Source organism: Oncorhynchus keta, chromosome 13, assembly GCF_023373465.1.
Source record: "Oncorhynchus keta strain PuntledgeMale-10-30-2019 chromosome 13, Oket_V2, whole genome shotgun sequence".
NCBI lineage: Eukaryota > Metazoa > Chordata > Actinopteri > Salmoniformes > Salmonidae > Oncorhynchus > Oncorhynchus keta.
This window is the reverse complement of record NC_068433.1, coordinates 39,126,291-39,198,379: the sequence shown is the minus strand read 5'-3', so window position 1 is coordinate 39,198,379 and position 72,089 is coordinate 39,126,291. Positions and strand designations below refer to the sequence as shown.

General features: G+C 41.9%; 1 protein-coding gene and 1 long non-coding RNA gene across 4 annotated transcripts in view; both read right to left on the bottom strand.

Annotated features, from left to right (window-relative positions):
• Window positions 1-25,755: 25,755 nt before the first annotated feature.
• Window positions 25,756-54,175, bottom strand: LOC118392308 (myoD family inhibitor domain-containing protein-like). 2 transcript variants are annotated; one of them, XM_035784152.2, is made up of 5 exons: window positions 53,837-54,157; window positions 53,389-53,551; window positions 51,395-51,523; window positions 34,770-35,072; window positions 25,756-28,495 (listed from the first exon to the last, which is right to left on the bottom strand). In XM_035784152.2, exons 2-5 carry the CDS (start codon window positions 53,480-53,482, stop codon window positions 28,242-28,244), a joined length of 780 nt encoding a protein of 259 aa, XP_035640045.1. In that variant the 5' UTR covers window positions 53,483-53,551; window positions 53,837-54,157; the 3' UTR covers window positions 25,756-28,241. The 2 variants fall into 2 exon arrangements, with proteins under 2 accessions (XP_035640045.1, XP_035640046.1); XM_035784153.2 differs by lacking the exon at window positions 51,395-51,523 and having other exon boundaries at window positions 53,837-54,175.
• A 17,054-nt stretch (window positions 54,176-71,229) lies between these two features.
• Window positions 71,230-72,089, bottom strand: part of LOC118392659 (uncharacterized) — a 7,100-nt gene continuing 6,240 nt past the window's right edge. For both annotated transcript variants that reach the window (XR_004827419.1, XR_008063058.1), the window contains exon 3: window positions 71,230-72,089. This exon is cut by the window's right edge and continues 1,793 nt beyond it. This is a non-coding gene — a long non-coding RNA (uncharacterized LOC118392659).

Sequence of the window (72,089 nt, the reverse complement as noted above, 5' to 3'; positions counted from 1 at the left end):
GGTGTTGGCCTAAATCTGCCCTGCATTATTTTGTGTTTTACTGACCATATTGGGGCGGCAGGTAGCCTAGAGGTTTGGATCAGTAACCGAAAGGTTGCTAGATTGAATCCCCGAGCTGACAAGGTAAAAAATCTGTCGTTCTGCTCCTGAACAAGGCAGTTAAACCATGGTCCTAGGCCGTCTTTGTAAATAAGAATGTGTTCTTAACTGACTTGCCAAGTTGAATAAAGGTTCAATTAAAAAAATACAATTTTAGCAGTCTCAATTTGGTGTTCGTCCCATTTTGTGAATTCTTGGTTGGTGAGCGTACCCCAGACCTCACAACCATAAAGGACAATGGGTTCTATAACTGATTCAATGTATTTTTTGGCCAGATCCTATTTGGTATGTAAAATTTGATGTTCCTTTTGATGGCGTAGAAGGCCCTTCTTGCCTTGTCTCTCAGATCGTTCAGAGGAAGTTACCTGTGGCACTGATATGTATTCAGACCCCTTGACATTTTCCACATTTTGTTATGTTAGAGACTTATTATAAAATGGATTAAATAATTTTTTCCCCCTCATCCATCTACACACAAGAACCCATAATGACAAAGCAAACAGGTTGGTAGAAATATTAGCAAATGTATAAAAAACAAAAAACTAAAATAGCACATTTAAATAAGTACAGACCCTTTACTCAGTACTTTGTTTGAAGTAACTTTGGCAGAGATTACAGCCTTGAGTCTTGGGTATGACACTACAAGCTCGGCACACCTGTATTTGGGGAGTTTCTTACATTCTTCTCTGCAGATCCCCTCAAGCTCTGTCAGGTATTTTCAGGTCTCTGCAGAGATGTTCGATCAGGTTCAAGTCCGGGCTCTGGCTGGGCCACTGAAGGACATTGAGACTTGTTCCGAAGCCACTCCTGCGTTCTCATGGCTGTGTGTTTAGGGTTGTTGTCCTGTTGGAAGGTGAACCTTCGCCCCAGTCTGAGGTCCTGAGCACGCTGGAGCAGGTTTTTATCAAGGATCTCTCTGTATTTGCTCCGTTCATCTTTCCCTCGATCCTGCCGCTGAAAAACATCCCCACAGCATGATGCTGCCCTCACTATGCAACACCATAGGGATGGTGCCAGGTTTACTCCAGATGTGAAACTTGGCATTCAGGTCAAAGAGTTCAATCTTGGTTTTATCAGACCAGAGAATCTATTTTCTCATGGTCAGAGTCCTTTAGCTGCCTATTGGCAAACTCTTTTACTGAGGAGTGCCTTCCATCTGGCCACTCTACCATAAAGGCATGATTGGTGGAGTGCTGCAAAGATGGTTTTCATTCAGGAAGGTTCTCCCATCTCCACAGAGGAACTCTGGAGCTCTGTCAGAGTGACCATTGGGTTCTTGGTCACCCCCCTGACTAAGACCCTTCTCCCCCGATTGCTCAGTTTGCCAGGGCGGCCAGCTCTAAGAAGAGTCTTTCTTGGTGGTTCCACATTTCTTCAATTTAAGAATAATTGAGGCCTCTATGTTCTTGGGGACCTTTAATTTAACACAGGCGGACTCCAATCAAGTTGTAGAAACATCTCAAAGATGATCAATGGAAACAGGATGCAATTGAGCTCAATTTCAATTCTCATAGCAAAGGGTCTGAATAGTTATGTAAATAAGGAATCTTTTTTTTGCTAACATTTCTAAAAACCTGGTTTGCTTTGTCATTATGTGGAATGAGGAATGTGGAATGAGGAAAAACTATTATTTAATACATTTTAGAATAAGGCTGTGTTGTGTCTTTACTATCATTAACTGAAGACTTTTTATCAAAGATTCTCTGTAATTAAGTATTACGCGATTAGACTGCTTAATCATGTAACTGTAATTGCTAGGAAGTCAGGGCACCAAGGAAAAATATTCAGATTACAAAGTTATCATTTCCTAAAATAACTTTTCAGATATTTTATCTGATCAATTAGTCTTCGAATAATGAATTATTTACTTTACCTCACGTTAGTCTCATTCCAAACGTCGTAAATTGTTGGTTATCTGCACGAACCCAGTCTTCATGCATACATCAATTGTCTTAAATCATTTATTTATTACTAACTAAGTAATTCACAGAAATGCATAAACAAACAAACAAACAAAGTAACTGTGGTTACACGAAATGCTAGGAGAATGTGCCGTAGTGGGCTAAACCGGCATGTCGGCTTGTTAGACAAAAGGGGAAGTGGGGATCGACTAAGAAGTCACTACAGAGTTAATAATTATAACAATTGAAATGCTAATCCTTTACACATGAACGCTCACTCATTCGGGAACAATTGCAATCAATCAATATATTTATGCTCAGTGTGTCGTCTTGATCGCTGGTGAAAAGTTTGTTTATTTTGTAGAATTGTCCGTCTCTCTCCCTCGGTTGTGGTTAGAGGGGATTGTTCAGAGTGATGACCTTCGTTATAGAATGGATGTTTCGGCGGTTGTCGTTCTTCGCGTTCAATGACACCGAATTCCTAGCTGCAGACTAGTAATTAATATCAAAGACTTGTTCTTATTCTGTCGGTATCGATAGTCTAAGAGCTTAACCATGTGGTATGGTTAAAAGATTCAGCAATGGTCTACAACCTTTGTCCTCCTCATGGAGAAAAACATGGTCTGCAACCTTTAGCCATCTCATAATTGAGGTAAGCTCGGTCTGCTGATAATATCTCAAAGTTGGGTTTTATTCGGAATGGCAGAAAAGGGGCTGTCCTAGGATGTCTGACCCTAACTGTGCTCAGGGGCGGTCCTTTGATTTAGTTCAAATCAAAAGGGAATTGTATTATTCTTCATTAAACAGTCCAAAATCATTTTACACAATTATACAAACAGTATCATACTCACTCATTCATCTTATACAACAATTAGATGTAAAACCTCATATCTGAGGCTATTATATAAACAGCGTTATGGTAATGTGGCCACACAGTCTCCCATGAGCTTCCCCAAGTTGTGACAAACGGACCAGTTCGTAGCTGGATTCTTCACCGATCTTGTATACTTTCTCCGGAACATGAAATTTGTTCGTACCTCAAGTTCTGTGAGGTGGAAGGATTTCCTTTGTTCTCCATGAAAATCTACTCTCTCTCTCTACTGTGTGGCCATGTGGCAGGGTCTTCTCAGGAATTTATGATGTCTCTCTGACCACAGCAACCTAGTTGAAGGAGGCAAAGGGGGAGCAGGGAGAGGGGGATGGGCTTGCTATACCCAAAGAGGCCAACGTCATGACAGCTGTAATGTAACAAAATGTAGAAAAAGTTAATAGGTCTGAATACTTTCCGATTGCACTATACATACAGTGCCTTGCGAAAGTATTCGGCCCCCTTGAACTTTGCGAACTTTTGCCACATTTCAGGCTTCAAAAATAAAGATATAAAACTGTATTTTTTTTGTGAAGAATCAACAACAAGTGGGACACAATCATGAAGTGGAACGACATTTATTGGATATTTCAAACTTTTTTAACAAATCAAAAACTGAAACATTGGGCGTGCAAAATTATTCAGCCCCTTTACTCTCAGTGCAGCAAACTCTCTCCAGAAGTTCAGTGAGGATCTCTGAATGATCCAATGTTGACCTAAATGACTAATGATGATAAATACAATCCACCTGTGTGTAATCAAGTCTCCGTATAAATGCACCTGCACTGTGATAGTCTCAGAGGTCCGTTAAAAGCGCAGAGAGCATCATGAAGAACAAGGAACACACCAGGCAGGTCCGAGATACTATTGTGAAGAAGTTTAAAGCCGGATTTGGATACAAAACGATTTCCCAAGCTTTAAACATCCCAAGGAGCACTGTGCAAGCGATAATATTGAAATGGAAGGAGTATCAGACCACTGCAAATCTACCAAGACCTGGCCGTCCCTCTAAACTTTCAGCTCATACAAGGAGAAGACTGATCAGAGATGCAGCCAAGAGGCCCATGATCACTCTGGATGAACTGCAGAGATCTACAGCTGAGGTGGGAGACTCTGTCCATAGGACAACAATCAGTCGTATATTGCACAAATCTGGCCTTTATGGAAGAGTGGCAAGAAGAAAGCCATTTCTTAAAGATATCCATAAAAAGTGTTGTTTAAAGTTTGCCACAAGCCACCTGGGAGACACACCAAACATGTGGAAGAAGGTGCTCTGGTAAGATTAAACAAAAATTGAACTTTTTGGCAACAATGCAAAACGTTATGTTTGGCGTAAAAGCAACACAGCTCATCACTCTGAACACATCATCCCCACTGTCAAACATGGTGGTGGCAGCATCATGGTTTGGGCCAGCTTTTCTTCAGCAGGGACAGGGAAGATGGTTAAAATTGATGGGAAGATGGATGGAGCCAAATACAGGACCATTCTGGAAGAAAACCTGATGGAGTCTGCAAAAGACCTGAGACTGGGACGGAGATTTGTCTTCCAACAAGACAATGATCCAAAACATAAAGCAAAATCTACAATGGAATGGTTCAAAAATAAACATATCCAGGTGTTAGAATGGCCAAGTCAAAGTCCAGACCTGAATCCAATCGAGAATCTGTGGAAAGAACTGAAAACTGCTGTTCAAAAATGCTCTCCATCCAACCTCACTGAGCTCGAGCTGTTTTGAAAGGAGGAATGGAAAAACATTTCAGTCTCTCGATGTGCAAAACTGATAGAGACATACCCCAAGCGACTTACAGCTGTAATCGCAGCAAAAGGTGGCGCTACAAAGTATTAATTTAAGGGGGCTGAATAATTTTGCACGCCCAATTTTTCAGTTTTTGATTTGTTAAAAAAGTTTGAAATATCCAATAAATATCGTTCCACTTCATGATTGTGTCCCACTTGTTGTTGATTCTTCACAAAAAAATACAGTTTTATATCTTTATGTTTGAAGCCTGAAATGTGGCAAAAGGTCGCAAAGTTCAAGGGGGCCGAATACTTTCGCAAGGCACTGTAAGTATTCAGGCACTACATGCTAGTTTTTTATGTGTTCTAGGGCAACGGTGGAATTTGTATTTGCGGTCCGGGCAACTGGACCTTTTTGTGGAACACAATAGGTTTTTGTCTTCCTGAGATTTACTTGGGAGCTTCCGAGTGGTGCAGCGGTCTAAGGCACTGCATCTCAGTGCAAGAGGCGTCACTACCGTCCCTGGTTTGAATCTAGGCTGAATCACATCCGGCCGTGATTGGGAGTCCCATAGGACGGCGCACGTCCGGGTTTGGCCAGGGTAGGCCGTCATTGTAAATAAGAATTTGTTCTTAACCAACTTTCCTCGTTAAATAAATAAATACATTATACTGTCAGGGCCCAGGTCTGATATAATCTGTGCAGAAGACCCCACGGGAAAGATTACATTGACCATAAGACTCATCATCACAGAGATAGTCAGTGACCGGGCACAGGGCCTGCTGTTGTAGCATGTATCAAGCAGTCTATTCTCCACTAAAGGAAAGACAACATGTGCAGTACTGTTGGCAGGCAAGGTCTTTGTATCTGGGCTGTATCATACTGTATTGAGGATCTTATTGTTTCAAATGTTACGTAATATCATTGACAACTCTGTACTGCTTTTTCCAAAATAGGAAACAATTCCCCATGTACACGCATGGGGAAAAACAAAAAAGTTGGTTTGGAGTCGACAACGGCACATGGCTGGTGTATGGATTATTTTGGAGAAATTCAATTGTACTTTGAGCATGAGAAGTCCTATGAAGGTTGTAAACATTAGCGCTTTGGGACGGAAAAGTACATGAGTGTAAACAGATGATCAACTGAAAAGCTCATAGGGATTATTTTGTGCCTTGTATCACTGCGTAACTACATGAACTTCCCTTCTTAAAAATGACTTTTTCCGTTTCAGGTTTTGGCCGAGGAAGCAAAGCAGTGAACTGCTCTCGCACATATTCTTCTCCCAGCTAGGATGAAGAAAGCAGCCCATTCACCCACACAGAGTATTTTAATTAGACTAGAGTGCATGTGAACTGGAAAACGTCTAAGGTTACACCACAAACACAATACAGCGGGGTAAACACGGAGACAGGGCCGGACCACAGGGTGCTATTGTCAAATATAATTTGTATGAAATTAAACTATAATCAATATTGGATCAGGTACAGTGAGGTAGACTACTAGACAGTCATAATATGGCTATGTCCTCGAGTCCACATAACAACCCTTGTTTTCTTCCATCCAGACCAGCGTATCATAAACAACGCATGGGCATAGAAACAAAGGGTTTTCCACTAACAAATCTTTCCACCGAGACCTGACACTAGTGTTAGTAGCTATTTACATACTGAGAAAGCACTGGCGGAGATTTGCATAATGTTTTTTGTAGCCGGGTGCTCAGGGGAGCAGCATTGTAACATATTGGTGCTTAATGAACTCTGATTTTTTTTTTTTCCCACAGAGTAAATTAAGAAATGCATTATAGCTGTTAAAGCAATCTGGAGGGAAATCGGAAGCCTTCCACTGCTAAACTACGCTTGATCAGTAATAAATTACATTACACTTATTTGCTTTAATTCATGCTAATTTCGCCCAATTAATGTATCACAGTGGTTCTGAGAGAAGGCCGCCACAAGAGGTTTAATTATTTATCCAATTTCTGTATGTTCATGTGTGTGTTTTCCTGTTTGCATATCTGTGTGTGTCTGTATGGCGGCTTCTTTCACTGAGTTTATGCATGACTGTCAGTGTGCTATTATGAATGTATATGTAGAAGTGAGTTTTATCCGTGCACAGGGCGTTTCTAGGATCAGAAGACATTGGGGATTTAGCCCAAAGCCAGTAGGGGGGTCCTGGGGCATTCTCCCACAGTATTTCTACTGCATGAATTTGGTGCACTTTGAGATGAACATTGAGAGACAATATCTACAAAGTATTTTTTTGGTGACCAACTTATTTTGTTTGTCAGTTTTACAATGGGGGGCTAATACAGCTACAGGTATAATATTCAGACAAATATCAAATCATATCTTCAGTTATCATATTTCCACAAATATTATAATACAATACATTCAGGTCACTTACACCTTCCACAGCAGACACTACCTGTATGTAATTACTGTAGCTACTGTGGGATACCTAGTCAGTTGTCAACTGAATGTATTCAACTGAAATGTGTCTTCCGCATTTAACCCAACCCCTCTGAATCAGAGAGGTGAGGGGGCTGCCTTAAATCTACATCCACATCTACGGCACCCGGGGAACAGTGGGTTAACTGCCTTGCTCAGAGGCAGAATTACAGATTTTTACCTTGTCAGCTCTGGGATTTGATCCAGCAACCTTCCGGTTTCCGGCCCAACGCTCTAACCACTAGGATACCTACCAGGGTCTCTACTCTAAAACACTCCATACTTATGGAACACATAAATGCAGCAGAAAAAGAAACTGCCCTTTTTCAGGACCCTGTCTTTCAAAGATAATTCGTAAATATCCAAATAACTTCACAGATCTTCATTGTAAAGGGTTTACACACTGTTTCCCATGCTTGTTCAATGAACCATAAACAATTAATGAACATGCACCTGTGGAACGGTCGTTAAGACACTAACAGCTTACAGACGGTAGGCAATTAAGGTCACAGTTATGAGAACTTAGGACACTGAAGAGGCCTTTCTACTGACTCTGGAAAACACCAAATGAAAGATGCCCAAGAGTCCCTGCTCATCTGCGTGAACGTGCCTTAGGCATGCTGCAAGGAAGCATGAGGACTGCAGATGTGGCCAGGGCAATAAATTGCCATGTCTGTACTGTGAGACGCTGAAGACGGCGCTACAGGGAGACAGGACGGACAGCTGATAGTCCTCGCAGTGGCAGACCACGTGTATCAACACCTGCACAGGATTGGTACATCCGAACATCACACCTGCGGGACAAGTACAGGATGGCAACAACAACTGCCTGAGTTACACCAGGAACGCACAACAAATCCATCAGTGCTCAGACTGTCTGCAATAGGCTGAGAGAGGCTGGACTGAGGGTTTGAAGGCCTGTTGTAAAGGCAGGTCCTCACCAGACATCACCGGCAACAACGTTGCCTATGGGCATCAACCAACCGTCGCTGGACCAGACAGGACTGGCAAAAAGTGCTCTTCACTGATGAGTCATGGTTTTGTCTCACCAGGTGTGATGGTCAGATTTGTGTTTATCGTCAAAGGAATGAGCGTTACACCGAGACCTGTACTCTGGAGCGGGATCGATTTGGAGGAGGGTCCGTCATGGTCTGGGGCGGTGTGTCGCAGCATCATCGGACTGAGCTTGTTGTCATTGCAGGCAATCTCAACGCTGTGCGTTACAGGGAAGACATCCTCCTCCCTCATGTGTTACCCTTACTGCAGGCTCATCCTGACATGACCCTCCATGACAATGCCACCTGCCATACGGCTCGTTCTGTGCATTCCAGCAAGACAGGAATGTCAGTGTTCTGCCATGGCCAGAGAAGAGCCCGGATCTCAATCCCATTAAGCACGTCTGGGACCTGTTGGATCGGAGGGTGAGGGCTAAGGCCATTCCCCTCCAGTAATGTCCAGGAACTTGCTGGCGCCTTGGTGGAAGAGTGGGGTAACATCCCACATCAAGAACTGGCAAATCTGCTGCAGTTCATGAGCAGGAGATGCACTGCAGTACTTAATGCAGCTGGTGGCCACACTGACTGTTGCTTTTGATTTTGACGCCCCCCACCCGCCCCCCCCCCTTGTTCAGGGACACATTATTCCATTTCTGTTAGTCACACAAATATTTACACGTTAAGTATGCTGAAAATAAACGCAGTTGACAGTGAGAGGATGTTTCTTTTTTTTTTGCTGAGTTTACATCTACAGTGTATATATACATATATATCAAAGAACGTGACACACAGTACAAGTCAAAAGTTTGGACACCCATCATTCAAGGGGTTCTTTATTTTTACTATTTTCTACATTGTACAATAATAGTGAAGCCATCAAAACTATGAAATAAAACATATGGAATCATGTCGTAACCAAAAAAATTAACAAACAAATCTAAAATATTTTTTGATTTGTTTGTTCATTTTTGGCACTCTCTCAACCAGCATAACCTGGAATGCTTTTCCAGCAGTCTTGAAGGAGTTCACACATATGCTGAGCACTTGTTGGCTGCTTTTCCTTCACTCTGCGGTCCATCTCAATTGTGTTGAGGTCGGGTGATTGTGGAGGACAGGTCATCTGATGCAGCACTCCATCACTCTACTTGTTGGACAAATAACCCTTATGCAGCCTGGAGGTGAGTTGTGTCATTGTCCTGTTGAAAAACAAATGATAGTCCCACTAAGCGCAAACCCGATGGGATGGCGTATAGCTGTAGAATGCTCTGGTAGCCATGCTGGTTAGGTGTGCCTTGAATTCTAAACAAATCACAGACAGTGTCACCAGCAAAGATGCCAGCAAAAAATGCTTCACGGTGGGAACCACACATGTGGAGATCATCCGCTCACCTACTCTGTGTTCACAAAGACACGGCGGTTGGAACCGAAAATTCTCACATTTGGAAAATCAGACCAAAAGGACAATTTCTCACTGGTCTAATGTCCATTGCTTGTGTTTCTTGGCCCAAGCAAGTCTCTTCTTATTATTGGTGTCCTTTAGTAGTGGTTTCTTTGCAGCAATACGACCATGAGGGCCTGATTCAAACAGTTGATCTTGAGATGTGTCTGTTACTTGAACTCTGTGAAGTATTTATTTGGCCTGCAATTTGAGAGGCCGATGACTCTAATGAACTAGGTAACTCTGGGTCTTCCTTTCCTGTGGCGGTCCTCATGAGATCCAGTTTAATCATAGTGCTTGATGGTTTTTGCAACTGCACTTGAAGACATTTTCCGGATCGACTGACCTTCATGTCTTAAAGTAATGACGGACTGTCATTTCTCTTTGCTTATTTGAGCTGTTCTTGCCATAATATGTACTTGGTCTTCTACCAAATAGGGCTATCTTCTGTATACCTTCCCTACCTTGTCACAACACAACTGATTGGCTCAAATGCAATAAGAAGGATAGAAATTCCACAAATTAACTTTTAACAAGGCACACCTGTTAATTCAAATGCATTCCAGGTGACTACCTCGTGAAGCTGGTTGAGAGAATGCCAAGAGTGTGCAAAGCTGTCATCAAGGCAAAGGGCGGCTACTTGAAGAATCACAAATATAAAATATATTATGATTTGTTTAACTCTTTTTTTGGTTCCTACATGACTCCATATGTGTTATTTCATAGTTTTGATGTCTTCACTTCTATTCTACAATGTAGAAAATAAGTATTATGCATGCACTAGATGACCAAAAGTATGTGGAAACCTGCTCGTCGTACATCTCATTTCAAAATGATGGGCATTAATAAGGAGTTGGTCCCCCTTTGTTGCTATGACAGTCTCCACTTTTCTGGGAAGACTTTCCACTAGATGTTGGAATATTGTTATGGGGACTTTCTTCCATTCAGCCACAAGAGCATTAGTGAGGTCAGGCACTGATGTTGGGCGATCAGGCCTGGCTCGCAGTTGAATTTCCAATTAATCCCAAAGGTGTTCGGTGGGGTTGAGCTCAGGGCTCTGTTGAGGCTCGTCAAGTTCTTCCACATCGATCTCGACAAACCATTTCTGTATGGATCTCGCTTTGTATACTTTTCGAATGCTTAACAAAAATATAAAACGCAAGATGTAAAGTGTTGGTCTCATGTTTCATGAAGTGAAATAAAATATCCCAGAAATGTTCCATATGCATAAAAAGTTGGCATGCAATTGGTTGTGAGGCTGGTTGGACATATTGACAAATTCTCTAAAACAATGTTGGAGGCGGCTTATGGTAGACAAAATACCATAACATTTTCTGGCAACAGCTCTGGAGAACATTCCTGCAGTCAGCATGCCAATTCCACACTCCCTCAAAACTTGGGACATCTGCGGCATTGTGTTGTGACAAATTGCACATTTTAGAATGGCCTTTTATTGTTCCCAGCATGAGGTGCAACTGTGTAATGCTCTTTAATCTTTAATGCCACACTTGTCAGGCGGACAAATTATCCTGGCAAAGGAGAAATGCTCACTAACAGGGATGTAAATACATTTGTGCCATTTAAAAAAAAAATGAAATTAGCATATGGAACATTTCTGGGATCTTTTATTTCCGCTCATGAAACCAATCCTGCATTTATATTTTCATCCAGTGTAAATACTGCATTGCATAAGTGATGTGCAGGTATGGAAGCTTGCATCAACCTGAAATAAAAAAATATATAACTATAATAATTATTGGACCATCAAAACATTCGGGGCTGGACCCGGGAAAGCCCAGGCCTAACGACGCCACTCTGTGTGTGTGTGTGTGTGTGTGTGTGTGTGTGTGTGTGTGTGTGTCTGTGTCTGTGTCTGTGTGTGTCTGTGTCTGTGTCTGTGTGTGTGTGTGTGTGTGTGTGTGTGTGTGTGTGTGTGTGTGTGTGTGTGTGTGTGTCTGTGTGTGTGTGTGTGTGTGTGTGTGTGTGTGTGTGTGTGTGTGTGTGTGTGTGTGTGTGTGTGTGTGTGTGTGTGTGTGTGAAAGAGACAGCTCAATCCCCTGGGTGACGGAGCCTTGTAAATAGAGTCCTGATTGTCTTTGTGTGGCCTGGCTTTGCTCTCCTGTACTCTTGTGTGAGGACTGGAGGCTACAGCAGCACAGACAGGAGATCTTCCTTCCTTCCCCAGCTAGCAGCAGCAGGATGAGTCATTGTTTACAGGCCTTTCCATTCTGCTATCCTATCAAACAACGGTGACGCCACTTTTCCATTGAATCACAACCTTTGCATGTCGCAACATGACACTATGCCGGACCTACATTTCCTCTATAAAAAGAGACTGTCTCGCTCTCTCACGGGCCTCTCGACAATCCTGCTGTCCGCAGGAATCTGTCATTGGTATATTTACCAGTTGCTGCATAATACAGTAGAAATGTCAATAAAAGGGGAACATGTCAAGCACTTTAGAAGGTGAAGAAGAATATCAACAAAGTGTAAACTATTTTTATTTTACCTTTATTTAACTAGGCAAGTAAGTTAAGATTTTTTTTTTTTTTTTCAATGACGGCCTAGGAACAGTGTGTTAACTGCCTTGTTCAGGGGCAGAATGACAGATTTTTACCTTGTCAGCTCGGGGATTTGATTTTGCAACCTTTCGGTTACTAGTCCAACGCTCTAACCACAAAACATAGAGCAAAATGTTACAGTTCTTTCAGGACAAAACATTTTTACCACTTCAAAATGCATCAAGTAAATAAAAACATACACCTCACTAAATGGAATCGCAGGTTGTCGGGTAATGTTCTCAGAGAATGTTGGCAAAACCCCTGGAAAAAGTTACTATTGAATTAGCCTTTTGTTTCACTACCGGCCACAGAGAATACACTTCTACCTCAGAAAAATGCAATCTATGGCCTGATAGACTACAGACATACGTAGATAACTGGTAGGGGTAGGGATTTTTTAATAATAATTAAAAAAAAAAAAACATTTTTCCTTTTGTTGTAATAGTTATGGGGGAGGGGGAATTGTGGGTGAAAAATGTAACGTTTTTTTCCCCCTTTTCTATCTTTGTGTGCGAGGTGCGTTTGGGGGGTGTTCACGCTCCCTGACTTTTTCCGCATTTTGTTGCATTGCAGCCTCGTTCTTGAATGGATTAGGTTGTTTTTTATTTGGTCCGTCTTGGAGTGGGGCTGTGGCGTGGCGGGGTGGGGTGCGGGCGGGCAGGGAGTCTGGGTGCTTTCCGGGTGCTCTGTATACTCATGTCTGTCAAGTTATTGTTTAATGCCAAATGTAATTCAATTGCATTGTTGTTAAATCGTAAAAGGAAACAAAAACTATAATAAAAACATTTAAATGCAATCCAACAAAACCACTTACAACAGTGCAATATCAAGAATCTCAAGCACTGCATAGAACATGAAGCGAAGCTTTTGTTATTAAAAACTGCACAGGCATATAAGAAAAGATGCCCAAGAATCACACCTAGGCCTAGTTAGCGGTCTGTGTCAGAACCAAGAGAGTTTGATAAGGGAATTAACTGTACTTTGTTTTCCCCCTGCTACAGAAGGCTTTCCCCTTTGGAGAGGCACCGGTAAGTATCCGTTCCCGTCATGCAGATATTAAAAAGCTTAACCAGAGATAGTTTTCAAGTAAATTATAGAAAACAAAATCTCCTGATTAGTCAATTAAGTGGCACATTAGCCAGAGAGTTAATTAAAAGATAGGGCCATAGTCTTTAAGGATACGTCGCTATGGCAAGAGGAGTGTTTAAACAGGAGATTGAACAAATGCTGCTTATTAAAAACTTACAGTGAATCACTTGACATCTAACACATCTTGCACCTAGAGCTACACAAACAGATTGTCACACGGTGCCAGTCCCTGGATTCCACTATGTAAATCTTTGGGATGGGAGAAAGCGAGGAGATGTAGAAGAGAAGTGCCATGCGTCACACCATGCTGGCACGTCAAAATGTTAAAGCTTCCTACAATCAGGGGCTTAGTGTGGCTGCCACAGCAACCGATGAGGGAAAAACACCCAACTCTTACTGTTCACTATGCGTTGACTCTTCGAATTGCTGAAATTTACGCTTGTAACGTTAAGGAACACACAAACATATCTCTGGACTGGCAACAAATCTCAGCTGCAGATGCTTATCCACAAAAGTATTTTGCTTTGCATAGAGGCATAGCTTGTGCATAAACAAGGCTGTGGGATGCTGTTTGTAACCAGACACAAGCATTCATAAGAACATTCAGAGAAAGGGGAATATTACACTCTCATACCTTAAGCAACTCTTAATGCAAAAAGGCAGGAGTTGAGGCAGAGAGCCCCGAGAGTTAACAGTAAGGTACACTAAAACATCACAGTTCAGTGGGTGTGCGTGTCTGTCAGAAAGACTGAGCCCTGAGAGTTAAGAGTTAGGTACACTAAAACATCACAGTTCACTGCACTGTGTTGCCGCCTCAGCATCACGTTCAATCCAGAACAATGCGACAGCTGACAGCTTGCGCCGAGGAGCATCACGCCAAAACTGAATTATTTCTGCCACGTGTTAATTTATTAACAACCACACATGCTCTAATGTAGGCACATTTGAATATACATTTTTAACCTGGAAGTCGAATCATGAATATTCTTGCCAGGCAGACATGAGGAATATTTCTCTTTGTTATGTGCGTTTGAATTTTGAAGGATGGGGTGAGGGAAAAAAGGGGAGACAGACACACATTTGTGTGAATGTCCGCAGGGCACATCTTCTTTAAGGGCACATCTTCTTTAAGGGCAGATATCAACACTTCATCACCTGGAACATATCTGAAACCTTCTCTTCCTCACAATACGGTCTCCGTAGCTGCAGCTTGTCGTCTAAAAGAAGCATGCACCAGGTTTTAAACTAACTGGTTAGTTTTGAAGGGTCAAGGACTTGACAGCAAACATATAGAATACTTTAAGATGAGGTACTGATTAACAGATGATAAAATACACAATTGAAAAAGAGATGACGGCATGAAAGACCAATATTTGAAGTATCTTTAACGCAGAAAATAGTTTTAACGCTTGCAGAGCACTGACAAACAATCAAGCAAGAGGCTGGGTCACAGAGTTCAGATTAACATAATTATGACACAGTACTACTAATGGGACCATAGAACACTGTATATATTCATCAAGTATGTTGTGACAAAAAGGTCTGTCCCAAGTGTGAAGGCAGCAGGTGTTTCGATACACATACACCTGCAAAGTATCCCACATATTATTATTCCCCTAGGTTACACATGCATGAAACCTGCAGATTCCTTCTTCAGGTTATGGGGCTGACTTCACCATCACCAACAAAGCCATTGTGTGTAACAGTGACAGGTTGTTACTGAATGGTTGGTAAACAAGGATGTAAACAGAGATGTAGTTGTTGACTTTGGATGAGACAATTAAGAGGTTGACAAGGAAACAAACACATCAAGGCAATGCATCTGTGAGTTGAGAAAGAGTCTCAGGTGTAGAATGCTACCTGTGTGCCTACAGTAGGTGGTATCTCTGTTACAGCGAGACTGAGAGACTTGAAATGCATTGTTAAAAGTGCTGTACGAAACGACTCAATAGGTATACGCAGATTGATCAATTATCACAATGAATCTCAACTAAAACCATAATAGGCATTTATTCATCTCTGTGTGAATAAATGCAATGTGCAGTCACATTGCTGTGTGTGTGTGTGCTTTCCTATGTGTATATGAGACTTCACTTGTCAGTCATGTTAACTCAATGCGAAGAGGGCTGCTCCAAGCGGAAATTTGAGTCCTATAGCAGCACAGAGCTGGTAGTAAGTATTAAATATAATATATGCCATTTAGCAGACGCTTTTATCCAAAGCGACTTACAGTCATGAATGCATACATTCTACGTATGGGTGGTCCCGGGAATCGAACCCACTACCCTGGCGTTACAAGCGCCATGCTCTACCAACTGAGCTACAGAAGGACCATAATTAAGACCTTCCATCCATCCGCCTATGTTTTTTTCTGCATGGAAGGAGGTAAACTACGCTCTCTTAACTACCAGCCTGTGTATAGTCGCTCCGCTGGGCTTATTCGGGGGGGGGGTGTAACGCCAGCCTGGTGTGTATCTACGCAAGCACACACAAAAGTTTTTGTTATTACACACCATTAGATATGTTCCACCTCCTATCAGGATTCTAAAATCCTGATAGCATTGATGCATAGTCATAGTTTTATATGGTAGAAGACATAATTAACATTCATGTTACTATGTAGCTACTATGTAGAATCTACATAGTAACATGAACCTTTAATAATTTCTACATTCTGCCTGTTTACTATTGAATAAAAACGGGAGCAAAGTAATGCGTGATCTGAATAGGCTACGTAATAAAGTGAAGATTGTATTTTTAAGAATAATCTTAAAAAGAAGCCATTGTCTGTGTTTAATTTAGTTTATTAGGCTCCCCCCATTAGCTACTGCACATGGAGCAGCTACTTTTCCTCGGGCCCACATAAAACATACAAATACATGACAAAGTACAGAACAGTTACAGACAAGAACATTGTAAGATATTAAATTCAAAATATAAAATACGAGTTCTATATTGGAAGGTCACCAAGATAAACTATTATTTTTTTACACAATATGCATACACTACATGACCAAAAGTATGTGGGCATCTCATTCCAAAATCATGGGCATTAATATGGACTTTGTCCCTCCTTTGCTGCTATAACATTCCTCCACTCTTCTGGGAAGTCATTCCACTAGATGTTGGAACATTGCTGCCGGGACTTGCTTCTATTCAGCCACAAGAGCATTAGTGAGGTCGGGCACTGATGTTGGGCGATTAGGCCTTGCTCGCAGTCAGCGTTCCAATTCATCCCAAAGGTGTTCGATGGGGTTGAAGTCAGGGATCTGTGCAGGCCAGTCAACTTCTTCCACACCTCTCTTGACAAACCATTTTTGTATGGACCTCGCTATGTACACGAGGGCATTGTCATGAAACAGGAAAGGACCTTCCCCTGTTGCCACAAAGTTGGAAGCACAGAATCGTCTAGAATGTCATTGTATGCTGTAGCGTTAAATTTCCCTTCAATGGAACTAAGGGGCCTGGCCCGAACCACGAAAAACAGCCCCGGGCCATTATTCCTCCTCCACCAAACTTTACAGTTGCCACTATGCATTGGGGCAGGTAGCGTTCTCCTGGAATCCCCCGGATTAAAATAAATAAAAAAATCATCAGCAATCTACACACAATACAGCATAATGACAAAGCAAAACCAGAAATACCTTAGTCATAAGTATTCAGACCCTTTGCTATGAGACTTACATTGATCATCCTTGAGATGTCTACACAACTTGATTGGAGTCACCTGTGGTAAATTCAATTGATTGGACATGATTTGGAAAGGCACACACCTGTCTATATTAAGGTGCCCACAGTTGACAGTGCATGTCAGAACAAAAAAACAAGCCATGAGGTTGAAGGAATTGTCTGTAGATCTCAGAGACAGGATTGTTTCGAGGCACAGATCTGTGGAAGGTACCAAAAAATGTCTGCTGCATTGAAGGTCCCCAAGAACACAGTGGCCTCCATCATTCTTAAATTGAAGACGTTTGGAACCACCAAGACTCTTCCTAGAGCCAAACTGAGCAATCGGGGAAGAAGGGACTTGGTCAGGGAGGTGACCAAGAACCCAAAGGCTCTGACAGAGCTCTAGAGGTCCTCTGTGGAGATGGGAGAACCTTCCAGAAAGACAACCATCTCTGTGGCACTCTACCAATCAGGCCTTTATGATTGAGTGGCCAGATGGAAGCCACTCCTCAGTAAAAGGCACATGACAGCCCGCTTGGAGTTTGCCAAAGTATATATTTAATTACACATTTGCAAAAAAAGTTCAGCTTCTTCAACTTGTTCAATGGTCACACCATTTACTCAAACCTCCAGGTGAGGTTTAGGTCTAAGAGAATGCATTGAACCAAATACAATGCTCTTGGTTTTAAATGTATTTAAGACCAGTTTATTGTTAATTACCCATTCGGACACTGACTGTAACTCCTCGCTAAGAGTCTCAATGAATTCACTGGCTGTAGGTGCTGATGTGTAGAGTGTGCAATCAGCAGCATCCATACTGTAAAACTACCATTAATAGCCAAGACATGTATGTGCTTAAATCACTGAACACAACAAGCGCTTAGAGACAGGCTTCTATTTAAGCCAGGCATCTATTTCCTTAATGCACAAAGCTGTTGCTTATTTGCATAGTTCATCGTTGAATTCCAGCAGTTTTATTTTACCAGGTAAATTGACTGAGAACACATTAATTTACAGCAACAACCTGGGGCATAGTTACAGCAGAGAGAGGGGGGTTAATGAGCCAATTGGAAGCTTAGGTGGCCATTATGGTATGAGGGGTAGATTGGGAATTTAGCCAGGACGCTGGGGTTAACATCCCTACTCTTATGTTAAGTGCCATGGGATCGTTAGTGACCACAGTGTCAGGACACCCGTTGAACTTCCTATCCGAAAGATGGCACCTTACAAAGGACAATGTCCCTAATCACACTGCCGTGGGGTATTGGGATATTTTAGGAGTAATATCCCACTGGCCAGTAGGAGTGCCTCCTACTGGCCCCCCAACATCACTTCCTGGTCTTCCATCCAGGTACCAAGCAGGACCTACCCTGTTTACCTTCAGAGGAAAGCCAGCAGTGGGATGCAGGGTGGTATGCTGCTGACCTGACATCTTTGACTGTGCATTTAAGTTCTTACTTTCGCCACTAGAGGGCGATCTGATGATTTCTAGGAGTCTGTACTCCCCAATTGTTGACTGTTTTTGTGCTTGCCAGTTAGCTAGCAGTTATCAGCTGTTAGCAGCCAATGGCTAGCAGTTTCTCACTGGCGAGAAACTGATTATTGCTGTCATTACTGAATGATTTAATGTAACAAATCATGGTAATATCGTAAACAATTCATTTAAACCCAGTGTTTATTTAAAAGTAATTTATTAGCTCAAACGTGGGCCAATACCGGGCTATTAGAAAGGGACTGGCAGCTATTTGAGACTGCGTTTAATTTACGTTTTACAGGTGTCATTTGTAAAAATAGAGAACAGAAACGGCCCAAGGCAACTGTCCTGAGGGATACCGCACTGTACATATCTGATAGTGTCTGCATTAGTTACATACCTTTGACAAGCATGGCAGCATTACCTGGTTGTAAATAACCGGAGTATAATGAAGCAAGCACTCAGCGTTCCAAACAAACTGTCAATCCCAACGAGATGACTGGAGCAGTGGTTCTTAATAACCTTGTTGGAGGTACTGAACCCCAACAGTTTCATATGCGCATTCAAGGAACCCTTCTTAATTGAAAAAAAAATCTAATTCAAAACATAGGTATATATTTGACTGGTGCACAAAATGAACCGTGCATCAACATCACTGTGTTCAAAGAACAAAATCATCAAAACATTTTCACACAAAAACAAAAACATAATAATGAATATTTACTGCAAATCAGTGTGACTTCTGCTGTTGCCTTTCAGAGACCAGTTCAGAAATGCGCGTCTTCACCTTGGCAAGTGCCACTCATGTCATTTTCGCAACAAAGTCTGTTCCTTTTCATGTCCAGCATCCTCGAAAAGGATTGCTCGCAAAGATATGTTGTAACAAACGGTATGAAAATCTCCAGAGCTTTCTTAGCAATAACAGGGTACGTTACCATTTGTTGACACCAAAACATTGAAAGCGTTGTTGTTCTGAAGAGTTGCTGTTGAACCTGGCTCTGCTGAATTTCAATGATTTCATAGAGGTATTCATCATTGACATCTGTTGTCTCAACACTAAACGTGAAGGGCTGTCTGACCCATGCTGGATATGACTCTCTTGTAGGGAAGTATCCGTCGAGAGACTTTGCAAGCTCATCTAAGTGCGTGGCAATTGCTTGCTTCAGTTCAGCGGGTACAGAAATGCCTCCGATTCCAGATACATCTTCCATCTTACTTACACAGTCGTCCAGCAGGGGAAAGTTTGCGAAGTTATTGTTCTCTGTTCGTCGTTTCCATAACGGTAGCTTTTTTTGAAAAGCCTTCAGGTTTTCCTTTTGATTGGGATGATTGAGAGCTGCGAAGATATCGGCCATGTACGCTAAAATGAGAATGAACTCAGAATATTTGAAGCAATCTGCATGACAATGTTGGTGCTCTTGCAAAAACAGGGCTAATTCCACACGCACGGCAAAAACACGATTCAGCACCTGTCCCAGGAATAACCACCTAATGTTAGAATGGTACAGAAGTACCTCGAATTCAGAGCCCATTTCTTTACACAGCTCACTGAAGATGCGATGCCGCAGAGCCCTAGTTCGCACATAGTTCACGCATTCCACTACAATTTTTAATACTTCTGCCAGTTTTGGAGGCAAGGTTTTTGTTGCCAACGCATGCCTATGCAGAATACAATGCGTAACAATGATGTGTGGTGCATCGGCTTTCACTAGCGCACCAAAACCAGACTTTCTTCCCAGCATGACTGGAGCTCCGTCCGAACAAACTGCAGAAACCATATCCCACGAAAGATTGTCTTTGAAGAAGTCATCCACAAGTTTCTTCACATCGGCTGCCTTAGTTGTTGTTGTAAGAGGCTTACAAAATAAAAATTATTCCTTTATCACGTCGTCTTTCACATAGCGCACGAATATAGCAAGCTGGCTTAGATTGGAAACGTCTGTGGTCTCGTCGAGTTGAAGGCTGAATTTTTCCGGACTTGAAATCAGATCTGCAACTACTTGAGCCAAGATGCCTTTGCTCATGTCCTCTATTCTGTCGCTGATGGTGTCATTTGAAAGAGGAATTTGGGATAACATAACTTCGGCCTCTTTTCCCAGCATGATATTCGCCATCTTCAACACAGCTGGTTTTATGAGTGTTTCACCAATGGTGTGTGGTTTGCCCTGCTTTGCGATCAGGTAAGCAACTTCGTACGATGCTGTGAGGATCGGTTTGTTGATGGGTACAAAGCCGAGAACAGGCAGAGTAGCCTTTTCATCGAATCTGGCTCTCTTCACCTTGAATTCAGCGAGCGTTGTGTTCTTGTATTTTCCATCTCCATGCAGCTTAAGGAAGTGTTCTCTTAGTTTTGCCGGTGCTAGACTAGAATTGCTCAACTTGGCATTGCAAATCATGCAGTTAGGACACTGACTCCCATCACATTCGGTTATACATGTAAATCTATATTGTACATATTCGTCCGACCACTTTCTTTTTTTGCTCGACATAGTAAGTATGAAGGGATTAAAATATTAAGAAAGAAATCACAAGACGTACCATCACCACAGTCACAAACTGAGCGCACCAAATTCCCTGCAGCACAGATAGGCCAAGCGATGTATCTTGATCACCTGCAGCCAATGATGGCCAAGCGGAGCGTGTCATCACGAATCATATGAATCGGATGTTTGTCTTGACCTCCGCCGAACCCCTGAGACTGACTCACCGGTTCGATCGAACCCAGGTTAAGACCCACTGGACTGGAGGCCAGTTGGAGCCGTTCATTTAAGTTATGTTAAGAGCAACAACAAAAAATCAAACCAACGACCCGGGGAGAAAATACAACACATCCACATCAGTAAATGACAGGTAACAATGGTGACATCTAATTTATAGTTCAAGGACTGTGTACAAGCAAACAAACAGGCAGTTCTGTTCCACACGTCCTTCTCAATTTGCCTCTCCCACGGTCCATTACCTTTGGAAAGGAAAACAAGTTGAAAGTGTACAACTTTAGTATGATGTTTCACTTGCAGTGCAGAGGCCTGAGCCCGCAGCCCAGTCTTAAATACCCCCCAAACAAAGGAAACAAGCTGACAGGTCTTGATACAAATGGTCGATTTACATGCATGCTTACTTACAGATACAACTCACAGAGGGTGGTGTGGGGGGCTAGAAGGCTGTAACGGGTTTGATTTGAAAACATCTCAATGTGTCTACCCTATTTCCTTCCATCCCTCCTTGCTTTCTTTCCTTCATTTCTTCCTTTCAATCTCTCAGGCAGGTGTTGTCAGTCCCCACTTCACAGAGTCAAGTGGCAGAAACTTTGAACCTCTGCTCCCCATTCCTCCGGCAGGTTTTGGGCTCAGCTCGTGATCTTTGTAAGCGCATGGCACTTGCTGTCTTTACATGTTTTCTTCAGCGCCTCCAGGTAACAGAAAGATTAAGCACAGTGAGATGCCCTCATACAGCAGCAAAGCTTTAGTGAAGGGGATCTTCAAATATTTAGGGTATGAGTAGAACGACACGTTGCTGTGCAAAAGGGGAAAAAAATACAAATCTAACCATTTACATTTAATTCCTGGGTGTCTGTTTTGTAGAAAAATAGCAAAAATTGAATTTTTGTAAAAGATAATACATTTATTTGTAAAGTGTGATATCCTATGTGAGGTGATGGTGGAATATTTCATGTTAAATATAAGTGTTCATACATCATTAAATACACATAAATCAAATCCCTACTAAAAAATAGAAGGTTCAGATATCTAGCCATTTCTATAAATGATCATAAAAAAACGGCAAATTTTCTAATTGAAAATATCCCTTTAACGCGACTTCTCCACAATATTTTCATCAATATAATTTTCATGTGTGCAGACTCAAGCCATATTCTCAAGCATTTTCATAACAAGCAAATAAACATCACGTGGTTTCACCATTCTGGCCCTGTGTCAGAGTCAATTAACTTCTCCAGGTAATGACCCCATTTGCATAGTAAACCGGGCCCGTGTGTGAACCCTAATGGGGCCACTACCTGAGGAGATTAATTTAGAGTGACATGACTTGAACTCCATTCCTTTTCCCCCTCCATCTTGCTTACCCCCTCCGAAAGATCTGCCTCATATTATTTTTATACCGCGCTACAAGCCTAAATAGCGGGAGTCCTTCAAACTTTGACACAGGCTCTGAGAAGAAAGGACGTTGCTTGCATTATGCATCATCACATGTGATGTTCGGAGCAGGTGCATCACTTGGCTGCATGGTGTTCCTAGCCATGGCAGAGCATAAAATAATACCAAGCTTCATAAGTGAAATGGAACATGAGATGTGTCTCTTTACCAAACATGTCGCATCTCTGTTCTAATTACCAGGTAAAGAGGTTTTAATTTGCACGGGCTGAAAGGACAGCAGTACAAAAGCACAAACACTAAACATAATGACGAGTACTATAACTGGACCATTTGGAAGACACGGTCCTATGCGGTAAATTGCCATGTAATGCAACCACCCTCTTGTTCCTATCAAATTACTTGTATTAGTTATAATTATCAGTATGGTTAATCTTATCAATATGTGACTGAAGCCTACCTCTAATGTGAAAATGAGGCAACTAAACACCATTAAAAGCCCCATCCCTTTATGCAATAAAAAGTGACAGTATAAATTTGTTCTCATGGCTAAGGGCAGCAGACATTCATTTTCTGAGTGACAATTCCATCCCACCCAGAAAGAAGAGAGAAAGGAGACAGCGCAAGAGAGAGGAAGAGAAAGGAGGGGTGGTAAGGCACTTTTATTTAATATTGAGAGATGACCCCAGGTCCAAGAAGCACCAAATTTCAAGACCAAAAACAGAAACAATGGATGTGTCTTAATTGTGACATTACAGGCACTCGCACAGCCAGGAACAGAGGGGGACTGATTAAAAGGATGGGAAAGGTGGGTGACTTTGTGAAAAGGTCATCGCACACTTACACACCTGGGGTTTTCACATATTTTCCTCTCAAAAAAGAGAGGGAAAAAAAGAGTGAAAGAAAGAACTCCTATGTGATTATAGAGAAAGGAAAGGCGTTTCGGGGGCCGGGGACAATATTTTACAATGCATTAGTGAAATAAGATGGTAATTTCCTGGGCAGTGTGTATCCAAGCAGAAAATGACAAAAGGGAAGGATCCTCCCTATCTCTGTTAGCTTGCAGCAGGTTCGCCTGCCATCATCACCCAATCGCCAGGTGGGCTAGGCGCAGGGGTTAATTGAGAGGTTAACAGGAGGTTGTGTCAGTCAAAGGTCAGGGCATTGCTCTCCATGGTCCCTGCTGACCTCGCCGAGTGTTGGTGGCCGTGTTTCCATGTTCCTCCGCTGCGTCTACGTGAGAGGCTCTCTAATAGAGAGTAGAGCAGAGGGGAACCACACTGAGCCGTACTACATTGTATATGAGTGATGAATTGTGGTGAAGATGAAAGAGGACGGTAGTGTAACAGGCAGTGTATCATTGTCCAGAGAACCTGTGCTGTAGTCATACTACTGACCCCCCACATTACACACCGGTGTCATTGTTACACTATACATTGACAAAAAAATATTATAAAAAAATATTATAATATGCAATTTGAGGGATTATAGTACCTGCCAATTCATAACTATTTTGGAAAGCAGACAGTACAATTACAGTTCACAAGCTAATAGAGTTGGTCAAAGAGAGCACACACAAAGAGACCTCCACACATTGACTGCTGCCCACCAAATAAGGATGTACATATGCCATACAGTACATTCGGAAAGTATTCAGACCTCTTGACGTTTTCCACATTTTGTTATAGCCTTATTCTAAAATTGATTAAATTGTATTTTTCCTCAATCTACACACAATACCACAAAATGGAAGTTTTTTTAATGCAAATGTATTTTAAAAATGAAACGCAACATTTACATATGTATTCCGACCCTTTACTCAGTACTTTCTTGAAGCACCTTTGACAGCGATTACAGCTTCGAGTCTTCTTGGGTATGACGCTACTAGCTAGTACACCTTTATTAGGGGATTTCCCATTTCATCTCTACAGATCCTCTCAAGCTCTGTCAGGTTGGATGGGGAGCGTCGCTGCACAGCTATTTTCAGGTCTCTGCAGAGATGTTCAATTGTTTCAAGTCTGGGCTTTGGCTCGGCCACTTCAAGGACATTCAGAGACTTGTCCCGAAGTCACTCCTGGGTTGTCTTGGCTGTGTGCGTAGAATCGTTGTCCTGTTGGAAGGTGAACCGTCACCCCAGTCTGAGGTCCTGAGCGCTCTGAAGCAGGTTTTCATGAAGGATCTCTCTGTACTTTGCTCTGTTCATCTTTGCCTTTATCCTGACTGGTCTCCCAGTCCCTGCTGCTGAAAAACATCCCCACAGCATGATGCTGCCACCACCATGCTTCACCTTAAGGATGGTGCCAGGTTTCCTCCAGATGTGACACTTGGCATTCAGGCCAAAGAGCTCAATCTTGGTTTCATCAGACCAGAGAATCTTGTTTCTCATGGTCCGTGAGTCCTTTAGGTGCCTTTTGGCAAACTCCAAGCAGGCTGTCATGTGCCTTTTAGTGAGGCTTCCTTCTGGCCACTCTACCATAAAGGCCTGCTTGGTGGAATTCTGCAGATATGGTTGTCCTTCTGAAAGGTTCACCCACTGACAGGAACTCTGTAGCGCTGTCAGTGACCATCCGAGTTCTTGGTCACCTCCCTGACCAAGGGCCTTCTCCCCCAATTGCTCAGTTTGGCCAGGCGGTCAGTCGTCTTGGTGGCTCCAAAGTCCTTTCATTTAATAATGGAGGTCAATGTAGTCTTGGGGACCTTCAATTCGGCATACATTTCTGTGACAACACAATCCTGTCTTCGAGCTTTACGGACAATGCCGTCGACCTCATGGCTTGGTTTTTGCTCTGACATGCACTGTAAACTGTGGGACCTTATATAGACTGGTGTGTGTCTTTCCAAATCATGTCCAATCAATTGACCATAGGTGAACTCTAATCAAGTTGTAGAAACATCAAGGATAATGGAAACAGGATGCACCTGAGCTCAATTGAAAATATCATAGGAAAGGGTCTGAATGTGTACGTAAATAAAGTGTTTTGTATTTTTAATACATTTGCAAAAAATGTTAAAACCTGTTTTCACTTTGTCATTATGAGGTGGTGTGTGATTGATGAGGAACAACATTTAATACATTTTAGAATAAGGTTATAAATTAACAACATTTTAAAAAGTGAAGGTGTCTGAATACTTTCTAAATGCACTGTATGTATAACATGGTAGCTTACGAGCAGATCGTTTTGTGCTGTAGCCATGTGTTCATCCTGTTAATCTCATGCCAATGCTATGTATGGCATGAAAAGGAGTGACAAAACAGTTGGCTAAAGTGCCAAGGGATCTGCTTCCATGCCAGGAATTGTTACAAAATGGCTCAAAGCAAATCTGAAGACAAGCGATAAAAAGTCAAATTTACAATGTGCATACTTATTTTTATATTTTTTATTATTTCAGACATGATTCTGAATTAATGTACAACAACCTACAAACTGTGTTGTATGCTAAATGCAGTGAAAATAGGTATTCTAGAAGATGGTGAAGACGGTACAGTATATCATATACACAACTAGTGGAAAGAATATAAAAACATACTACAGTTAGAGGGGAAAAAAAGATAAATACATGTAAATACTATGTCTTCACATTATCTATAGTGTTGTTCCTGTTCATAGGCCTGTATAGCCAGAAGAAAATATCCAGAGAAAGACCGTGTTAGTTAATCATACGAATGTTAAGAGGTCTGCGGCTTAGTTTCATACAGAGTGCGACTGAACACTATCTGCTGCGGAGGTGTCCTTCCAACTCCTTTAAACATAATGACAATCCACCATTAGAGAAGCAAGCCTAAGATCTGACAGCACATTATCTTTGATGGTGTGAAGTGAAGGAACTTTGCCATTTAGAAAAGCAACACACTAATGAGTCCCTGTGTTAAGTATCACTAAAACAACATCAAAGCAAATCTTTGAGACTGAGAAAGTGATTCACCAAACTCAACTTGATACACAGAAGAAAAAAAATCTGCTGAAAAAAAATGTTGTTCATTAGTTTAAGATTCTCTTCTCTGAATCTGACAGTCCAGAATATTTCCTTATTGTGTTGAGTCATTCACTTGTAATCCAAAAGCCGCTTATGGCAAACAGGGTCAGCCATGTTTTAATTCCTTATCAATTTCTGTTACTAAAGAGTGCATTTGAACAAGTAATACTGAGGCAGTATCCCAAATACATGCTAAATAACATCACAGAACTAACAGTCTAACAGTCTAACTAACAGTACCGTACAGTATATAATCAAAGTGGAGTGTAAGACTGAGCAAATAATTGACAACAATATAAAACAATGATTGTAGGGAACAAAATGTTATGACAAAGATAAAATGTTGCGCAATTCACCAGTCGTAAAAATGTCTCATCCCTTGTATATTCCAGGAAGCCAGTATATCCAATGTATATCCAGTAAATTCACGGCTTGAAAGACTGACAGGTGAAAACCATGGTGAGGGTCTTCAGGATAGACTAAAACCATTATTTCCAACAATATGGCTTTAACATTGCGTGAGGGCACACGCTACAGTATAACTCAAATGTGCATTAATCATTAGTTATATCAGGCCAACAATCAGACAAGAATACTACTACTCATATCTGGAGTGAACTGTTGACGGTAGGCCGAAATCAAAATCTCCTCTGATCTAATAACAGCAATGGCAGCATACTCCAAAGCCTGACAACCCAGATGTCCTTGAACTCCATGTTCACCCTATGGTTAACCCTGCCTGTCATCCATCAATCCTTCCCAAAAGAGATTTGTTGATACAGGTACATATTATCAGAAGTCTCTCGTGGACAGACTACGTAAGAGAAATGGTTTCGTAACATCTTCCAAAAGACTCTGGGATGCGACGACAAGCAACAGAGATTTTAGTTGTGGGTGTCCGAGATTAGCATTGGTTATACATAATGGAGCTCCATTTGTGCAGTTTTGTATGTAACTCAAGCACACTTGAATCCGAAAGACAACTAAAACGTGCCCTACAAAGCACGTACATTATTTACATAGTTGAAATGTTATAGAACAAAAACTGATATCTGGATTAAATACATTAACAGAAAAAGGTATACACTAATCTACCCGATTTAGTGCTGATCTTCAAACTTTCTTTACATGAAGCTTTCCAATATTTCTTGACATGGAGCTTTTCAAAACGTATCGTTTTGCAAACTACAGTAGATATGGACTATAACTACAGCTGTTCTGTTGTTAGACATTGTCCACGAATGTGTGTCTCGTAGTTCTTATACCTCTAATTGAAGGTGTATTAATATGAGTAGGAAAAACACATCCAAAAAAACATCAAAGTTATTACAGTGTCATACAGTACTGACTAAACACACTAAAAGGCTGCTAAATATCAAGGTAGAACATGTATTCCTTTGGTTTAGTGTCAGGAATTTTGGTAGTGAAAAAAGAAGAAAACTTTCAAGGCAAAGATGTCTGTCGGACAGTATTCCTGAAATTATAGAGATGATCTTCCTATCCAATAAGGCATCTAAGGTAATACTTTTTAAAGAGCTGATTAACATATTGGTCAAATTTAAACACACACTTTGGTAAATAAAAAAAATGTTCATATAGCATGTTTATACTTGTGGTACGTAACAAAAAGCATTTATAAAACTATTTTTGGCCCCTGCTTGGCCATGTTGGCAAAGAGGCCCAGTGTAGATTAATAGATCTCTCTGTGTGGGCTTAAATCGAAGGCACGCACTTGTAAACACACACATATGCTAAACACACACACCTAATTAGCCCACACACACACTTTTCCTCTCCCTCCCTCTCTGCTGGAGCGTAAAATACAGGTAGCAGTAGCACTACGACCAACATTCCCAATCCCATCATGGTCCTTCCTATGTGGGGAAGCAGATGCCGCAGCACTCCATGCAGATCTCCAGGCAGTCGGAGGACTCGCAGCAGGCGTCCATGATGCCACAGTCCATGTCGTCGCAGGGGCAGTTGCAGTCATCTCCCATGTCCTCAGCGCAGCAGCAGCAGCAGCAGGCCTCCGAGGTGCAGGTGCCACAGCTAGCCTGGGCCACCACCATGTTGCACAGGGTCAGGAACTCACAGAACAGACAGGCCAGGATGCAGTGGACACAGCAGTCTGGGTCCAACACACACCATGTCCATAGAGACGGGTGGAGGATTATGAAAAAGGATGAAGGATGGATGAAAAACACACACAAAGCATGATCAAATACAAAGAAAACAAAAACAAATGTCTTAAAAGCCAGTGGGTGGGAAAAAAAATCTGATTAAAACCCCTGCCTGGAACAGAGCGAGTTAATCCTTGGTCTTTTGTAATCAGAAGCCTTGAGCAGGGCTCAGGCAGTTATACAGTCACAAATCAGACTGGCCAATTACTTTGACACGTACTGTATGATAACGTCGTTACAGTAAATAAGTCAAGATAAGACTATCACTATTGACTGACAAAACAGATGAAACCACAGAATGAACTGGAACAACAGTAGTATATTCAATAGTATAATATTATATCTCTATGGATAAAACTGTGTGTGTGTGTGTGGTGTGTGTGTGTGTATTCAGGTGCGAGAGAGTGCAAGCTGAGTAGAAGTTGCTGACTAAGCAGGGAGGAGGAAGGAGAGCCAAATGGAATCAGGGAAAATTCCAAAGGGACTGAATTCCACTTTTGGGTTTTGATTAGCAGCTTTCTAAATAATTGGGGCATTATCATGCAAATGCACAGACTTGATTACGTAAAGCTGATTAGCAAAGTCCGAATTCTTCTCCCTGGCAAATTGTTGTGCTAATGCTGCCGTTTCTCTCATCACTGATTAACATTTAACCTCTGTAGACCTTTTACGTGTCTGGTGAGCATGACGCCAAATCACTGTTGTTTTCCAATGTACGGATGGAAAACCCTCTTCTCTATTTCACCAATAAAACAGCTGTTTTATTTCGTGGAATTTATTATTCCGTTTTTTTGTTCAGTGGTGTTAAAAAATTTAACAGAATGTAAGTGATGTCATGCACTAACATCCGTTACATGAAAGTCAGATGGTACACAGTTAAAAAAAAATTAAAAGACAGATGGATGGACAGATTTAGGCAAAACAATAAGTAAAGAACAGGTAGAATTCAAATAATCAAAGCACATGCAAGCATTTTAAACAATGTTAGTTGAAATGAATGGAGAGACATCTTTGTAATAAATCATGGGTACTAAAATCACAGATCTACTCTGACATGCTGTTTTCTGTACCATGCAAGGAGCCGTGAAGGTTCTCCCCGCCACACTAGAGGTGGACCGATTATGACCTTTCAACACAGATTATTGGAGGACCAAAAAAGCCGATACCGATTAAATCGGACGATTTGTACATATATATTTGTAATACTGAATGAACAATGAACACTTATTTTAACTTAATACATAAATAAAATCAATTTAGTCTCAAATAAATAATGAAACGCGTTCAATTTGGTTTAAATAATGCAAAAACAGTGTTGAAGAAGTGCAATTATGTGCCATGTGTGCCATGTAAAAAAGCTAAACATTAAGTTCCGTGCTCAGAACATATGAAAGCTGGTGGTTCCTTTTAACGTGAGTCTTCAATATTCCCAGTTAAGAAGTTTTAGGTTGTAGTTATTATTGGACTCTCTCTCTACACCATTTGTATTTCATATACCTTTGACTATTGGCTGTTCTTATAGGCACTATAGTATTGTCAGCCTAATCTCAGGCATTGATAGGCTTGATGACATAAACAGAGCTGTGCTTCAAGCATTGCGAAAAGCTGCTGGAAAACAGAGGACAGTGCGGTTTGAATGAACGCTTGAGCCTGCTGCTGCCTACCACCGCTCAGTCAGACTGCTCTATCAAATATAAAATCATAGACTTAATTATAATATAATAAACACACAGAAATACGAGCCTTAAGTCATTAATATGGTCAAGTCTGGAAATTATCATTTCGAAAAACAAAACGTTTATTCTTTCAGTGAAATACAGAACCGTGGCAACCCTAAGTCTAAATATTGCCATACTCTGCCATACTCTGCCATACTCTGCCATACTCTGCCATACTCTGCCATACTCTGCCATACTCTGCGTCCAAAAATGCCGATTATCGATTGCTATGAAAATTTGAAAAATCGTCCCTAAATAAAATCGTTGAGAGCATGCACCTCTACACCTCTACCCACACTGTAGTCAAGGCCCAGCAGAGCTTTGGAGATGCAAGACATTGATATGGATAGAAAAATGCCAGTACAATCAGTGTCTTTGCATAACTTTCATCAGACGTTCTCAGCCTGTCAGAAAGACAGGACTCCCTTTTGACTGCCGCAAAGCTTGACCATTAGCGCTGTACTGGACACAAATCAGAGAATGCAAACATGAAACGATACAAACGGGTTCACCAAGATGTTTGAACGCTGATTATCATAGGCAACTACAACAGACACACTTTAGAACAAAAGTATCATATTTCCGCATTTGAAATGATTGTTATTGAAAAAAACATTCATAATTATTGTGTTCCGTATTCTAGAACTTAAAACTCTGTACCGCTAGAGAAAGCGAAAAGCAGAACTTTACCAATGTCAAATGATGAAACCTCAAAGCATCTAAAACCTTGAAAGACGCTTTACGATAATTAAGCTAGTACCAGCACAGTACACTATGTTCTGATACAAAATGATCTAAATAATGTCCATAGCATCAAGCAGTTGGGGCATCTTAGTTAGCAATTCACTTGGATGTATAATTCAACAGCAGCGATTAGTGAAAACCTTACAGAAGGGGGCGAGGGGGGCTGGGTCATGTACACAAGAACGCCAGACATCTCTCCTACCACAAAGAAAAATACGGCACAAATTGACACCGCCTCAGTGAGAGAGCGTTCATGTTTAATGTCAGGCCGCGGCGAAGATGCCCAGATTCTGGAGGGCCAAAAACAGCGGCGAGCGCCTCAGAGGAAATAGTTTGAGACATCTGGAAAAAACTCCAAAGGGAGCAGCATGACATAAAACAAGCTGGAATGGGTGCACACCATCGAGCCAAGCGAAAACATTCAAATGAAGAGAGACTGTTGGGTGGAGGGCCAGTATACTGCCTAGCTGCCTGCCAGGCACAGGGAGGGAGAGAGGGAGGGTGAGAGATAGCGATTGAGAGAAGCCCACCCCATGCAGTAGTCTTTAGAGTGCAAGTCCATAATGCATGAATGAGGGTCAAACATGTGGCTACGGGGAATATACAGACAAACCAAGATGTGAAGTTGGCGCAAAGAAAGCATTCCAAATTAGTCACCACAAAGGCCTTAAAAAGGAGTTCAAATCATAATTGATTACACAACAAATTAAAACCACAAAAGGCCCCAAACGAAACCCGGCCTGACTAAAAGACGAGCGGTAAACGGCTCTTCAGTCAGTAGCGTACACAGAACTGTTATCACAGCTTCATTTCAGTGCCAGAGAACATGTGCCAAGAATGCTCTGCTCTAGAATCCCCTGAGCTAGGTTCTCTTCCAGTGGAGCTTTATTCTTCTAGTGTTCATAGGGGCTGTTTAGTAGCTAATTTCACAGGCAAACAGATTATGGTAATCCATGTAAACATTAAAACACAACAGCTTGCTGTTATACGCCGGGAAATAAATACTCGAGTGTGAACATATTGATTTAGAAAACACAAGTCGAAGAATAACCAACACAAAAGCTGTAATGAGACTTATTGAACTGTTGCTGCTATTTTTCTTTGCCAATTAAGACATGGAAGAAAAACATGACGCCTGTGGAATACATCATTGGTGAATATTTAACTTGTATCATACCTTTTATTTATAGGGAACTCTATAACTTGTTAGCCTTAGCTCTACTGTCAATCTGCTGCATATTTCAAATAGCTTAACCTTGGTGAAGACAAACAATCTCAAATTCCCCAATTCATTTAAAACAAATTTACAGTGAGCTCCAAAAGTATTTTGTTGTTTTGGCTCTGTACTCCAGCACTTTGGATTTTAAATTATACAATGACTACGAGGTTAAAGTGCAGACTGTCAACTTTCATTTGAGGGTATCATTCTGGACTATCTGTAATCATGGTAGCCTCCACACTAATGAAGACGTGTTTAGAAACATCATAGTCTTATTTAAAATAAAAGTGACTCCAAAATGACAAAATACATTATTTACCATTCATTTCTATTGGGCACAAAACAATCTGAAACACAACCAAAAACAAACAGCAAATGCATCCAGCAAGTCTGTAGGAGTCACAAACTTGATGTAAATCATTGCATGCTATGAATATGGGACCAAATAATAAACTTTTGACTACTTTAATACACATAGCTGAATTTTGTCCCAATACTTTTGGCCCCCTGTACAAAAGTGCTGTAATTTCTAAACGGTTCACCCAATATGGACGAAAATACCCTCAAATTAAAGCTGGCAGTCTGTACTTTAACCTCTTGGAGCTAGGGGGCACTATTTCTATGTTTGGAAAAATAACATTCCCAAAGTAAACGGCCTATTTCTCAGGACCAGATGCTAGAACATGCATATAATTGACAGATTAGAATAGAAAACCCTCTAAAGTTTCCAAACCTGTCAAAATATTGTCTGTGTGTATAACAGAACTGATATTGCAGGCGAAACCCTGCGGAAAATCCAATCAGGAAGTGCCTCTTATTTTGAAACCCTTCTGTTCTTATGCATGCCTATCCTCCATTTAAAGGGACATTAACCAGATTCCTTTTTCTCTGGCTTCCCTACGGTGTCAACAGTCTTTAGACATAGTTTCTGGCTTTTATTTTGAAAAATGAGCGTGAAAGATCACATTGCGTAAGTGGATAGGTGGGGGCTCTCAGTGAGTTTTTGCGCTACAGAGTAAAGCCGCCATTGTTCCTCCCGCTGTTATTGAAAAACCTACACACTCGGTTGATATATTATCGAATATATATTTTAAAAACTACCAGAGGAATGATTCTAAAAAATGTTTGACATATTTCTGTGGCCATTATGAAGACTATTTGGAATTTCCGTCTGCGTTGTCGTGACCGCTCTTTCCTGTGGATTTCTGAACATAACGCGACAAATAAACGGCGGTATTTTGGGTATAAAAATAATCTTTATGGAACAAAAGGAACATTTGTTGTGTAACTGGGAGTCTCGTGAGTGAAAACATCCGAATATCAAAGGTAAACGGTTCATTTGATTGCTTTTCAGATTTTCGTGACCAAGCTTCCTGATGCTAAGTGTACATAATGCTATGCTAGGCTATCAATAAACTTACAGCGAAAGCAATCCAAGCGTTTGTGTAAAGCATAATTTCAAAATCTGAGACGGCAGGTGGATTAACAAAAGGCTAAGCTGTGTTTTGCAATATTGCACTTGTGATTTCATGAATATGAATATTTTGTAGTAATATTATTTGACTGTTGCGCTATGCTATTCAACGGTTGCTGACGAAAATGATCCTGTGAAAGGGATGGGTAGCGCCAAGAAGTTAACCCCAGTCATTATATCATTTGAAATCCAAAGTGCTGGAGTACAGAGCCAACATAATAAAAAAATGTGTCACTGTCCCAATACTTTTAGAGCACACTGTATCACATATTTCACACTTATCATCTATTATTTTTTCTCCCTCTTCCTCTATAAGACAAAGTAAAAGACAAAGCGAGAGGAGTCAGAGATGAGGTGATGATAAGCAGGGAGCAGCAGGCAGGTTAGATAATGGATAGCAGATAACAGATAGCAGACAGCTGTTACAAGGTAAAAAGAGGATGCGTGTGACTCCCAGACAGTCAGAGCCAATGTTAATGAGGAGCCACAGTAAGGCTGGAGACTGGAGGACCGACATAGGCCCATGCAGAGGGAGGGAGGGTGGTATGGAAGGAGGGATGACACTTAGTAGGCACCCTGGGCGGCTCATCCTCATTAGAAGGTCACACCTTACTGACCATTAGTCATTCAGAACACCAATTCATTACTGCACTCACCTCCGCACAACACCTGAGAAAATGATGGCTCCCCCTGAATTCTAAAATACATCCTTTCGGTTGTTGTTGAGGAAAATAAAGCCATACGAAGCAGGTCTTGACCAAATGAAAGTACACTTTCATCATTAAAATAAGAGAACCGAGAGAATCTGTCAATTTTCGGCCGTCTTTTCTGTCCTCTCGACAAATGGAATGTTAATGGTGGAAGACCTGCACTAAAGGTGTTGATGAAGTGCTAGCGGAAAGTCAAGCCAAGCAGATGAGGGATGTGTGTTCATTGTGTGATTATTAGTCTGTGAGTGACTCTAATGACCTTAAGTTGGAGCACAGTACTTACCTCCTAGTGAGAGAGTGTGTTCTATATAAGACAGAGTGTGTGTGTACAGTAGGCGCCCAGCACTTATAACTCACCCTCTGGTAACGTCCCAGGCTTGTGAGATCCGGTGGAGCTTCCCTTACTCCGTCTGCTGCTGTCGCTGTTGACCGACAGGCTGGAACGAAGCTGGCTCTGCATCTTCTGGGAGACGCCGGGCGATGGGTGCTGCTTCCTGTGCTGCTCCGCCCCACAGGAACATTGCCGGCGGATTCCATTGCCGTTACTCAGGCCGGTGGAGGATTGGTGGCCATTTTGACTTCTGTCAGAAGCAGCATCTTCTCCCTCGCCGGGCTCTCCCTGCGCAGAGGCGGTTGGCTGGGGCAGCGGCTGAGGTTGAGCTGGATGGGGAAAGTTATTTAAAATGTCACACTCCTCTCTTTTCAGTTAGAGAGCACTTATTGTGCTTTCAGCATGTTTGACTGAGAACATGCCATTTATTCTCTACTAAGGTTTTACAGCTAGATTCTGAGTATGAGAAGGATGTTTAGAACGTTCAAGGTACTGACTGTCTTTGTTATGTTGGGTGCTCATGACAAGTATCAAATAAGTCACTTAAGAACCATTTTTTTGTAACCCTCAAGATTTCTTGTTTTGATACCATCAGAACGGATACCGGAATCCCGAGGGTAAACCTTCAGTAACTGTCCTTTTTTTGTACTGCCATCATGGAACCTTAACAAATAAAGGAGAACTGAAGAAGAGGATTTACAACCCTAACACACCCAAATGATCACACAGTACAGTATCCCTGTAGGTGAACAGTGAGTGAACAAGCATTTTCTTGGAGAAGCACCCAGGTGAGTTAAGAGAAAGACTGATCCTGCATTCCTGCCCCTGCTACAGTAGAGTAGTGATTTCCCTTCCCCTTTCTCAAAGCTCTGGCTCTTTACATTCTTACAGTCGCTCCACGTGTGACAGGCAGCAGCCAGCCATGAAGAGTCAACCACCGAATGTCGGGCCATCTGATAAAATAAAGGGAGCGGTGACATTTCCAGGGGAAGAAGGAGAAGAGACTCCTGCACATCCAGCTCTACGGGGAGATAACTCCTGCATTACCTTCCATCTGCATCAGAAAGGAGAGAGAAGTAGCAGCACGGTGACTTATTGATCTCTGTTGAATTATTCATCTCTTTTTTTATTTTTCACTAACTCTGCATTTTAGGGTGCGAGTGCTGCACAAGCGGCGGCCCGTACGGCAATACGACACTCACAGGGGAACTTTGTTGGTGACAGCCACACGATGTAGTGTTGATTTGTAGAGTGCTACTACTGTACCTGAACTTCTCCAAGTCAAAGTGGATGCGTCAAACAGCGATCTGCATACGCCTGTTCTTTCGTTCTTTCTTTCTTTCCTGTCTGCTCACCAACTAGTGCAATTATTGTTAACAAGAGAAAGGAAAATCGAGTTCTAGCCCACCTCTTTTTTACAACACACTCAGCACCCAGGGAGACCTCTGACGAGAATGTAGATGTAAAACAATGCAATTAAAAACAGACACTGCTTTGTCTCCTCGTACAGCGGTCCGCACGCCGCCTCTATAAACAAATATAGACTTTTGGGATCAGATTTCTATGCAATTTGAATTAGACAACTGGTTGGCACAAAGGAGAATTCATTATGCTCCGATTTAAACCCAGGTTGATGGATTTGACAGCTTTTTACGTGACATTGTTAGTAAACTACGGATGGCTAACAAGAAGATTCAACAATTGCTTGTTTTCTTTCGCAAATATCCACATGTAACTTGTGAGATATCAACTTTGTTCTTATATAGTGAACATCAACAATCTATTCTGTAATAAGACACATTTTAACAGTGGAATTCAGAATCAGCAACGAACAAACCATACTATAACTAGTACAAAAGTTATCTTAAGCTGGCCTCCCAAGTGGCACAGTCTAAGGCACTGCCCCGCGTGACGACAGCCTCGGGTTCGATCCCAGGCTGTGTCACAGCCAGCCGTGACCGGGAGACCCATGAGGCAGCGCACATTTGGCCCAGCTTCGTCCGGTTTAGGGGAGGGTTTGGCCAGCCGGGATATCCCTGTCTCATTGTGCTCTAGCAACACCTTGTGGCGTGCCGGGGGCCTGTAAGCTGACCTCGGTCGTCAGTTGGACGGTGTTTCCTCCGACACATTGGTGCGGATGGCTTCCGGGTTAAGCGAGCAGTGTGTCAAGAAGCAGTGGGGCTTGGCAGGGTCATGTTTCGGAGGACTCATGGCTCTCGACCTTCGCATCTCCCAAGTCCGTAGGGGAGTTGCAGCAAAGAGACAAGACTAACTAACAATTGGATAACACAAAATTGGAGGGTAAAAGTTTTTTTTTTATCATTAAAAAATACATAATAAGTTCTCTTTAAGGTCAATACCCTTTACTGATGTAGCCTACTGGGTAGGTACAAACACAGTATGTAGGCAGGACTATGTGATGCCACACTCTGGTCTAAAAGACGACACTTGCCTATGAAATAAATTACCCATAGCAGCTTGTGTAATAAAGCAGTCTCTTTTCTCATACAGAGGTCATGGAGGCATCCACAAACGACCAACCCACAGTCTGTCTATTCTCTGCCTCAGCCAGCATAATTACCTTTCCCTTTGAAGAAAGTCAAGCTTTCAATTTACAAAGTATAAATAGTTATTAGGAAACCACCGCATAAAAAAGCAGCGGTTCGGGTTTCCGACACACTAGAAAGCCTAGAAAGTGGTTCAAGTGCGAGCCTACGAAGACATTTCCAAGGACAGGTTCCCAGTCTCTCGTGGAGACCAAGTTTTATTTTTATCCAGTGAAAGCAATGGGAGACAAAGATGAATGGACAGGAACAGGGTAATATTCATAATCATTGATCACGGTAATGATGATCCTGCATGATGAACCATGTAACCACACTGAACCAAGCCAGCTGGTAGAATGTACTGTAGAACTACTTCTGGTAATAATAGAGAAATAGAACTAGCAGCAATAGATAATAACAGTTAAACATCAACTTGGATAAGAACGGTATACTCTATAGACTGAGTATACAATATAAATACCTATGTAATATAAATGCACTGCAAAGTCAGTGTTCCTATCCGGAAAAGGAAACATATCCCCCATAAAAAAAAGGAACAACTCCCGCTAGTTGAAATAATCATAAGCGATTAAAATTGAACAGTTGTGTGGTTTACCACAAAAACTTGTTCGGAGCTGGTGGACATACACAACCTGACAGATCGCATTAAAACACCATGTTTAGGAAAGGGGGGAACACTTCCAATTGGACTTCTAACCACCCTATTTCTAACACATCAACAACTGTTGAGAGTGTACATCTGTAGTTGAATAATACATGGAGTAGTCCTCTACACAGGCTGTCAAACATATCAGATGGAACTGGGGGGTGAGTGGTTCTTGACTGTCTAAGCAGCATCCCAATTTGGTCCCTTGTATCTGACAGGCTCAAATATCTCGGGAGCATTTTTAAAAAGGCCAGTGTTTGATGGATTCATGAAGAACACACAAATATAATTGCCATTTGTCACCAAGTCTTCAGTGAGTAGTACGCGACGCCATGGGGACCGCAGCGCCATTGCGCCTAGAGAGCGCTACGGTCTGTGTGCGGGATCACTCTGTATGTAAAACTGTGTATAAACACCTACTTTTTTTTTTGTGGCAAAAAAAAGAGGTCCTATAGGAAGAATTCAAAATTGCACCCAGAAGACACAAGGAACATATCACACGGACCCAACAGGAAGACAGAGGAATATGTATGAACATCAACTCAAATGTGCTGCATAAACAAGAATTCTAAAATAGTTCAGGTACCGGAAATATAACTAAGAGGTCAAAACAGGGCAGCTTGGAAATTCTAATTTGCACATCACTACACTATAAGTCATAGGTAAGGCAGGAGCTGGATAGGAGTGCAAAAACTAGAGAGGTGTTTCTATGGCTCAATCCTTTTTAATATTAATGGGGGGGAGAGAGAGCAAGTTCTGTTTGCAGAGACCTATTAGGATGCCTATCATAAGTAACATACAGTTAGTTATTCAAATGTCACATGTCAGCAGGCTAAACAGATCCATCCAGCCCCATCTCCTAATAGCTAGCTAGCTACACCATGCTTGTGGTTAGTGAGTCAAAATGCACTGTGGAAAGTGGAATACTCACAGGAAAAATAATACAAATATGATAAACAAGATGTAAACTAATCCAATTCAAAAACACGAAAGACATTTAAAATGGTAATTCTTCCAGTAATGCGTTTGTTTATCTTTGTACTCTTTACATATTATAAACATGTCTCCTGTACATGTTCTGGCCTTATACCTGGTTGATCGAAATGCTAATTTGTGAATGTGCCAATGACCTAGCAGCGGTCTCATCATCCCCTAAACAGCCTGGGGTGGCGTTTCCCCTCCTAACAAACACCCCTGTAATGTCTGACTAGCTGGGCTGCTCAATCCAAAGGGATATATTTTCTCATTTGAAATTATACATCTCCCATTCCCATATTTATAGACGCAAAACCAGGGGAATTATATGTAGAGAAGGGGGGCAGCACCATGAACGTTATTACAAAGGCACCGCTTAAAATTTTCCTTCGGCATATCAAAGCTCATTTACAGTTTGACCTTCCAACTCTGTGACAAGGACTTCCTTTATTGTGTCGAAGGACAGGTTGCTGGAAGGGACAAGCAATGGCAGAATCATCATGAATTGTCCTTTCGACCACCCCAACTCAACACAACCCAGGCTGTGATCAATGTACTTGTGAGTATCTGGTGTAAAATAAAAAGCATTTTAATTGCATTGAAATTGATGAAATAAAACAAAACCTAGTGTGAAAATGTTGGGAGTGTTAGGTTGCTGTAGCTTAGAATAGCCTGGATAAGCTAGTCCAACTATCCTAGTCAAACTGTAATTAATGGAGACTGACTAGCATTCACCAAAAAATGTAGTATAGCAGGAAGACATTCAGGCTGTGATCGGCTTGTGTAAACGTATCCGTAGTCGTCACAGCACAAAGCTTGTAGACTGGATGTGTCTTTTTGAGTGTATTTGTATCAGGGACTTCATTGGTTGATTATAATATAATATTTATAAAACAAAAAAACTAAATGAGAAACAATGATAATACTTTTTAACTAAGAAGTAATTAGGGGAAATGTATCTTGCTTCAACAGAATAAAACAATCAGGATAACTCTGTGGTGGTTGTCGTGGTAATGTCAGATCACTCCTATACAAAAAAAAAAAATAACCTTCCAACTGATCACAGCTCTATTCATCTTAGCCTAGTGGCGATGGGCCATCTGTGCCTGTTGAGGGAACTAAATTACCTTCTCTGATAGGATACTCTATCAGCAGGATGTGACATGTGATGTGACAGAAGTATTAACTCTATTAGCCCCCCTATCCTTTATTCTGATGGTATTGTATAATATAGAATCTAATTCCTGGAGAAACACCCATATCTACACTCATGTCTTATTTTCCTGCCGTTTTGAATGAGGAATAAGTCACTATTACTCAGCTCTTTTTCACCGTGGCACACTTAATTCTCTGTGACAAATTATCATTCAAATTTAGGTCTTCAAATGTAACCTGCTGTCGTGATCTGACACTTGGGTGTTTTAATATTCTGAGCCATCCTCTCTTTCCCTTGTTTCCAGTCTCTTTCCTTCCACATTTTAGACTGCCTCGCTCTCACGCTCTTGATAACAATGACAAGAAAGCAGGGCGTCTGGGATTTACTAATTTCAAATTTGGTAATTTCGCCGCTGATTGAGGGGTAAAAAAAATAACCCCTTCGGACCTTGTTCTGCTTAATTACATTTTACAGTGGAGAAGGCAACTTGAAAGACGAGAGCTTGATTCGACGACCTGAACCTTTCAGGCGCTCTTGGGGAAGGTGGAGCCGATCATCAATTATCCTTCGATTTCAAAACGGAACATTTGGTGAGATGAATGTCTGGCTGCTATCTAAATCATTAAAAAACACAGAATGAGCTGCCTTTTTCTCTTAAATTAATCACATTCAGAGGAAAATCATTCACATTGTGCAAATGCCAAAAGCATTGAAGTTCTTCTCTTTCCCCCTCTTGTGTTGTGTAGAATTGTGTGCTGCTAATTTGAGTGGTGCTAATGTAGCATAACAGAACAGATCAAGGGCATCCACCACAGCCTTAAAACCTGAGTGCAGCAGAATGACACTTTTCTCCCTCCTTTTCATCTAAGATAGAAAAAAGACCTGCGCTGTGATTCTGTCTTGAGCTTTATCAAATCCCCATTTTTTTCCCCAATCTGTTTCCATCTGAGAGCAAAAGAGGAATGTAGTAAAATCAAATGTAAAAATGTCTTCACAAGTTTGAGAAAGTGCACATCTTGCACAGATTTAGGCTTTACACAGGCAGCTACCACATTTTCTAGAAAGAACAATGATGACGTGACTCAGAGCAGGCCTAGGGGAGCTACCAGACTCTATACTCGCAGAATGCTCCACCCTCTCTCTGACGACTCAAAACCAAAACTAAGCAACAGAGAAGCTGAGTGAAGGGGAGGGGGGGGGGGTAAGAAGGGGGAGTATTTTCAATTTCAGTTGAAATCGATGACTCACAGATTCCACCAATTTCAAAATCTCTTTGCTGAAGTTAGCCACAAGTTCCACAGGAAACTGACTTGTTTGAAATTCAAAACAGGGCACAATGCATCTGGAGGGAGGTCATTACTGTACTAACAGCACCTGAGGAGGACAAATCATTTCCAAATTAACACACAGCAACAACAAAAAACGACAAAAGAAACTAGGCAAAACTGAGCCGTCCAAAACAGCCAGCAAGTATAGGGTCTGTATGGGGCAGTCAGTCTATAAAAAAATATCTATAGACATGGTTCCTTTATTTGCTCAGTATCAATCTGAGCATTAACCAGAGCTAATGGGACAGCTGTGGGTCAATGGTCTTTGTCTTCATAGGTGCCAATCAGGGCCTTAAGCTGTGTGATCAGACTAGGGGACAGAGGTGCTAGTCTGCCTCTGAGTGGGTTTTTAACGGAGACGGCCGTATTGATTTCAGCTCTAGCCGGAGAGCGCCGTCTGCACTGTCTGAATGGAGCCAGCCCAGCCAGGTCCCCAGTCACAGTCCAGTGATCAGAGCCCTGACAGAATGACCTACCAGAGAGGTGGTGAACCTGCAAACACCGTGGGGGCAACATCACTCGAGATCTCTGTAATAGAAAAGGGTTTTAACCTTAATGTCGGAGCCAAAACCCTGTTAGAGGCCAAGTAATCCCCCCTGCACCGCTCTCATTTGAAGTGGGCCCCTATGTGTGTGTGTGTGTGTGTGTGTGTGTGTGTGTGTGTGTGTGAGAGAGAGAGCTTTCCCTCTCTCTGCTCCAAGGCACTACCCCTGTGCTGTGTTGTGGGGTTGGTTTGGGAGCCAACAGAGTGGAGCTGCACTAGGGCATTACTGTTCAGGGAATGCAGCAGAGCCTTTGTAGTAGAGTTGATACAATGGAGCTCTGTGCACACCTGCTCTGACTGCTCCAAGAAGACAGGTAAACTAGGGAATGCGATCTAGGCCTGTATGTTTTACTATTATTAGAAAAACTGACAATAATTTGAATTTGTTTGAGTCCTCAAATCCTCCCTCCAACAGCGCAAAACAATCAATCTTTGGTTCTCCATAGCCAAAAACCTTGTGTGTTTGAATTATGACAGTGATATCTGATATCCATATATTAGAAATATTTGTGTATGAGATTTCAGTACATAAATGGAGGTGTGCAAACACTGCCTTCGGAAAGTATTCAGACCCCTTGACTTTTTCCACTTTGTTACATTACAGCCTTAATCTAAAATGGATTAAATAAAAATACTCAGCAATCTACACACAATACCCCACGACGACAAAGCGAAAAGAGGTTGGTAGAATATTTTGATAATTTATTACAAATAAAAACAGAAATAGCTTATTTACATAAGTATTCAGACCCTGTGCTATGAGACTCGAAATTGAGCTCAGGTGGATCCTGTTTACATTGATCATCCTTGAGATGTGTCTACAACTTGGGAGTCCACCTGTGGTAAATTCAAATGATCGGACAAGATTTGGAAAGGCAAACACACACCTGTTGATATAAAAGGTCCCACAGTTGACAGTGCATGTCTTTCGGAGCAAAGTACAGAGAGATCCTTGATGAAAACCTGCTCCAGAGTGCTCAGGACCTCAAGACTGGGACAAATGTTCACCTTCCAACAGGAAAACGACCCTTAGCACACAGCCAAGACAACGCAAGTGGCTTCGGGACAAGTCTCTGAATGTCCTTGAGTGGCCCAGACAGAGCCCGGACTTGAACCTGATCTAACATCTCTGGAGAGACCAGAAAATATCTGTTCAGCAACGCTCCCCATCTAGCCTGATAGCTTGAGAGGATCTGCAGAGAAGAACGGGAGAAACTCCCCAAATACAGGTGTGCCAAGCTTGTAGCGTCATACCCAAGAAGACTCGAGGCTGTAATCGCTGCCAAAGGTGCTTCAACAAAGTACTGAGTAAAGGGTCTGAATACTTATGTAAATGTGATATATTTTTTTCATTTTATTATTAGCAAAAATTTCTAGAAACTTGTTTTTGCTTTGTCATTATGGGGTATTGTGTGTAGATTGATGAGGGGGAAAAAAACATTGTACGCATTTTAGAATAAGGCTGTAACAAAATGTGGAAAAAGTCAAGGGGTCTGAATACTTCTGAAGGCACTGTATCTAATCTCTTTTTTTTGTTTAAAACATCCACAATGAATAGGCTTCAACACTTCTGGAAATGCTAATTGGAATGCTTGAAATTTCCCAGATGAAATCCATCTACAGCAAGACAATGAGGAAATAATTACCACAGAGGTAGAATTACAATGGCCATTTTAATCAACCCCTGTGCTACCATTTCACCCTATTTATACTGTTTTTGATTCCATGACCCACTGGTAAGTAATCACTTGAAAATTACACCTCTGTTTTTAAATGGGCTCTTGCTTTAGACATTTTTTCAGTATAGACGGGGGTCTACTGGATTACAATAAAGATTTAGCTCTTGGATAACAACAACCACCATGCTTGTTCTTTTTGGCAGAAATACTAGCACAAAAAAAAGACATATATAAAATAAATAAAAGGTTTCTGAAGTTCACAGGACCTTACCCTGTATACTAACTAGGATGTCACATTTTGCATTTGGGTCTAACTGATCTTTACACAACACTATTCAAAACAATGACGATGTACCACTATTCTGCATTCATTTCATAGATGCTATATTGAGGCATCAATAAGCAAGAAGAAAGCTCTTCTGCAACATCCACCAGCGGAGCAATAATTCATCGACATACATCTACCATTGGAAGTGTCAAATATTAAAATTCCTAAAGGTCATTTCTACACCCGGGTAATAACCTTGAAGCTTCCCGAGTAAAAGCACAATCAGGGATTCACACAAAGGCCACACTAATGTCTTTCTTTTCAAGGCGACAGCCATGTCATTTGACCTCACGTCTCTTTATCCACGGAGAGAGCACTTCCAACTATTTGACAATCACAGTGAATAATGTGGCGATTAAACACCTAAAACTGGCGTTAGATCATGGCAATTTATTTAAGGCCCGGACCTGCAGAGCCAAAGCCGCCTGGAGAAGATATCAGCTGAGTGTATTCCCTTTAGGGGCCGAGCCACACAAGACCCTGCTAGCTGCCACATACTGGGGCCTTATAGTTGAAGGGCTCTAACAAGAAACAGTGACCTAAAGATACATGCCCTTTACACTTTGCATATTAAAAAATGTCAAATAACTTGAGCTAAATAAAAAAGTTTAACTGTTAAAGAGTAACTAATTAAATAACTTTTTTTCAGCGAAAACCAGATGTTTTCGGCTAAGTTGTAGTGAAACTCGTCAATTCCGGTATTCATTTTAACAGTTTATTGCAAAAGTGATATTTTGGTCTTTTAGTAGAAAATCTAGCTCTTTTTGCCCTTAGAGGATTAACTCTACCTTGAGAAGGTTCCTCTATGTCATCTCAATGGACGGGTTCAGTATGAAATACACTCCCTTCTTGATGTGCTGAGTGGTACCACCTCAAGGCTTCCCAATCTCTATAACTGGAACAGTCTGCTTAAACAGCTCACAGTTAGTTCACTGGTTGTGAGTTCTAATCCCACAAAGAGCAGATATTTTTCCTGTGCCCATCCACTTTTAATTCTGAAAAGTGAAACCATACCTGTGAGGGGTCGCCCTGATTGTAGTTGTAGATTTTCATACAGTACCCAAGAACGATCTGAGAGTTAATTTGACCATTGGAAAAAGAGCTACTTCAATATTGCAAATTTAATTGAGACCCTAATTTTCATTTTGAAGGTGAGAATTGTATTATTCCTAAAGCAAGAACGCAATAAATGTGAGTCCACATTTCATAGGGTTTTTTTTGTGCCCCATGGGGGATTTGAACTTACACCGCAGATGGCAATAGATAAAGAACTCAGCACCTTACCACTGTGCGCCAACTGTCTAGAGCCTAATATACTCGCAATGCACATAATTATATTATCAGTTTGCCAGTGGACTTCTGGTAAGTATGTTTTAGTGAGAAACTAAGTTTACCCACCCACAAAATTAATATTTAGGAGCATTCCCCCCCAACCACAACTTCTCACCTGAATGCATTCTTTTGGGGGGGAAGGGTTTGGGCAAAGGTTGAAATTAGGGTTGAAGTTACCCTTTAAGACAAAGACAACATGTTCAAGTAACAAGCGCCAGCTTTTTTGTTTGATTCATGCTAATAAAAACAACAGCCCAAGACAAATCACATGCAGCCTAGGGCACCCAACAAGTTGGAAATCGGACAGAGGGATGAAAGAAAAAAAGGAAGAAATTGGCACTGTGTGGTCAGTCAGATGATTTCCTGTTTCAGTAAGTCAGGGCTTCATTAGAATCAACCAGACCAGTTTAGTGTTCATCAGCTCCTCGCTCTGGATATCCAACATTGCATTCTGTAAGCTAACTGTATATTCAAAATATTTTTATTTCCATTCAATTTGCTAAACAGAACCTCTATACACAGATTAGGTTATCATCATTATTTGAAGTGACTAAAACATGTTCCTGTACCATTCCCTCAAAAGGAGATTTGTCGTCTCCATCACTCTCATATTCCCCAAACACTCAGTCTGTGGGAGGTGACTACAACTACTACATTAAAACTGTTATTTTTAGATGAAAGTGATGCATTTTACTTGCCAGAAGTGCATTACATACATTACATTACCAGGTAGGGCAGTTGAGAACAAGTTCTCATTTACAACTGCGCCCTGGCCAAGATAAAGCAAAGCAGTGCGAACAAAAACAACACCGAGTTACACATAGGATAAACAAAAGTAGTCAATAACACAATATAAAAATCTATATAGTGTGTGCAAATGGACTAAGGAGGTGAGGCAATAAATAGGCCATAGTAGCGAAGTAATTACAATTTAGCAAATGAACACTGGAGTAATAGATGTGCGAGTAGAAATACTGGTGTGCAAAAGAGCAAAAAAAGTCAATAAAAACAACATGGGGATGAGGTAGGTAGTTTGGTGGGCTATTTACAGATGGACTATGTACAGCTGCAGCGATCGGTAAGCTGCTCAGATAGCTGATGTTTAAAGTTAGTGAGGGAGATGTAAGTCTCTAACTTCAGCGATTTTTGCAAATGGTTCCAGTCATTGGCAGCAGAGAACTGGAAGGAAAGGTGGCCAAAGGTGGTGTTGGCTTTGGAGATGACCAGTGAGATATACCTGCTGGATTGCGTGTTACGGGTGGTTGTTATGGTGACCAGCGAGCTGAGATAAGGCAGAGCTTTACCTTGCAAAGACAGATGACCTGGAGCAGGTGGGTCTGACGACGAATATGTAGAGGGGGTCAGCCGACGAGAGCATGCAGGTCGCAGTGGTGGGTGGTACCTGGGGCTTTGGTGACAAAACGGATGGCACTGTGATAGACTGCATCCAATTTGTTGAGTAGAGTGTTGGAGGCTATTTTGTAAATTACATAAATGAGGTCGAGGATCGGTAGGATGGTCAGTTTTACGAGGGTATGTTTGGCAGCATGAGTGAAGGAGGCTTTGTTGTGAAATAGGAAGCCAATTCTAGATTTAATTTTCGATTGGAGATGCTTAATAGGAATCTGAAAGGAGAGTTTACAGTCTAGCCAGACACCTAGGTATATGCAATTGTCCACATATTCTAAGTCAGAACCATCCAGAATAGTGATGCTAGTCAGGCGGGCGGGTGCGGGCAGCAATCGGTTGAAGAGCATGCATTTAGTTTCACTAGTGTTTAAGAGCAGTTGGAGGCCACGGAAGGAGTGCTGTATGGCATTGAAGCTCGTTTGGAAGTTTGTTAACGTTTTTGGGATAGGGGGCAGCATTCGGAATTTTGGATGAAAAGAGTGCCCAAAGCTAGGGTATGAATATAATTATAGATATATTGGAATAGAAAACTCTAAAGTCTCCAAAACCGTTACAATAATATCTGAGTATAACAGAATTTAAATGGCAGGTGAAAACCTGTGGAAAATCCATCCAAGAAGTGCTATTATTTTGAAATGGGTGTTTCTCCATTGAAAGCTTAACCACCATTTAAAGGGATAGGACCCTGTTTCTGTTCCCCATGGCTTCCACTAGCTGTGAACAGTCTTTAGACATTGTTTCAGGCCTTTATTCTGTAAAATGAGGGAGAATGAGCAGTTTCAATGAGAGGCCAGTGGAATTTCCCCAACCTGTTTGGTGCGCAATCCCAAGAGCATGCCTTTCTTGTTTTTCTTTAATTAATATTGATGACGCTATTGTCCGGTTGAAATATTATTGATTATGTAGGCTAAAAACAACCTGAGGATTGATTATAAACATTGTTTGACATGTTTCTACAAACTTTACGGATACAATTTGGAATTTGTCTGCCTCGTGACCGCATTTGAGCCATTGGATTACTGAACAAAATGTGACAACAAATGCAGGTTTTTGGATATAAAGAGGGAATTTATCAAACAAAACAACCATTTATTGTGTAACTGGGAGTCTTGTGAGTGCAACCATACGAATATCATCAAATGTAAGTGATTCATTTTATTGCCATTTCTGACTTTTATGACTAAATCTACTTGGCTGCTAACTGTTTGTAATGTTTTGTGTGCTGAGCGCTGTCCTTAGATAACCGCATGGTTTGCTTTCACCGTAAAGCCTTTTTCAAATCTGACACGGCGGCTGGATTAACAAGTTAAGCTTTATTTTATATATTGCACTTGTGATTTCATGAAAGTTAAATATTTATAGTAAATTCATTTGAATTTGTCGCTCTGCAATTTCACTGGAAGTTGTCGAGGTGGGACGCTAGCGAGCCAGATGTATACAGAATGGTGTCGTCTGCGTAGAGGTGGATCAAGGAATCACCCGCAGCAAGAGCGACATCATTGATATATACAGAGAAAAGAGTCGGCCCGAGAATTGAACCCTGTGGTACCCCCATAGAAACTGCCAGAGGCCCTCTGATTTGACACACTGAACTCTGTCTGAGAAGTAGTTGGTGAACCAGGCAAGGCAGTCTTTCGAGAAACCAAGGCTATTGAGTCTGCCGATAAGAATACGGTGATTGACAAGAGTAGAAAGCCTTGGCCAGGTCGTTGAAGACGGCTGCACGGTACTGTCTTTTATCGATGGCGGTTATGATACACTTAGTACCTTGAGCGTGGCTGAGGGGCACCCGTGACCAGCTCGGAAACCAGATTGCACAGCAGAAAAGGTAGGGTGGGATTCGATGGTCCGTGATCTGTTTGTTAAAAGACTTTAGAAAGGCAGGGCAGGATGGATATAGGTCTGTAACAGTTTGGGTTTAGAGTGTCTACCCCTTTGAAGAGGGGGATAACCAGTGCCGCAATCCAATCTTTAGGAATCTCAGACAATACGAAAGAGGTTGAACAGGCTAGTAATAGGGGTTGCGACAATGGTGGATAATTTTAGGAAGAGAGGGTCCAGATTGTCTAGCCCAGCTGATTTGTATGGATCCAGATTCTGCAACTCTTTCAGGACGTCAGTTGTCTGGATTTGGGTGAAGGAGAAGTAGGGGGGGCTTGGGCCAGTTGCTGCACGGGGTGGCAGAGCTGCTAGCCAGGGTTGGGGTAGCCAGGTGGAAAGTGTGGCCAACCATCATCCAAAATTCCATGACCATCACAACCCTACCTACACCAGCTAGCTACAGTAGCTACCTTGGTTTGACAAGTTCTTGCTTGGAAATCCTTTTTCGAAGCTGCTCTGGTAAACAAACCAATGGCAAGTCATTAGCCTAAGACCGAAAAGGCACCCAGGAAAAGTTGAACATTCTAGAAACAAAGAGCTACTGTGTCAGAATGTAAACAATCCTCTAACCACAACTGCATGGATGGAAGCAATCGGGTTGTTGTTGCTATTAGCATTGCCGGAAACCACGCTCTCCTTATGGAGTGGCAAACACAAGAGGGGTTTAGAGGAGTTGGATATGCTGCTTTTTCTGATTCTACTGCTGTACTATTCGGACCTGTAACGTGGATAATCAAGTCTGTTTCAAAACGGTAAATCTTGAGGTATTGAGATTTACCTTTGCCAAGAGGCTAAAGCAGTGTGATTTAAGTGTAAAATATTGCTTTGGCAAACTTCGCAGGTTAAATGACAAGCAGTAAGAGGCATTGTGAGTGGGTTAATAGTGACACTTGAAGACAAGAGATTGGTTGGTAGTGAAATGGCAGAACATTCTGGATAGAACAGAACAGGTTGTTTCTATTATCACAGTTCTAACTCAGTGGGACTCAGTGTTGTAAATAGGGTGTGACATGTACTTTCCATTCAAAAAAGAAAAGTGAGAACTTTCCAATCAATTTATTTTAGTTTCCCCTATTATTTCTGCTGAACAAAAGGGCACAAAGATGCATGAGGAAGCATTTACATTGCTTAACACTTTACACTCGTGGGAATTGAAATGTTTTGCAGAATAAATATGAAATGCATAACCATTGTAGCAGTTGAAAGGGAAGAGTTTGGCGATACTGGGACAATTACACTAAAGCTGAGGATACAACAGTTCACTATACATGTTGCCGTATTTGTTGATAACGAAATCTGAAAATACACTGGAGACATTCAGTAACATGATAAGACTATTCCTGGAAAATGTGGGGTCGGTGCGTCATAAGACAAACAAATGACAGGGGTTTGGTTGAGGACTAACTGGTGACCCCAAGTGGCCACACACACCTCTCCAAAGTGTGCACAATTCCTAAGCAATTTCAATGCACTTCTAATGATTCAAAGAACAGCCTTCAACTCTTCTTGTCGAGCACGGTGCTCAAGTTCAGAATGCCTGCCAGTCGAAAACCATACAGCGCTGTGAAGAACATAGCCAGAGCTCTGACGTCATGTATAGCATGTTACTGTACAGCCACTATGTTCCAATTTAGATGCTTATTAGTGACATTTTCAACCCATATACTGGTATGAGTGTAAAGGGTTAAGAAACAACCAAGTGTGTATCACCTTAACTGCAAAATAACCACAGATTGCTTTGCTGTTGCTATGGCCCCTTCTCTCCTTTCATTAGTAACTGAATATTTCAACTAGGTCGCATATTTACATTTTAGTCACTTAGTACAGGGTTTCCCAAACTCGGTCCTGGGGGCCCCCCTGGGTGCACATTTAGGTTTTTCCCTAGCACTACACAGTTGATTCAAATGACCAACTCATCATCAAGCTTGGATTATTTGAATCAGGGCCCCCACCAGAGAGTTTGGGAAACCCTGATTTAGCACACACTCTTATCCAGAGCGACTTACAGTTAGTGCACTCATCTTAAGATAGTTAGGTGGAACAACCACATCAGTCAATAGTATATATTTTTTCCACAAAGTAGCTATCAGCAAAGTCAGCGCTAGTAAGGGAGATTTCCTTTCACAAATAAAGAGAACTAAGCATGTTATCTGCTTCACTCTAAATATGGCTACAGTGCAAACACACTAAAACACTATACGTGCCTTCTAAAATGATTTAAGTGCACTGAAAGGTGAAACAAGTGGGCCTAGACAGTCAAAGCCAAACCACAAGAGGATTTCCTCACTCACACTACAGAAAGCTGAAGGGTTGGAAGAGCAACCAGGGGGAAACATGCCAACTATTCGTCATTATGGCAGAATGAGAGAACGTGCATGTTACTTCATCCCATGTTATTTATTTAGACTTCAATACCATCTTGCCATTTCTCTCTAAAACTGGGAGGGTGACTTTTCAGAGGGACCATCTGTCAACAGGCATACGTCACTCTGCCACAGGGCCTAGCAGTGACAAGTGTTGATTGATGTTGCCAGTTTATGACTAGTCCGAAGGTACTGACAGAACATGGTCATGACAAAAACATTACTCAGGTAAGATAGCTGGGCTTGGCTACTGCACAAGGCTATACATGTTTAGAGTACTTCTGTCACTATGTCATTGTTTCTGTCAATGTGTACAGTACTGTTAGTACTGTTAATTGTTAGGCATTGTGTTTTGTGTGGATCCCATTAAAGTAACAGATGAGGATCTGGGCAAACACGTAATAGCAGGATTTCCTGAGGTGCCCCGCATTGTAACACTTACTTCGAACAGGGTCACAATAGGTAGGGTTTTCCCCCGTCACGTGACTTTGTACTTCAATGGACGTGCCTCTGGGACACGGTGTTCTGGATGGGTTTGTAGTTTCAGATGATTCGTTACTGCCACAAGCATCTAGGATCAAAGCACACAACATAAGAAATTGAACAACTGTTTAGCCGAAAAAGAAGGGGGGGATGAAGAGCACGACAAACAGATTGTTTGCATGCCCTCCGTTGAACAACTCAACTGGTCAAAATAAAGACGCATTATGTACTTCTACTCAGAAACAGATGTAAAAGGTGAGGAGAAGGTCACCTTCGGTGGACGTAATACTAATTCCAGAGACAGAAGGACAAGCCAAGCCAAGCCAGGGCTGCCTTATTTTTGCCAGAGAAAACATTGTCCCTTTCCGTTCCTTTGTCGAAAGGTTACACAACAGAGTCGGGAGCAAGGCGGTTCAGGTAAAAGCCAATGCCAGATTTCTGGATCTAATTTTCTCTACTCCCGGCTGTGCACTACCTGCCAAGGTTGTTAGAGCCATAAAAACAGCATTCATCTACATTGAAAAACATATGTAGGTAAAAACCTGCTCCAATAACTATGCAAAAGGTCAGCCCGTCTCTCTGAGTGACGTTATTAGTACTGTGTGTTCCCTCATCAAATACTGTACATTAAATGATCATTGCAAGAGTGCCGTCTCCATTCCTGCTGTGTTTAGCCTATAGGCTACAACAACAAAAAACATCTACAATGCCTTTATGACATACAAAACGAAAGGAGAACCAAGGCACTCTTCATACAATTAATTAAAATGCCTTTATTTGTATGGCATACTCAATGGAAACAAAGTTTTACATTTCTCATGCGTTTAGGCTACATGGCTTTCGTCAGGGAATCTTTATGACATAGTTGAAAAAACAAATTCCCGGTTGCTTCAGACCAGATCCTGTTTTTTTTCTTCTTCATTTTATGTTTTGGTTGTAACCATAGCCCTTTTCATGTTGTTTTGTTCTGGAAATGAAGGTGATGAATGGCTCAGCACAACATGGCAAATGTTATTTTCCTTAGCCGGATGATGTATTTGTTGCAGGCCTGTAATGCTGTCGCTCTGTTTAGTAAGCAATGGAAGATAGATAAATGAGCCACAGTGGCTCTAGAGATACAGCCCAATCCTAGCCAGAGGCAGGGGCTGATAGATGGCAAGTCTTTAGTCTTGGTGTGACTCCCTCCCTCTCAGATCGATGCACACTTACAGTAGCAGTGTGTGATGCATCGCTGTATTTAGTGATTACAGTTAGAAATAAATTAGCCTATTCTCAGAACATCTACAGCCTCCTGAGAGAGGGGAAATCCAGTCTTAACTGAGAAAGGCTTTGAAGGTCCAGCAAAAATCCATTTGCCACCCGTCCCTGTGATTGCTTACTCTGTCCTACTTTGCTATTTTTGACAGTGCTGTAATGATGCTTGGTATAAATAGGATGGGTAACGGTTCAGTGGCTGTTTGAAAGAAGAAGGGGGAAAAAACGGGGCCAAGCTTATTTTACATGTGATAATCTTACGGGCAACTAGAAAGTTAATTAAAAACTATAATTGGCTGTGGTTCCTGCTAATAGTCACCAAGGCGTTCCTTCAATCTTTATTGTGAAATAATGAAAACATTATCATGCCTAATGCTGGTGTATAGCTACTGATGTCTGGGAAAAAATGACAGGAATATAATTTAGAGGGAATGTGTTCATGTTGGTTGTTATTATTGTTCTGAGTGAACTGATGGATTCTGACATGCAAGGAAAACAAGATCATGATTTCAATGATGACTAATTTCCCATCTTGACCAAGTTAGTATTGATGGAATATCCCAGCAATGGTAAATTGCCAACAGTGTTAATTGAAAGTGAAAGAGATGTAGAGCACCAGTACAACACGTCACTAACTAAATAAACAACAATTGCATAACAGTCATGTTGTCAGCCCTTATATGCAGTATAATGTCATACCGTGAGAGTTTGGGAGAAGAGGACTTGTCTCCTGTTGAAGGTCCTTCCCTGGCCCAGCAGGCCCTTCCAGAGGTAAGACGGTCTCAGTGGACATGAGACAGTCCTCTTGGAGTGATACGCGACAGATAAAGATGAGCCTCCTTTTCCTCCTTAGTCTTCAACCCTGGAAATTTTAATGTAGACTTGAGTAACAAACCACTACTCAAGTAAACGAAAATGAGCAAGTCACTGGTTCTCTCTCATAGAGAGCAGAGAATGAGTGACGTCAAACCACAATATGTCGTTAAAAGTAAGTGGAATTTTCCCACTTCACTGCCTTACAGAAACTATAGAAACGGAAAGGAAATCTTCAACTAAGTCGTTTAAATGTATAAATATGGTTATTTATTATCGAATAAATCAGAAGCCATACTATGTAAACATGTATAATAAGTTTGTTGATAAGTACCTTACAAACATGACAACTCCCTGTCTCAAGTTTGACTCACTCCCATCCCTCCTCCACAGTGAAACGCCTTCTCGTTGGAAAATTCCGCAAGAGTTGTAAATTCAAATATCTCCAAAGTTATCAAAACGTTTCCAATGATTCCGTTTATCGCGCTATTCGCGCGGGAAAAGTTGAAATATTGCTTCTAATGTCATCGACATTCTGCTGGTTCGCTTGAAAAAAGTTTGGACTAAAACATTTTCATCATATCCGGATTCCCGAAAGCCACTCGCGCATGCTCGGCCAGCTGCAGAAATGAGAGAGTTCGTGTGCAGTGTGTCTAAGGACCATGGGAAAATGTTGGAGAAGTAAACTTTGACGTGGTAACTATTGCCACTTGACTGTATCCTTAACAAAGTGTCCTCGAAGTATAGCTGCTGCTCTTTTGCTCTGAATAGTATTACCTATCTTGATATCCATCGATGCACCTTGTCCAATCATGTGGCAGAGCATCCTCCAAGTCATCACACAACTCAAATAGTTTTTGTCTAAACTATTAGGCTGATCACTACTGAAGTTTAAAACTTATTGAAGAGTACTTTTAAAAATAATAATAAGTTGCATGGACTCTGTGCAATAATAATGTTTAAGATGATTTTTGAATTACTACCTCATCTCTGTAACCCACACAAACAAGTATCTGTAAGGTCCCTCAATCAAGCAGGGAATTTGCAATACAGATTCAACCAGAAAGACCTGGGAGATTTCCCAATGACTCACAAAGAAGGTAGATAAATTGATATAGATAAATATACAGTACCAGTCAAAAGTTTGGACACACCTACTTATTCCAGGGTTATTCTTTATTTTTACTATTTTCTACATTGCAGAATAATAGTGAAGACATCAAAACTATGAAAAAACACATATGGAATAATGTATTAACCAAAAAAGTGTTAAACAAATCTAAATATTATATATTTGAGATTCTTCAAAGTAGGCATCCGTTGCCTTGAGGACAGCTTTGCACACTCTTGGCATTCTCTCAACCAGCTTCATGAGGTAGTCACCTGAAATGCATTTCAATTAACAGGTGTGCCTTGTTCAAAGTTAAATAGTGTCATTTCTTTCCTTCTTAATGCATTTGAGCCAATCAGTTGTGTTGTGACTAGGTAGGGGTGGTATACAGAAGATAGCCCTATTTGGTAAAGTACCAAGTCCATATTATGACAAGAACAGCTCAAATAAGCAAAGAGAAATGACACTCCATCATTACTTTAAGACATCAAGGTCAGTCAATGCGGAAAATTTCAAGAAAGTTTCAAGTCGCAAAAACGGTCAAGTGCTATGATGAGACTGGTTCTCAAGAGGACCGCCACAGGAAAGGAAGTCCCAGAGTTACCTCTGCTACAGAGGATAAGTTCATTAGAGTTACCAGCCTCAGAAATTGCTGCCCAAATAAATGCTTCACAGAGTTTAAGTAACAGACACATCTCAAGATCAACTGTTCAGAAAAGACTGCATGAATCAGGCCTTCATGGTCGAATTGCTTAAATGAAACCACTGCTAAAGGACACCAATAATAAGAAGAGATTTGCTTGGGCCAAGAAACTTGAGCAATGGACATTAGACCGGTGGAAATCTGTCCTTTGGTCTGATGAGACCAAATTTGAGATTTTTGGTTCCAACCCCCATGTCTTTGTGAGACACAGAGAAGGTGAACAGATGATCCCTGCATGTGTGGTTCCCACTGTGAAGCATGGAGGAGTTGGTGTGATGGTGTGGGGGTGCTTTGCTGGTGACACTGTCGTGATTTATTTAGAATTCAAGGCACACTTAACCAGCATGGCTACCACAGCATTCTGCAGCGATACGCCATTCCAGTTTGTGCCATCCCAGTTTGTACTCTCATTTGTTTTTCAACAGTACTATGACCCAACACACCTCCAGGCTTTGTAAGGGATATTTGACCAAGAAGGAGAGTGGTGGAGTGCTGCATCAGATGACCTGGCCTCCACAATCACCCGACCTCAACCCAATTGAGATTGCTTGGGATGAGTTGGACCGCAAAGTGAAGGAAATGTGCTCAGCATATGAGGGAACTCCTTCAAGACTGTTGGAAAAGCATTCCAGATGAAGATGGTTGAGAGAATGCCAAGAGTGTGCAAAGCTGTCATTTTTTATTTTTTCACCTTTATTTAACCAGGTAGGCTACTTGAGAACAAGTTCTCATTTACAGCTGCGACCTGGTCAAGAATAAGTTGAGTTGAAGAGAATCTATATACAGTGTGTGCAAATGAGGTAAGATAAGGGAGGTAAGGCAATAAATAGGCCATGGTGGCAAAGTAATTACAATATACCAATTAGACACTAGAGTGATTGATGTGCAGAAGATGAATGTGCAAGTAGAGATACTGGGGTGCAAAGAAGCTAAATAAATAAATACAGTATGGAGATGAGGTAGTTGGATCGGCTATTTGCAGATGGGCTATGTACAGGTGCAGTGATCTGTGAGCTTAAAGCTAGTGAGGGGGATATGAGTCTCCAGCTTCAGTGATTTTTGCAGTTCGTTCCAGTGATTGGCAGCAGAGAACTGGAAGGAAATTTGTTGAGTAGAGTCATTTTTTAAATGACATTGCCGAAGTCGAGGATCGGTAGGATGGTCAGTTTTACAAGGGTATGTTTGGCAGCATGAGTGAAGGATGCTTTGTTGCGAAATAGGAAGCCGATTCTAGATTTAATTTTGGATTGGAGATGCTTAATGTGAGTCTGGAAGGAGAGTTTACAGTCTAACCAGACACTTAGGTATTTGTAGTTTTCCACATATTCTAAGTCAGAACCGTCCAGAGTAGTGATGCTGGACAGGCAGGCAGGTGCGGGCAGCGACCGGTTGAAAAGCATGCATTTAGATTTACTTGCATTTAAGAGCAGTTGGAGGCCACGGAAGGAGAGTTGTATGGCACTGAAGCTCGTCTGGAGGTTAGTTAACACAGGGTCCAAAGAAGAGACAGAAGTATACAGAATGGTGTCATCTGCGTAGAGGTGGATCAGAGAATTATCTTTGCTTTATCTTGGCCAGGTCGCAATTGTAAATGAGAACTTGTTCTCAACTTGCCTACCTGGTTAAATAAAGGTGAAATAAAAATAAAATAAAAAAAGGCCTAAAAAATTGTCAAAGACTCCAGCCACCCAAGCTATTGACTGTTCTCTCTGCTACCACACTGCAAGCTGTACCAGTGCACCAAGTCTGAACCCAACAGGAACCTGAACAGCTTCTACAGTCAAGCCATATGACTGCTAAACAAAACTTCTAAATAGCTAATCAAATGGATACGCGGACCACCTGCACCAACTCACCTGCCCTCCAGGACACCTCAAGGGCGCCCTCCAGTGACACCTACACCACCCGATGTCACAGGAAGGCCATAAAGATCATCAAGGACAACAACCACCCGAGCCACTGCCTGTTCACCCCATTATCATCCAGAAGGTGAGGTAATTACAGGTACATCAAAGCTGGGACGGAGAGACTGAAAAACAGCTTCTATCTCAAGGCCATCAGACTATTAAACAGCCACCAATAACATTGAATGGCTGCTGCCAACACACTGACTCAACTCCAGCCACTTTAATAATGGAAATGGATGGAAATTGATGTAAAAATATATCACGAGCCACTTTAAACAATGCTACTTAATATAATGTTTACATACCCTACATTTCTCATCTCATATGTATATACTGTACTCTATATCATCTACTGCATCTTTATGTAATACATGTATCACTAGCCACTTTAAACTATGCCACTATGTTTACATACCCTACATTACTCATCTCATATGTATATACTGTACTCGATAACATCTACTGCATCTTGCCTATGCCGTTCTTTATCCCTTTACACTTGTGTGTATAAGGTAGTAGTTTTGGAATTGTTAGGTTAGATTACTCGTTGGTTATTACTGCATTGTCGGAACTAGAAGCACAAGCATTTCGCTACACTCGCATTAACATCTACTAACCATGTGTATGTCACAAATAAAATTGGATTTGATTTGAACTCTCTTGCACTGACTCTATGCACACACTGGACTCTACACCATACACTCAAACATACTTACACTGACACCCCAACACACACATACACTCACTACAAACGGCCACACACAAAACATGTGCACACACGCATACTTACAAACATAGACACACACACACGCTGCTGCTACTGTCTATTATCTATCCTGTTGCTTAGTCACTTTACCCCTACCCACAGTGCATTTGAAAAGTATTCAGACCCCTTGGCTTTTTCCACATTGTTACGTTACAGCCTTATTCTAAATAGTTGTTTCACTCATCAATCTACAAACAATGCCCTATGTTGACAAAGCAAAACAGGTTTAGACATTTTTGCACATTTATTAAAAATAAAAAATTGAAATATCAAGTTCACATAAGTATTCAGACCCTTTACTCAGTACTTTGTCTAAGCATCTTTGGCAGCGATTACAGCCTTGAGTCTGCTTGAGTATGACGCTCCAAGCTTGGCACACCTGTATTTGGGGAGTTTTTCCCCATTCTTCTCTGCAAATCCTCTCAAGCTCTGACAGGTTGTGCTATTGTGTGTGTTTTTTCCACATTATTTGTAACTTATGTCGTACATAATGTTTCTGCCACCGTCTCTTATGATGAAAGTAGCTTCTGGATATCAGGATACACGACTACTCACCTTGAACTGGACAAAGATGTTTTCTTTAACGAGTTGGACGCAAAGGATTTACTTCAGACACCCTACAAGGCCCACATTCCCGTCATTCGCAGGAGAAAGTGACGGACATATTAGGAACGTAGGTCACGGTGCCTTGTAAGGATCCGAAGGCGAGTGTGTAACCTGCCTCTACCAACAGTCCTATTAGCCAAAGTTCAATCATTAGATAACAAAATAGACAAGTTACGATCATGAATATGCAGGCCTAAACTGTAATATATTATATTTCACCGTGTAGTGGCTGAACGATGACATGGATAACATATAGCTGGCAGGGTTTACTCTGCATCGGCAAGCTAGAACAGTTACCGTTGGTAAGACAAGGGGTGTCGGTCTGTGTATATTTGTAAACAACAGCTGGTGCACAAAATCTAATATTAAGGAAGTCTCAAGGTTTTGCTCGCCTGAGGTATAGTATCTCATGATAAGCTGTTGACTACACTATTTACCAAGAGAGTTTTCATCTATATTCTTCAGAGCTGTCTATTTACGACCACAAACCGATGCTGGCACTAAGTCCATACTCAGTGAGCTGTATAAGCAAACAGGAAAACCCTCATCCAAAGGCAGCATGCCTATTGGCCGGGGACTTTAATGCAGGGAAACTTCAATTCGTATTACCATTTTTTTAATACCTAATCCCTCTGCCTCTATGTGGCAAATCTGACTATAATTAGATCCTCCTGATTCCTGCTAACAAGCAAAAACTAAAGCATGAAGCACCAGTGACTCGGTCAATAAAGAAGTGGTCAGATGACCTAGATGCTAAGCTACAGGACTGTTTTGCTTGCACAGACTGGAATAGGTTCCGGGATTCTTCCGATGGCATTGACGAGTACACCACATCAGTCACTGGTTTCATCAACATGTGCATTGATGACGTCGTCCCCACAATGACTGTAAGTACATATCCCAACCAGAAGCCATGGATTAGATCCGCATTGAGCTAAAGGGTAGAGCTGCCGCTTTCAAGGAGAGTGACTCTAACCCGGACCCTTATAAGAAATCCCGCTATGCCATAAGACAAACAAACAGTCAAAGCGTCAATACAGGACTACGATTGAATCATACTACACTGGCTCCAATGCTCTTCGGGTGGGCAGGGCTTGCTAACTATTACGGACTACAAAGGGAAGCACAGCCACGAGCTGCCTAGTGACACGAGCCTACCAGACGAGCTAGATTACTTCTACGCTCGCTTCAAGGCAAGCAACAATGAAGCATACATCAACTGTTCCGGACAACTGTGTGATGACACTCACCATAGCCGATGTGAGTAAGACCTTTAAACAGGTCAACATTCACAAGGCGGCGGGGCCAGACGGATTACTAGGACGTGTACTCCGAGCATGCGCTGACCAACTGGCAAGTGTCTTCACTGACATTTTCAAACTGTGAAACATTTTCAATCAAAATGTTTCAAGCAGACCACCATAGTCCCTGTGCCCAAGAACACTAAAGTAACCTGCCTAAATGACTACCGATTTGTAGCACTCACATCTGTAGACATGAATTGCTTTGAAAGGCTGGTCATGGCTCACATCAACACCATTATCCCAGAAACCCTAGACCCACTCCAATTTGTATACCACCCCAACAAATCCACAGATGATGCAATCTCTATTGCACTCCACACTGCCCTTTCCCACCTGGACAAAAAGAACACCTACATGAGAACGCTATTCATTGACGGCAGCTCAGTGTTCAACACCATAGTGCCCTCAAAGCTCATCAATAAGCTAAGGACCATGGGACTAAACACCTCCCTCTGCAACTGGATCCTGGACTTCCTGACGGAACACCCCCAGGTGGTAAAGGTAGGTGACAACACAGTTACCACACTGATCCTCAACAGGGGGGCCCCTCAGGGGTGCGTGCTCAGCCCCCTTATGTACTCCCTGTTCACCCATGACTGCATGGCCAGTCACGACTCCAACACCATCATTAAGTTTGCCAACACAACAACAGTGGTAGGCCTGATCACCAACAATGATAGACAACCTATAGGGAGGAGGTCAGAGACTTGACAGTGTGGTGCCAGGACAACAACCTCTCTCAACGTGATCAAGTTGTAGTGGAGCATGATGAGAGCTTCAACTTCGTTGTTGTCCATATCCATAACTATCGTGGTCCAAACACACCAAGACAGTCGTGAAGAGGGCACTATTCCCCCTCAGGAGACTGAAAAGATTTGGCATGGGTCCTCAGAAAAAAAGTTATACAGCTACACCATTGAGAGCATTCTGACTGGTTGCATCACTGCCTGGTATGGCAACTGCTCTGCCTCCGACCACAAGACACGACAGAGGGTAGTGCGTACGGCCCAGTACATCACTGGGGCCAAGCTTCCTGCCATCCAGGACCGCTATACCAGGCGGTGTCAGAGCAAGGCCCTAAAAATTGTCAAAGACTCCATAGACACCCTAGTCATATACTTTTCTCTCTGCTATCGCATGGCAAGCAGTACCGGAGCACCAAGTCTAGGTCCAAGAGGCTTCTAAAATAGCTTCTATCCCCAAGCCATAAGATTTCTGAACAGCTAATCAAATGGCTACCCAGACTATTTGCATTGCCCCCCCCCACTCTGCTGCTACTCTCTTATTATCTATGCATAGCCACTTTAATAACTCTACCTACATGTACATAATTACCTAATTTACCTCGACACCGGTGCCCCACACAGACACATTGACTCTGTACCATACCCCCTGTATTTAGCCCCACTATTGTTATTTACTGCTGTTATTTGTTATTTTCTTTCTTTCTTTTTGGGGAGGTTTTCTTAAAACTGCATTGTTGGATAAGGGCTTGAAAGTAAGCATTTCACTGTAAGGTTGTATTCGGCGCATGTGACAAATAAAATTAGATTTGATTTCTACCGCTGAAAAACATTCCCACTGCGTGATGCTGCCGCCACCATGCTTCACTGTAGGGATAGTGCCAGGTTTTCTCCAGACGTGACGCTTGACATTCAGGCCAAAGTGTTCAATCTTGGTTTAATCAGACCAGAGAATCTTGTTTCTCATGGTCGGAGTCCTTTAACTGCCTTTGGCAAACTCCAAATGGGCTGTCATGTGCCTGGCCACGCTACCATAAAGTCCTGATTGGTGGAGAGCTGCAGAGATGGTCGTCCTTCTGGAAGGTTCTCCCATCTCCACAGAGGAACTCCTAAGCTCTTTCAGAGTGACCATTGGGTTCTTGGTCACATCCCTGACCAAGGCTCTTCTCCCCCGTTGCTCAGTTTGGCCAGGTAGCCAGCTCTAGGAAGAGTATTGGTGGTTCAAAACGTCTTTCATTTAAGAATGATTGAAGCCCCTGTGTTCTTGGGGACCGTCAATGCCGCAGACATTTTTTTGTACCCTTTTTGGTGCAGGTGTGTGCCTTTTCAAATCATGTCCACTCAATTGAATTTACCACAGGTGGACTCCAATCAAGTTGCAGAAACATCTCAAGGACAATCAATGTAAACAGGATACACCTGAGCTCAATTCCGAGTCACATAGCAAAGGGTAGTGATTTAAATAAAGTATTTCTGTATTACATTTTTACTAAATTTGCAAACATTTAAAAAAAAATCTGTTTTCACTTTGTCATTATGAGGTATTGTGTGTAGTTTGATGAGGATTCTTTTTTTTAAATCAATTTTAGAATAAGGCTGTAACGTAACAAAATATGGAAAATGTCAAGGGGTTTGAAAACTTTCCGAATGCACTGTATATGTAGATACAATATCTACCTCAATTACCTCGTACCCCTGCACATCATCTCGGTACTGGTACTCCCTGTATATAGCCATGTTATTTTTACTCTTTATTGTTATTCATTATTCACTGTATATTTATTCCTTGTGTCACTATTTCTATTATTATATATATTTTTTTATCTTTATCTTTAATTATGCCCTGTTGGAAAAGGACCTGTAAACATTTCCCTGTTAGTCTACACCTGTTGTTTATGAAGCAGGTGACAAATAACATTTGATTTGATATTGAATTGATTTTTATTTGTATTCATTAGAGTAGAGTACAGTACAATACGGTACAGTACAGTAGATTTTAGTTCAGTAGAGTAGAGTACAGTATGGTACAGTAGTACAGACTAGTTTAATTCAGTAGAGTACATTATAATAATATACTGTACTTTATTCTACTGTACTGTACTCTAATGTACTGTAATGAACTGTACTCTGCTGTGCTCTACTGTACTGTGATGTCCAAACTTGTGAAGCATAGATGTCTATGATTGGTTCAGATTTGGTCCGGACCAAATCTGAATCAATTATAGACGTCTATGTTTGGGCCAAATATAGGCTAGTCTGGACGAGATCAGACGTCTTTTGATGTTGAAATCAAGGCCAGTCCAGACCAAATCTGAATCTGAACATAAATGTCTAAGATTGGTTCGGATATGATCCGGACTGTACCAAAAAGCAACATCCGTGGACATTGGAATCAAGGCCTGTCCGAACCACACCAAAAAAAGACCCCCCAAAAAAGATGGCAAGTCCGGACAGGACCAAAAAAAGACATCCAAAAGTCGTTCCGTGCTTAGTGGGAACTGTCCTCACAGCTCTGTGCCAAATGTCTTAAAGAGACAACACTCTGTTTTCCAAACTTTTACATTGGACATGCATTTATTTAGATCAACATTAGTTTTGAACTTTGTCTTCTTTTTAAACACAGATAGCACCCCATGCCTTTGTTAGCACAGTATCTTGCTGATTGCTATTATCTACCATGAACCATTTTGGTAACAGAAGTGAAATGTAACATGAGAATGGGGTGACTGATGTGAAATATGCCCTCCTCATTGACTGGGTGAACTCCATTTTCTGCTCCTAATGCAGAAATCACTCCGGGTCTCTGGCATAATGATTTACGATGAATCTGTGTCAATGTTGAACTCACAAACCCCACATAATCCATCTTGCAGATATCTACCCACCTTGCAGTCGGACTGGTGGAACGCAGCATTCCCTGTTTCTAAGTGTTGAATCTATTACTGGGCTCATCTGTAATCACAGTGGGCCTTCGTGCCCCACAGATGGCAATTACCTGGATACAGATACTCTGTTAAAGGTAAAAACTCGGCAAACCACGGTTGCTGTGCTTCCAAGCTATTGCCCCTGTCTATTTGGGGTGTTTCAATGGATGGTAACTGGGAACGGAAATGGCTAAAATTGCATTAAAGTAATAGGCCACGGATCTTGGTGGAATGGATATTGTACAAGTCAAAGATTGAATGCTGTGCACTGCAAATAACTCAAATATTGTATCTCAGATGTATATCTTCTTGCGCAAGTTCAGCTTCTTCTTTGAGACAGTGATTTTTCACGCATTCAGACGACACTGCAAAATCTATTTTCCCCTGCCTTTTTTAGAGAGTGACACACACTGACAAACACTATCTTGTGTGTGATCATGTGCGGTATCAGCGCCTAAATAAGTCGAGGTGGAATCCTCTGTGTACACACTACATCACAGCAGGTTGTCACATTGTGTCAGTGTCGTGTCAGCGCCGTGTCAGCATTGTGCATCTGTTGCAGTCACATCTCAGAAGACACAGGAAATGTCTCTATTGACTTCATCTGTTTGTTTGGCAGCCTGCCTGATTGCTGGAGTAGAAAAGATCCAGACAAAGCCAGTCAGTAATCCCTATTCACTCTCTGAGTCCACTGTCCAAAACACATTACTTTACAGTGCAAAAAATGAAGCAAAACTGTCACCACCACTGCTACTCTAGTGATAAAAGGCCATCCGGTGTTATAATGTTGTAAACATTGCAACATACATACTGTGCAGCCCAGGCACACTGTTTAGAGAAAGTTATAGAGTCCTGATATAGAAATGCAGTACCAGTCAAATGTTTGCACACAACTACTCATTCCTGGTTTTTTTCCCTTCTATTTTCTACATTGTAGAGTAATAGTGAAGACATCAAAACTATGAAATAACACACATGGAATCATGTAGTAACCAAAAAAAGTGTTAAACAAATCTAAATAGATTTTAGATTTTAGATTATTCAAAGTAGCCACCCTTTGCCTTGATGACAGCTTTGCACACTCTTGGCATTCTCTCAACCAGCTTCATGAGGTAGTCACCTGGAATGCATTTCAATTAACAGGTGTGCCTTGCTAAAAGTCCATTTATGGAATCTCTATCCTTCTTAATGTGTTTGAGCCAATCAGTTGTGTTGTGACAATGTAGGGGTGGTACAGAAGATATCCCTATTTGGTTAAAAAAACAAAGTCCATATTATGGCAAGAACAGCTCAAATAAGCAAAGAGAAATGACAGTCCATCATTACAGTAAGACATGAAGTTCAGTCAATAAGGAAAATGTGAAGAACTTTGAAAGTTTCTTCAAGTGCAGTCGCACAAACCATCAAGCGCTGTGTTGAAACTGGCTCTCATGAGGACCGCCACAGGAAAGAAGATCCAGAGTTTAAGTTCATTAAAGTTAACTGCACCTCAGATGGCTGCCAAAATATGTCACGCCTACTCCCACTCTTCCCCCCTGGCGCTCGAGTGCGATAGGCTGCCCTGCATTATGTACTCCTGCCACCATCATTATGCACACCTGCCTTACCTGTTTAATACCTCCCCTATATTTGTCATTTTCCCAGCTCAGTTCCCAGCTGCTGCATTGATTGTCGTCTGTCTTTGTGTTTCCCAGTTCTGACGCTGTTCCTGTCCTGTTGCATGTCCGTTCCAAATTAAATGTCAACTCCCCGAACCTGCTTCTCTTCTGCAGCGTTGTTCCTTACAGAATGCAGCAGCCATCAAATTAAGCATCCGAGAGTGCTGGTGGTTCGGTTGGTGGTGACTTCGGGTCCGGGGGTTGCCGCCGATGGAACCAGGGGTACCTTAGCTCGGGCTTCGTCAGGCTTCCATGTCCCAGTTGGCTCGAGAGGTTTCCTTGCCCCGGTTGGCTCGGAAGGCGCCCATCCCACTTCAGGCCTCAGCCGGATCATCAGGTTTTTACACCCAGCCGGCTTGTCAGGCTGCTACACTTCAGCCGGATCATTGGGCTCCCACTCCTCAGCGGGATCGACAAGCTTTCACACCTCAGCCAGATCGTCAGGCTCCTATGCCTCAGCCGGTTCACTGGGATTTTACGCCCAGGTGGCTTGTCCAGTGCCTGTGCCTCGGCCGACCCGTCAGGCTGGTGGGACGGTGGGTTTTCGCCCCTAGAGGGGGGTACTGTCACGCCTGCTCCCGCTCTTCCCCCCTGGCGCTTGAGGGTGCCAGGCTGCCCTGCATTATGCACTCCTGTCACCATCATTACGCACACCTGCCTTCCTTTGTCACGCGCATCAGCGATATTGGAATCACCTGGACTCAATCACCTGTTTATTACCTCCCCTATATTTGTTTCCCAGCTCTGTTCCCCACTGCTGTATTGATTGTCATCTGTCTTTGTGCTCTGTTCCTGTCCTGTTGCATGTCCGTTCCAAATTAAATGTCAACTCCCCGTAACTGCTTCTCTTCTGCAGCGTCGTTCCTTACTAAAATAAATGCTTCACAGAGTTCAAGTAACAGGCACATCTCAAGATCAACTGTTCAGAGGAGACTGCGTGAATCAGGCATTCATGGTCGAATTGCTGCAAAGATACCACTACTAAAGGACACCAATAATAAGAAGAGACTTGGGCCAAGAAACACGAGCAACGAACCGGTGGAAAATCTGTCCTTTGGTCTGAAAAGTTCAAATGTGAGATTCTTGGTTCCTGTGTCTTTGTGGGACGCAGAGTAGGTGAACGGATGATCTCCGCATGTGTGGTTCCCACCGTGAAGCATAGAGGAGGAGGTGTGATGGTGTGGGTGCTTTGCTGGTTACGCTGTCAGTGATTTTTTTAGAATTCAAGGCACATTTAACCAGCATTCTGCAGCGATACGCCATCGCATCTGGTTTGCTCTTAGTGGGACTATCATTTGTTTTTCTAGAGTGTGCAGAGCTGTCCTCAAGGCAAAGGGTGGCGACTTTGAAGAATCTAAAATATTAAATATATTTGGATTTGTTTAACACTTTTTTGGTAACTACATGATTCCATATGTGTTATTTCATAGTTGTGATGTCTTCACTATTATTAAACAATGCAGAAAACAGTACAAATGAAGAAAAAGTCTTAAATGATAAGGTGTGGCCAAACCTTTGACTGGTACTATATGTATACATTGTATTTGCCACAGAGGCCCACTCTGTCTGAGAGTCAAGGCACGTGCTTTGCAACTTGTTCCTAACTGATAATCAATGACAATACAAGCCAAATGAGAAAAGTGTCACTTAATTACAGTAGGCTATGTGGGTGCTCCTAGGTAAGAACAAACTGTTCAAAGCTAGGGGATGGAAATAGGTCTGTGGTATTCAGATCTGGGCCTCATGCTGTTTTTTTCTCTTCCTGGAAGTTCATGATTGGTTGATTAATGGATTAATGTCATTGATTGCCCAGAAAGTCCACTCATTCTCAGCTCTGAATCAGTCCCTGATTAGAGGGAAAGAAAGGAAACCCTGCAGTGCTGAGGAGAACTTCAAGGCCCAGAGTTGAATAGCCCTAAACTAGGACCTGCTGATGTACTTATAGTTAACTAAGAGGTACACCATGGTCCTTATGCATCGCTCTCACCAGCGGCCTGTGGTGGAAGCATTTGGTTTTTGTTATGGAATTAAAGTTTCACACCAAACGACGTGAAAGAAAAGCAGTAGAACTGGAAACCTGTAATTATGCCTAATGAGCTTATTCTTCGGCGCTGTGATTGGAATCGAAATGTGAAACTTACCGACGGACCAGGGTCCTCGTCTTGACTTTAATGGCCAAGCGAAATGAGAAGGTGACACTTTGAACCACAACACCACGGCACAGCCACAATACACACCCGTAACTGATCAAACCTTCAAAGAAACTCACAAGGAAGTCGATGGCTAGAATGAGAGGAACTTAATACGTCGAGCTTTGATGCTAACAGAGGACAAAATGCCAGCCATCCACAGACCAAGCTGACCGTGACATTGGGTGACCCTTGACGCACTGCGTGATTAACAGCATTATGGTCATTTCTGACGGCTTTTGAAATACTCTCTGATCAACACTCTGCACCCTTTTATTGGTCTCACTGTCAGACACTGAGACGTACTTTGTTTTCACAGAGCAAGCCTAGTCTGGAGCTGTCTGCTTGAAACAAATGTGACATGAACAGACATGAGACTCATTAAAAAAACAAGTTTCCTGGTGATCAGCACTGATGGGTAATTACTATAATTGATTGGTGATTCAAATGCAAACAAACACCAGCTGCCTCAAGGGAAGGTAGAGAGGAAGAAGAAGGAGAAGAAGAAGAAGAAGAAGAAGAAGAAGAAGAAGAAGAAGAAGAAGAAGAAGAAGAAGAAGAAGAAGAAGAAGAAGAAGTGAGCAGCTGAGTAATATTGCTCCTCCACTTGCCTTGGACACATCTGGACTCAAAATTTGGAATGAGTGAAGAATGCACATAATCAGTAGCAAATGTTCACACCGGGTCAGACTAGCCATGAGTTCATGAATATGTATCCCTCTCTCCAATAAAAAATAAAAGAATGGCCCTTGGTCTGAGCAAAAGAGAGGTTGATGGAAAACCAATGTTTAAAAAACAAAAGACAGCTCCACAGGTTTTCACGATGATAACTAAGGCCAGACGACTCATAGTCCACATGTACAGCAGCAGGACAACGTGACAGTTAGGCTATAACAATATGGCTGACAGCTCCTGATGATGGGATCCAAAGATCAAAGTCGAGGCCCATCTGCTGCTAATTTAACCTTGTTGACGTTCTACCCCAAGCCACAGATATATGTGTCATATAATCCAATCCATCGCAGTCCTGCACTAATTTTCTGCTGTTGATACAGATGAGCAGAGACTAAGAGTGAATAAGAAGTTAATCTGAGTCAGAATTAGTTAGTTTTAAAAGTGGAACTGGACCCCCTGGCCCTGGGGATCATTGCAACACTCATCAGCACCCCCAAACACAGGTACACACACACAAGCACATACACACGCATGCACATGTACACTCACACTCACACACACGCACACAAGCACGCACGCACGCACGCACACACACACACACACACACACACACACACACACACACACACACACACACACACACACACACACACACGCACGCACGCACGCACGCACACACACCCACACCCACACCCACACACACACACACACACACACACACACACACACACACACACACACACGCACGCACACACGCGCACACACTTAACCAACCTCCCTAACCCCTACCACCAGCAGCCTGTAGCTCTCATGCCAGTTCCTCCACTTTCACAGCAGAGTTATAGTACGTGAGACCAGCAACATGTCAAATGACACCACAGTAAGAGAGGAATGTGTGACAACGTGCTAAATACATGTCATTCTAGGTTACGGAAAGTTTGACACGTGAGGGGTTGTGTTGCTAATTCCCTTCGTGTTAACATTCTTTGATAAGCTACAGCTTGCATGTTGATGTGGACAGTGTGTCGCAGCTGATGTGGTACGTGATGAAGGTACAGTACATGTAGTCTATGTTCGGTATGACTGTTGCGATGCAAACCAAAGATATGTAAAAACTCTTCTCGGCTTTTGTTAAAATAAAATATACGATTTGTTAACTTGAAGGGGCAATCTGCAATTCAAACAATAACAAAGCGACCTCACCACCACTGTTTTGGTAAAGGGATGAGGGACGGGGCTGAGGAGATGTAAACACTTTCAAATGAATTGACAGAACTATGGATGTTAGGATAGACCATCCATGATATCAAATGTATAGTTTTAACCATGTTGTGTATATTACTGTACGGTATATTATTTACACACAATGGAGTAAAACAAGCTTGTATTTTGGGTTCTGATGGGGTATAACAGTTTAACTGAGCTCATTAGGCATTCATCAGTTAGATTTTTCAAGAATCAGTGGGTTTATATAAAAACGTCCAAAAATGAATGTGGCAATCACAGATTGCCCCTTTAAAGTTTTGAGCAGGTTTTTTTTCTATTTCTTGTCCTTGGCTGGATCTGATTGACTTTGTTTTCAAAGCTGAACACCATCACAATATTTGGATCTTTCTGATTCATCAGAGACATATCATTAGCATAAACCTAAGCCAAAGATATACAGTGGAGACACTGGCTAAAGAATCACAGTAGGTTACTTATTTGGGAAGGCGTGACGCCACACAGCCTGTGTGTCCAGCTTTGAGCCGTCTCACACAGTGCCAAACACATACCCCAGAGTCCTGTTAGTGTACCCCCCTGAGTGCAGCAGGGCAAGACTAGAGGCGTATCATCACACACACACACACACACACACACACACACGCATTCGTGCACACACACACATACACAACGCTGTGAAGCCGCCATAATATTCCACAAAACTACAATTTTGCCTATTTTGGATTAATTGAATGGCCCTGCATAAGCCTCAGATTAGACTTTGACATATATTATAATTAAATAAGGCAAATCTGGAAGTGAAGAAATATCACATTTTTAATAAATGTGGGTTTTAATTTACCTCATGTGGAGGACTGTGGTCACCTGCAAAGAAGCCAATCCACAGTGTCTAGCTTCGGCTGGCTGTGCAGATATAAAATAAACCCAATGCAATTTGTATGGAACAGCAGTCAAATATTTATCCAGTTGATGAGGTCTGGCTCTGTGTGCGGCTCTGACAATAATTAAAGACAAACCAAGCTAAAGGCGAGACACAATGACATCAATGTTGAAATGGTGTAACATCCAGATGGCTTGGTACGAATAGCTGGCACAATAGTGGACAGGGTAACAGTATTAGGGAATTTATAATTAGCTACCTCCTGTTTGGACTGTTTGATGTGTTCTGACGAGACATTTTAAGTGCCCCGGATGGCTGTCTACCTTGATTGTAGAATCAGGTCAAGCACTTTGTTTAGATTAGAATTCTAAAATCCCAAATAAACCTTTAAGCACCCTAGGTTCATCCAAATTCCCCAACCATGTCTTCCTTCTCAACTCATTATCGGCCATTACTACGCACGCCGGTCAAATACACCTTGCCGTAGTTTGCCATTGAAAAATATCAGTTGACTTTGACGTTCAGTGCTGTATATTATTGACAAACAGGTAGAATGGGTATTGTTAGTATAGTAAAGGGTGGCCTGTTGAGAAGGCATTGGTCTCACTGACATGGGATCAGTCTGAGGTAGGTGTCCGATGAGCACCACTCAGCACCCTCTGGGAAGAAGAAGAGGAGCGCACCTAAAAATCAATAAAGTACTGGAGCTCTCTGTGGTCTCCTTCATCGAGTAGAAATGTATGTGTCGTGTGTGTGTGTTCTCTCTCTATGGCTCATAGAGGACCCTGTTCCCCAACATAGACTGACAACTCAGTTAAAGGGGAAATACGTCCACAGGCATCTTTTTACCATTCAAAGCCATCAGGCCCAGTGTTGTGATTATATGTCTATTTGTGAGTACGTATTTTTTTATGTGTGCTTGCGTGCGATTGAGTGTGTGCCTGTGCCACCTCACGTAAATACAAGCCTGAGTTGCCCTGTATCCATTCAGAATGTGATGATGCTATTTTTCTATTTTCATACAGTCAAACATGCCTTTTCAAATGTCAAATCTAAGCCAAGGACTCACAGAATCAATGTGAAGGTTGTGAGATGTGGAAAGAAACAAGGCAGGATGGGAGAAAGAGGGGATTTCACAAATCTCAGATCAAAGATGTCTAATTATGTAAATCAAGAATTCTCCAAATGTCAGCATTACTAAAGAGGATTAGGATATGAGAAGGTAAACGATAAATCACCAATCAGCTTGCCAAATCAATACAATAAATATGATATTAACCATAATTAAAAAATATACTTGCAAAATAACTTTGAGGTTTAATCATACATACTTATTTCAGTGCAAACTGAAAAATGTATTAATATTAAGGGAACAACTCAATGAGGTAAATATTCATATCCTCGGCTGATTCAGCAAAAACATGTTTTTTGTTAATTACAGTACCTTTGCTCACGTGTTCCTAGAAATGGAAGAGGACGTTAAACAGAACAGAACTGAAAAACAGTCTGGACAAATCTTATCAGAAGGCAGAGGGGGCTCTTTGGAAAACATCCTCAATGACCACGTTGACATTACAAATGACTGCTGGCTGATGCTAATCTGCAGTGCTGCCGCCATTCACACAGCTCAGAGAGCAGCATCTGTTCCGGGTTGTGTCTGATACTCCCTGTATCAGGGATGGGCAACTCCAGCCCTCGGGGGCCAGAGTGGTGTCACTTTTTACCATCACTAGCCAACACATCTCATTAAACGAACTGCATTCTAAAATGGAATATCACGATTAGTTGATTATTGGAGTCAGGTGTGGTAGCTGGGGCTGGGCCAAAAGTGTGACACAAATTAGGCCCCCGAATACTGGAGTTTAGTGCACTACTTTTGAAAAGTAGTGCACTATGT

Coding starts and splice junctions, on each gene's coding strand:
- LOC118392308 (XM_035784152.2), bottom strand. CDS start 53,482: ATGTCCACTGAGACCGTCTTACCTCTGGAAGGGCCTGCTGGGCCAGGG. Junction 51,524..53,388: donor TCTTCTCCCAAACTCTCACG/GTATGACATTAT, acceptor CTTTGATCCTAG/ATGCTTGTGGCAGTAACGAA. Junction 35,073..51,394: donor CTATTGTGACCCTGTTCGAA/GTAAGTGTTACA, acceptor TTCCCCATCCAG/CTCAACCTCAGCCGCTGCCC.